The 64906-nt window shown below is 34.0% G+C and overlaps 5 protein-coding genes across 12 annotated transcripts; 2 read left to right on the plus strand and 3 right to left on the minus strand.

Moving 5' to 3' along the window:
* The first annotated feature begins 4534 nt into the window (after positions 1-4534).
* On the plus strand, positions 4535-8405 carry LOC131001574 (pentatricopeptide repeat-containing protein At5g18475-like). 5 transcript variants are annotated; one of them, XM_057928052.1, is made up of 3 exons: positions 4543-4749; positions 6268-6308; positions 6419-8405. In XM_057928052.1, the coding sequence occupies exon 3, from the start codon at positions 6477-6479 to the stop codon at positions 8007-8009; it is 1533 nt and encodes a 510-aa protein (XP_057784035.1). In that variant the 5' UTR covers positions 4543-4749; positions 6268-6308; positions 6419-6476; the 3' UTR covers positions 8010-8405. The 5 variants fall into 5 exon arrangements, with proteins under 5 accessions (XP_057784036.1, XP_057784035.1, XP_057784034.1 ...); XM_057928054.1 differs by lacking the exon at positions 4543-4749 and adding an exon at positions 4769-5931; XM_057928053.1 differs by lacking the exon at positions 6268-6308 and having other exon boundaries at positions 4535-4749.
* A 4893-nt stretch (positions 8406-13298) lies between these two features.
* LOC131001552 (uncharacterized) lies at positions 13299-15717 on the minus strand. Its single transcript, XM_057928010.1, has one exon. It carries the CDS (start codon positions 15341-15343, stop codon positions 13451-13453), a length of 1893 nt encoding a protein of 630 aa, XP_057783993.1. The 5' UTR covers positions 15344-15717; the 3' UTR covers positions 13299-13450.
* A 7097-nt stretch (positions 15718-22814) lies between these two features.
* Positions 22815-29817, minus strand: LOC131001556 (DNA-(apurinic or apyrimidinic site) endonuclease 2-like). 3 transcript variants are annotated; one of them, XR_009093969.1, is made up of 11 exons: positions 29437-29817; positions 29208-29319; positions 28209-28430; positions 27991-28076; positions 27535-27650; positions 27336-27416; positions 26987-27184; positions 26647-26804; positions 25024-25700; positions 24004-24173; positions 22815-23116 (listed from the first exon to the last, which is right to left on the minus strand). XR_009093969.1 is itself a non-coding variant. In XM_057928014.1 (10 exons), exons 1-10 carry the CDS (start codon positions 29542-29544, stop codon positions 24099-24101), a joined length of 1833 nt encoding a protein of 610 aa, XP_057783997.1. In that variant the 5' UTR covers positions 29545-29817; the 3' UTR covers positions 22815-24098. The 3 variants fall into 3 exon arrangements, 1 of the variants encoding a protein (XP_057783997.1); XR_009093968.1 differs by having other exon boundaries at positions 22815-23128; positions 29437-29642; XM_057928014.1 differs by having other exon boundaries at positions 22815-24173.
* A 135-nt stretch (positions 29818-29952) lies between these two features.
* Positions 29953-31943, plus strand: LOC131001669 (transcription factor bHLH121-like). 2 transcript variants are annotated; one of them, XM_057928233.1, is made up of 5 exons: positions 29953-30118; positions 30833-30954; positions 31069-31196; positions 31265-31627; positions 31704-31943. In XM_057928233.1, exons 1-5 carry the CDS (start codon positions 30078-30080, stop codon positions 31764-31766), a joined length of 717 nt encoding a protein of 238 aa, XP_057784216.1. In that variant the 5' UTR covers positions 29953-30077; the 3' UTR covers positions 31767-31943. The 2 variants fall into 2 exon arrangements, with proteins under 2 accessions (XP_057784216.1, XP_057784217.1); XM_057928234.1 differs by having other exon boundaries at positions 29978-30118; positions 31265-31943.
* Positions 31944-32365: 422 nt separating this feature from the next.
* Positions 32366-37026, minus strand: LOC131001562 (calcium-dependent protein kinase 18-like). The gene is made up of 12 exons (XM_057928027.1): positions 36193-37026; positions 35420-35550; positions 35270-35311; positions 35045-35156; positions 34896-34974; positions 34505-34674; positions 34060-34186; positions 33689-33804; positions 33489-33596; positions 33338-33400; positions 33069-33242; positions 32366-32968 (listed from the first exon to the last, which is right to left on the minus strand). The coding sequence occupies exons 1-12, from the start codon at positions 36628-36630 to the stop codon at positions 32801-32803; spliced, it is 1728 nt and encodes a 575-aa protein (XP_057784010.1). The 5' UTR covers positions 36631-37026; the 3' UTR covers positions 32366-32800.
* Between the last annotated feature and the right edge of the window lie 27880 nt (positions 37027-64906).

Consider the following 64906-nt stretch of genomic DNA (forward strand, 5'->3'; position numbering starts at 1 on the left):
TTTCATAGTGACGACAAAATTAGGTGGTGCTTAAAAAATTAAAATTAATTTTTTTATATTAAGTTTAGATGAGCTTTATAATATTATCATTTAAAAAAATCATCCAATAATTAGTTAAAAAAATATACTCCAAATGTTACTATGAAATCAAAAAAAAAAATTACACTCATAAAAAATTATTTATTAAAATAATTTATTTTTGTAAGCGAATGGACGTCATCTCTGCTAGTTACATAAAAATCAAAGTCCGATTCGTATATTCCCTTTACTTCAAATAATTAATAAAAAGAACAAATCGGACTTTAATTTTTATATAAATTATAAATTAATGATCTCAATAAATTTATGAAGTATTAAAACATAAATAAATGTATAAAATAGATAACGCTAATGAAGACTAAACGTGAGCGGTGCTCACATGAAATATGTAATATTTTTCTATATCTTAATTATAGATAAATAAACGATCATATAAAATTAACTGTTTCTTTTATTGGGCTAAAGGGCCCAAAATTAGAATTAGTGCCCTAAACGGAGGCCCGCGTAGATAGCCCAAGTGAAGATTTGGTGTGTGCCAATATCCAAAACTCATATAAGTACATTTCTATAAACTTATAGTCCTTAAATTTAAATAGATGAAAAAAAATAATGGATTGAGCCCCAAGATTTACCCCATTCGAGTAATCAAAAATCATTATACATTTTTCCCTTTCACCCTTTTTTGTCGGGGTGAGCAACGGGTCAGACCCGAACCGACCCATCGAGTTTGATGGATCGAATTTTTTAAAATATTGGACCGATCCGGATCGAATCTTGAGTGTGGACCGATCCGGGGCTGGACCGAATTCGAGCAACGGGTATGATTCGGTCCAGGTCTGACCCGTCGGCATGTAATTTTTTGGAGGTCGGCAACGTTTCACCATTTCAAAAGGCAGCATGTTGTCTTTCTCATGAAAGATTTCCTCCCTTGCTTCACTTTGATGTCTGTCTCAATCACTGGAAGGCTCTTGTTCGAACTAGAATGAGCACCAGACCCATCAGCTGCAGCTACAAGACTCCTGATCTGAACAGACACATCGGCTGAGGGTGAATCCATTATCTTGTCCTACGTTTGGCCAGACTCCAAACGTAAGTTATTGTTTCCTGTCACCACATCTTGAGCCTGCTCCGGCGGCAATCTGAATTCTCCATTTTTGCTCTGCCCAAAATGTAAGTTGCCCACAACTCGAGCTTGTCCAGATGGCGAACTGAATTCTCCACTTTCGAAATCTGACTTAGAAACATAGTCCGTCATAATCGGATCGTCTTGATCAGGTATCGGCTTTGTAATAGCTTGGAGAAGGTCCGGTCCAGTACGGGGCGGGGCGGTGGGTTTGAGTGGGTGGTGTGGCAGCGACGGCTAAGGTTAGGGCTGACTCAGTTCAATGTTTTCGAAATATTAAATATGGTTTATTATGATTTCAGTTTCCATATTTAGTGTAGAAATTTGATTTTAAATTTTATTAGTATTATTATAAATATTAAATATATAAATTAAATAATTTATTTATAAATGTATGAGGCGGTTCGAGTTAGGCGGGATCGACCGGATTTCGACCCAGACTGACTCGAAAAAAATTCGGTCCTATAAATTTGACCCAGATCGGACCGTACATGTATATTAGGTCGGTCCGGTTCGGAACAAACTCGTAGGTTCGGTTTGGGTTTGCTCATCCCTACTTTTTTGTGCTTTAATATGACTCGCACGAAAATAATTTTTTCATTTTTAAACTTCTGGGCCGAATTAAATCTGATGGAAAATATGCAACCCTGTCTATTTTTGGACATACATTTAACATGATGACCCGACCCAATCATTTTAACAGCTCTTACACTTGTAGAAAGTAAGATCAAGAATTAAAGATAAAGTGTGCTTGTATTGACTTAGTGGTAAGTAGTTAATATCTAAGATTTTAGATTTTGGGTTCGAGTTCATCGTGAAGCGGTAATTAAAATTTCTTGGTTTACTTATATTCCTTCCATCCAAAATTAATACTCATATTTCTTTTTGAGTCGTCCATTCAATGAATACTCATTTTTTTTGGTAAGTCTAATTCACACAACCTACCCACAATAAAAGTGGGCTCCTTATTGCACTCACACATGCTTAATTAATTACTAAAAATTTGTGTCACCCTCAAATAGGTACTTATTTCGTGGACGAAAGTAGTATAATTTATCCAAAAAAAAAAAAAATTGAAGACAAAGTGTTCGTATGTTGGTTTAACGATAGGTGATTAATGCTCATGGTTTGAGATTTTGGAATTGAGTTCATCATGGTATGGTCATTAATTTTTTTTTTTTTTTGGTAATTTATAAAAGAATTGATGACAAATGAAGGCTATAACTTGTAAGGATAAAAAGAATATTAATTACTCCCTCCGTTCACTATCAATATTCCCCAACTTTTTGGTGCAAGTTTTAAGAAATGTTAAGTGAGTGTGTTGTGTATGGAGTTTGGATCCCACATTAAGTGTTTAAAAATATGTGGTGGTGGAGTGAAGTTTGGATTTCACATTAATAAATTATGTTGTGAGTGGAGTTTGAATCTCACATTAAAGGTGTATTGTGGGGTAGTGTTTGAAAATATATGGTGGAAGAGCGGAGTTTGAGTCTCACATTAAATAATTGTGTTGTAGGATAGTATTTAAAAATAAAAAAGAAATAGTTTTTGTAAACATACTAAAATAGCAAAAATTAAGAAAAAAAAACAACTTAATACTGAAACTCAGGATAATCATCCATTTCATCCGACCAACGTCATGGACAACATTATTCATTGCAATCATACTGGGCCTATTGGTAAGGTCAACCACAAACTCCATCGGCTTGTAACTCATTTTTTCGCATTCCTAAGGCGACTATAGAACCTATAAAAATGTACAGACTCTATCACTTTTAATCATTTTATACATTCTCTGTATTTTATGTGAAATAAAATAAATTATCATTTTTAATGGGATAGAGGGAGTAAATTTTAATTTCACTATTATAAAATTAGTTTTAAATAATTTTGGGTTAATTCAATTTCACAATCTTACAATCGAATCAATTCAAATTTGGTTACCCGATAATCGAATTGAACTGATACTATTTGATTATTATATTTACTAGTGTATCTCCCGCGCTATGCGCGGTGATTGTGATCTTAGACTCGCATAAATTGTGTATATATTTTATATTTTCTTCGTTCATAAAAAATACTCCTAGAAAAAAGATGATATAAATTTTAGTAAAATTGGTAGTGTATTGTGAATGAATAAAGGATCACACTTTGAAAGTAGTATAAATAATGATAATTAATTATATTGTGAGTGAAGAAAAAGATCCATCAGATCTATCATGTGATGCAAACTTTCGAAAATATATTGAGACTAATTTTTGTGGACGTCCTTAAATGACAAAAATAGACTGTTTTTGTGGGCGTAGAGAGTAATTATCAGTATAATCTAAAAAAATTACTTTTAATATCAAATTTATTATTTGCAACTTGATCTAATATTTTAATATAACCAACGTAATTTATGCAAAAATATAATATTTGTTTATATATAGATATAGTATCACTTATATGATAAGTTGCTAATGATATAAACCATATTAACAATTACTTTCAAATACAAAATTATAATTAATAGTCAAATCAAGTAATATATATATATATATATATATATATATATATATATAAGGAAAAATAAAAAAATAAAAAGTTATTTCATTCAAATAATATGTTGAATCATAACAAATTCAATTCAATAATATTGTATTAATATATATTAATATAACACTTATGCAATGCACACAGATTATATATTTAAAATAATAATGTAAAATAAAATAAGAACAATATATATAGATACATTATTATAAAAAATTAAACTATATTTTGTAATTTTGTTTTATTAATAAATTTTATACATTAAATAAATCTAATGCATAATATAATAATCAAAATATCATAAGTAAAATAATATAGAAAACATTTATTTTGTTGAATTTATTTATTTCAGATTCAATACATAGTAAATTAAATGATTTTCCACATTCTTTCATTTAAGATGCATCTATAATTCAAGATGAAATCCCGCAATATATAAATTAAATAAAATAACATTTATTTAGTTGATATAATTATTTATTTTATATTTATATTTTTATTTTTATTTTTAACATTATAATTCAAGTTATTGATTAAGTTTGTTTAGAGATATAATAATCCTAAAAAGTTAAAAACAATTTGATACCAATAGTATATCATTAAGAAAGAAAAAAATTGATGATGCGGTTTCCATAACCATAAGTCCACGATTTTTTGCTGAATTAGTTTTATAATTTGTCATTCAAATTCCAATTATACCCTTCTAATTGAATTTATTTACATTTACTTTGCTTTTTATATATATAAAGATAAAAATTTCGATTATCGATTAAGCTGAATAATCCTCTATATATATATATATATATATATAAATTAAAAAATTCCTATTTTCTAATTGCAATTCTTACGCTTACGCACACAGACACAGACACTCCTATTTTTCTTTTTCACAAAACCCTCGTCCCTCGCTCACGTACCGTCCACCGTCCGCCGGCCGCCGCCCTCCACCCGCACTGTAGCAGCCGTCGCCCTGCTTGTCCGCCGGCGCCTTCGCCCTCCTGTTTTTTTGTTTCATATTTGGTCTTGCCAATCCTCTGTTGCATTATTTTCCGGTGAGTTGTATTTTATTTTATTCTCGCAAATGCTGGCTATATTTTGATGCATTGATCAATTTGAAGCTAATTTTGTTGTCAAAAAATATTTGTATAGAAGAAATTTCAATTTTGATTGTGTTCGTCCCAAGTTTCTTTAAGTGAATGTGGAAAACATGGCTCTGTTTTTGCTTCACTTCTTATAAAATTCGAATTAGTAAGAATGAATCATATGCTTAAGTCTCGAGCATTGAACTCCATACAATTGAATAGCTATCATGTAATCTATTTGGAGCCTTTTTTTTTTGCTGCCTCTAATTTTATAGTTAATCTATTGCTGCAATGTGTTGCAGTATAAGTTTTTGGGGGGAAAATGATTATTGTTGTAATAAGCTGAAGAATGAGTTTGGTCTTGGAAGTTTAGAGAGGATCAGAACCTAGCTGGTGAGATTTGGCTTCTGCTCATTCTCCAGTGATTGGGAGAATATAAAATCCCTTCAACAATTAGAGCAATGGGGCTGCCAATCCCTGCACTGATCCCTATTGGCATCGTCACCAAGAAAAACATCATCATAATCGTCTGACTTGAATTTCGCCTACTTACGCATACTAGTAATTAGACCATATTAGACAAAACATTTAAGAAAAATGAATTAGCGACGAACTCAATTAATATATTTTTCTTTTCCTTGTGGAGAACAAGAGAAGGAAACAAGGTGGTCCAGAAAAATTCAAGGTAAGTGAAAAAGGCAATGGGGGCTATATTTTTTGGAATTAATTATTAAAAATTTAATTTTGAAGCCATAAGTGTAAAAATGCATATTTACTAGTATTTTAAATTTTCAACTATATATTTTAATGAAGAGCTATATTGAGAAATTTGGAGGTTTTGTATAAAATTACCCTTTTTTCTTTTATCTTTATCTTCCTTTTGTTGCGTATTTCATTTTCGCCATTTCTTTTCATAGTTTATAGTTTATTTCTAAAGTTGTGAAGTTTCATGAGTTTCTTCCTCAATCCATTTGATCTTTCGCTTGATTAACTCTGCACTTATTATTTCCCCTTCTTTCACCTCTCATCATTCACACAAATCGGGATAATGTGACGGGCAACAACTCTCAATTGAAATTGAATCCCTTCTTCCCAAATTCGAATTTGTAGGAATGTAAGGTGGGATTTTTCGGCATTTATATGAAGACAATTGTAAGTTTTGAAGGGTTCGTGTTGTTTTCATTTATGTTCTAATTTCTTTGGCTTAAGCGAACTAATTCTGCAAACTGCAAAGTCTGACCTTGTCTGTTGCATAATAATCAGTGGTATGGTGTTGTGCTTGAATTTGTGAACTCATTAGGAGATTTTTGTGTTTGATTGAGCTGAGCATGTTCTAAATCTTTCTAAGTGTTTGTGAGGTTCTTAAAAACATGATCTTGTGAAACTGTACTCCTTCAATTTTGGCCCTCTATATTGCAAGTATTTGAATAATTTAGTAAGCTTATTTCTTAAATAAGGTCTAACATTGCTCTACAAACTTGATAATAGGTTATAAGATCTGTAAGATAAGCCATCTATGAAGCTTGAAGGTGATGATTGGTTCCTGTTCATTTTATGATGTTTGTACTTATAAGTGCTTGTCGTTTTATGTTTGTAACACCTTTCGTTGTGTTCATTTATCAGTTCTGATTGCTTACAGGTAGGTGATAACTTCTCTAGATGATATAATCGGGGATCCAGTTATTTATGTGGATACAATGAACGTTGTTTCCAGAAAGAGCCGCCACTTATTATCTGTCGAACCATTATCATCATCTTCAGCTCAGTTCGTCTCTCCTCTCCAAAACCTGAAGGTCTCCACAGACAGAGGAGATACACCTGCTGAAACTACAGCTACGGAAACAGTATTTACTAGGAAAAGCAAATACATTTGCCATGAGTCCGCCATCAACTTCATAAAACGTGAGAAAAACCCAGAAAACGCGTTGGAAATATTTAATAAAGTATCATCGCAGAGGGGTTTTCAGCACAATAATTCCACTTATGGGATAATTCTTCATAAGCTCGCTCAGTGCAAGAAATATCAGGCCCTTGATGCGGTTCTTCATCGGATGACCTATGAGACATGTAAATTCCATGAAGGTATATTCCTTAATCTCATGAAACATTTCTCTAAAGCATCCAAGCATGAGAGAGTGCTTGAAATGTTTTACTCTATACTGCCTATTGTTCGTTCACAGCCCTCCCTGAAAGCTATTAGTACATGTCTTAATCTTCTGGTTGATGCAAACGAAACTGATTTGGCAAGGAAGTTTCTCCTGAGTACTCGGAAAGACTTCCACTTGGAGCCGAACACGTGCATCTTTAATATTTTGGTCAAACATCACTGTAGGAAAGGAGATATTGAATCTTCTTTTGGAGTGATGAAAGAGATGGAGAAGTCTGAAGTGTCTACACCGAATTTGATAACCTACTCAACTGTGATTGATGGTCTTTGTGCAAGTGGCAGATTAGAAGATGCAATTCAGTTATTCGAGGAAATGGTGTCTAAGCATCAGATAGTGCCGGATGCGTTGACTTATAATGCTTTAATCAATGGATTTTGTCGTGGACAGAAAACAGATGGAGCCAAGAAAATAATGGAATTTATGAAGAAAAATGGATGCCATCCCAATATATTCAATTATTCATCCTTAATGAATGGACTGTGTAAGGATGGTAAGCTTGAGGAAGCAAAGGAAGTGTTGAACGAGATGAAAGCCGCTGGGCTGAGTCCCGATACTGTTGTTTACACCACTTTGATTAATTGGATGTGTAGGTCTTGCAAAACGGATGAAGCTATCGAGCTGCTTAAGGAGATGAAAGAAAAAGAATGCAAGGCAGATGAGGTAACATTTAACGTCATTCTGGGTGGATTGTGCAGGGAAAACAGATATTATGAGGCTCTTAACATGCTCCAGAGGCTTCCCAGTGATGGTGTTTATCTTAACAAGGCTAGTTATAGAATCGTGTTGAATTCTCTGTGCAAAGAAGGCGAACTTGAGAAGGCGGTGGAGCTTCTGGCTCTGATGCTGCACAGGGGTTTTGTACCCCATGTTGGCACGTCAAATGAGTTATTAGTTAGTCTTTGTAATGCAGGAAAGGTGAACGATGCTGTTAGGCTATTGTTTGGGTTGGTCGAGAGGGGGTTTAAGCCAGATCCTCCTACATGGACTGTTCTAATTGATTTAATCTGTAGAGAGAGGAAGCTGTTGCCTGCATTTGAACTTCTTGATGAACTGCTCGCATAAGGCTCGTATTTGCCATGATGAACTTTACATGTCTTTGCTCATCAGAAGAATACCAAGGGCTCGATAAATGCTAAGCTTATGAGGAAAGGCTGCAATTCCGAGTTCCCAAATCTTCTCAGGTATCTCTTGAATCAGCATATGCTGTCTGTATCTGCTAGCTTCATAAATTGATGCTGCATATATTGTGCTTGACATCTTGATCCAAGTTCAGCCTTTTTGCTATAAAAATTTGATGAGTTGTTTCTTGGCTTTGATGAGGAGTTGAGGACATTGATGTTAATTCAGTGAGATGTTGTGGTTACATTACATAATATGAAACTAATCTGTAACAGTGCAAGTGTGAATTTTGTGCTGGGAGAAAGAAGTGAATGTGAAGAATGATGATTTTCAGTCCAATATGCTCATCTTGAATCCACTTCATGCAAGTTGATCGTCGTGGAAAGGGGTGTGAAGGTGATCGGAATGCTGGAAAAGACTGCCAAAGCAAGAATATACAATTTTATAATAGATGAGTTTGTTTTTAAAATATAATCCATTAATTATTTCATCCAGCAATGCGACCTAAACGGTTTTTATTTTATTTTTGGTAATTTGCTTGCATACAATTCCAAATTTCAAGAAAGAAAGAAAATGAAAAACATAACAATATAGATTGAGAGAGAGAAAGAGGGGAATTTGTAGAACTCCTTGCACAGGAAAGGAGAGAATACAAATGAGAGAAAAGAAAGAAGGTTGTTTTTCTTTTCTATCTTTTGGCTTTATCATTTGCATCAAACAAGTGTTTATCGTTTAGTGAAGCTCATGGTTTTGAGTAGTAGACTGGACAATTTGAGAGGGTTAGGATGAGACGATCCTATTTACGAGCCCTGGCCTTGATTCATTCCATAGTCTAGTGCGAGTGCGTGCGTGTGAGATTGAAGATGAAGACGCTGAATGAAAGAAAATATATTGAATAATTGCTGAGGCAAAAATACTAGTAGTATGATTCAACATACAAAATCAGCTTCTTAGCTGCGCTTTTATATCCTAACAATCTGTAACAAATGCTAACTAACTAGTTAACTGCTCTTTACGCCTGGCTTCTGCTTGTGTAATATTTTTAGCGACAACTTAAATTTCATTGCAGAAAATCATATTTTAGGCTATATTTATCCATAATCAAACACAACCGGTCATCATTATAGGACCAAAAAAATTATAAAATATTGAGAAAGTTAGTAATCGGCTGCTGAAGAATTCTGCAGACCAACCTTTAATCACCTTATTTCAATCAAATGAGATAATGTCAATTTGCATTTTATAATTAAAAAATATGACAACAAATAATAGAAAAAAAAAGAAGATTATAGTGGGTTATTGAAAAAAGAATTATTAAGAGATTGGGTAGTCTTAAATATTGTATTCCTTCCGTCCCCGACTTTTGGTAAGTTGAGAACGGCACTAGTTTTAATAAAGTGATTGATGTGTTGTGAGTGGAATAAGGGTTCCACATTTTATGTGAGAGTTAAAATAATTAAAGTGGAGTAAGGGTCCCACCTACTTTTACCAAAAATAGAAATGGATACTAAAATGTGGGACGACCAAAAAAGGAAAGTTGGATACTAAAAGTTGGGACGGATGAAGTATTACTTTGACGTTCTAGTAAAGAGCAGCCTGCATTATTTAAAATTAAAATAACTCATAAAAGGAAATCATTGTTCAAGAAGTACAATAATTGTGTAATACTCCCTCCATCTAAAAAAGAACTTTATACCTTTACCTTTTTATTCAGGGAGGTCCAAAAAAAAAACTTTCTATCTATTTTTGGACTATATCCCACCACTTATAAATACCTTTACTTTTCAACTTTTCATCACTCTCAATATTAATTACAATACATTTTCATTACTCTCAATACACTCAACAACATTTTCTTAAACTCATGCCAGTGCCTCGTATGAAGTTCTTTTATGAATGGAGGAAGTAAATTATTTTTCACACTTTTTTACAAGTACAATTGTATAAGAAATTATAAGACCTTTTCACAAAAACCAAGCAAACTTATACTGCATCCGTCCACAAAAATAAGACATAATTTGTCACTTTTGTCCATCCACAAAAATGTGACCTAACCTCTTTTTAGTAATGATTTGAATAATTTGTGGGCTCTTTCTCCTCTCATTAGCTTGTGGGTTACTTTCTCTATTCACTAATTTAATTAACTTTTTCCACTTTTCTTAATTTATGGGCTCCTTTCTCCACTCATTAAATAAACAACACAAATTTTCTTAAAATCTGTGTCACTCTCCCTTACGTCTTATTTTCGTGGATGGAGGGAGTAATCAATATTCAATGGTATATTAGTCCATTCACCTTAATTTTGGCAAATACATATTTTAATAAAATTGGACATTTTTTATATATAGCCTAAAAATGTAGAATAAAAATTCGTTTATTTGCATCAAGTTTTTGAATGTCTCATTCAAGACTTACATGATTTATAATTTGAGAAAATGAGCACTATAAATTTTTACCGATTGCGGAACCAAACATTGGGGTACATCCTTTCGGCTTCGGCTAGGAACCTAGGCCCAATGGTTACTACGTTACCCAGTTGAAAGACCCTCTCAACAAATTACTCTTTCTGTTCATGAAAGAACTTTATATTTTTTTCATTTTGAAATGGCCACAAAACACTTATCTATTTTTGAACTATATTCCACCATTTATAAATATTCATTTTGCAAATAAATTAGGACTTAGGAGTTCAACAAGCCAAGCTGGAAAGATTGTAACTATTTTGGGCCCAGAAAGCGAAGGCAAATGGCCATTGTGCTAGCTTGGCTGCTGCTCCGAAATAAATGATCAAAATACTTAGCAAAGACATAGGGGCAGACGGATCCAAAAAAAAAGTACTTAAAAGTCTATTTTCTCAAAGAAGAAATTGATACATCACAAATATATTGTACAGATGAATACAACTTAGTTTCATATTCATTAAGTACGTTACTTACGATATGTATAGTACACAAATTCAGCTACTTGACAAAAAATGCTTAGGGAGTTGTAGTTATGTAATTATGTACATATATTTGATTATCATATTATATTATCCGTATTTTGCTTATAATTGATGTCACATGTAGCATTGATTTATCGAAACATCATCATGCATTTTGAAAAAGTGGTGAGATTTTATTCTTAACTTTTTTTAAGTTGGAAAAAGTAGTGATAGACTATACGAGTGGTAAAAGAGAAGCGTGAACCTTCATTTATGCCAGATTGTAATACACAACAATCCAACAAGTCGGTTATCACTACATGTTTATTTCCACATTTATGTGAAAAAACCTTTTTATAATGATCAATTAATTCAAACCACGAGATTAGTACTCGACGAGTCTAGAGATCATTAGTTGATGGGCTAGGTTCAATTAATACAAATTCAATTCACTGTGATATGATTAGTCGGGTTGTATGTCACGTTTGTTTAATTTCGATGCTCAATATTTGTTATTGTAAAGGAATACAAGCATCTACGATGCACGGCAAAATATTTTTAAATTTTAAAATTTCTATTAAAATAATATTAAATCAATTATCATACTGATAAATACAATAAAAAATTAATTCTCGCTCAATATATTTGAATTGAATATTGACTGAATAAAAAAATAAAGAAGAATTCACAATTATAAAATTTGATATAATGAAAAGTAAAAAAAGATAAAAGAAAAAAGAAAATTAAAAAATAATTAAAAAATTAATTTTTTAGGCGGATTAATAAATAAATTTATTCAAAAAGATGAGAGAGGAGAGAGAATTTTTTAAATTTTAATATTTAAACAAATATAATTTTTATATTTTAAATCAAATATTTACATAAAACATATCAAATATTTTATAATTAATCGAAATTCACGATTTGGAAAGAAATAAAATAAAAAATAAGAAGTTAAAGAAAAAAAAGAAAAAATATAGTTTATAAATTAACTTTTAATTTTATTATAACTATAAAATTGTCATTTAATTTTTAAATTGAATTTCAATTAAAATTGATTTGAAATTGATTTTAAATGGAAAGTTGTCTTTTTAATATATTATAGATTATAGATGTTGACGTATAAATAGATTAAGCTAATAAATATTGGAAGACGGTATTGGTGTGTTTAATGAAAAACGACACACTTTTTGATACACTTTTTAATTGTTACTACAAAACACTCTATTCTTATAAAATTGATTCAATCTACTTTATCTTTTTTACTCAAGTTAAGAGCAATAGTGGATATTATATATGTCGTATTGGGGGTATGCTTAATTTTTTCGATAAAGGTCTTAATAGTGCTACTCTGTTAGATCCATCGTTACAAAATACAAATAAAACATAAACTACACATTAAAAAAAAACGTGTGGTGGACGTTCACGTCTTAGAACTTCGTAAGTGTTTACAAGGAAAACGTAATATTTTTGAGGAAAATAATAGTATATAGTAAATTAGTAACTCTTTTCTCTTTTGGAGTTGGTTTTTTGTGATATTTAAAAAGGTAGTAATAGTGTCGAATTGAGGGTTCTATGAGAAATACTGATATTGAATAGTTTTAAATTGATTACATAAGTGGACTATTAGTTTCACAGAATCAACATGAGTATTATTTATATTAAAATCTACCAGTGTATCATGACTATGACAATTGTGACAATGCTACTCTAGGATAGCATTTATTGTCATTTATATCTCCAGCTCCAAGTGGTATATTTCCTACAACAAAAATGACGTTTTGGAGCAAAAATCTAAATGCTCTTTGTTGCACATGATTATCAACAGTATTTGACCAGAAATTTTGGCACCAATTTATCATTTGTAGTGCTTAAATTACGTGACAAGACAATGATATCTATGGTAGGCCTAAAAATTTGTCACCGTGTATCATTTCCAAGAAGAAGTTCAGATCCCAATATTTTGATGAATGATAATCAACCAGCACACCAAAATTGAAAGATGAAATCGTTTTCAAAATTTGCATGCATTTCAAGTTCCAACTCTCTTCTTCGACTTGGTGCCTTTGGCATAACCAAGACAATCTAAAATATACTACATGTTGGAATCACATCAATCTATTTATAATGTGATGAAACATGAATTCATTGATTTCCCAACATTCTCCATCTACTACACCAATCCATTGATTTTGCTGTTAGTTTTCACCTACATGTCCATAGCAATTCCTATTCAGACACATTCTTGAGAAACTCTAATTGTTCATCAAAATTTCCATAAACTAACAGCAGATGAATCACAAGTCCAATAAAAAAACCAATTCTTGACATTCCTTTTTTTTATAAAGAATCACAGGCACCAACTAATGCTATATACACTCCATATGAATGAAAACAGAATGATACAAGTAGTGGCAAAAAAGCAAGATGAATAACCAAAAAATTGAAAGAAATGTGATGATCAGTGGAACCCCCTGGAGCCTCTGGACTGATAGAGCTCAAGCTTCCCCTTGGCCTCCGGCAGCAGCCTCTCGACTTCCTCGAGCTGGCACAGGGCAGCCTGCTTGGACGCCCACTCGAGCACTGTCAGCACCTCAGCCCGTGCCAGGTCCTCGCTGTCGGGGACGTGCATAGCAATGTTGCAAAGCAGGACAAGCGCGGAGCTCTGCACGAGCTGCTCGAAGTAGACGAGCTGCACGAGGTGCTTGGCGCCCCCGGCCTGGATGATGGCCTTGGCGTGGTCGAGGTGGAGGTAGTTCTCCGGGCAGGCGAACTTGGTGAGGGCGACGCACGCCTCTCGTGACACCTCGGCCTCCCTCTCGTCGAGCAGTCTAACTAAAGGGCTAATCATCCTGGTCTCGGTGGCCTTAAAAGTCCTAGCTAAGTTGCCTATGGCTTTAATGCAGGGGATCAGGAGCTCCGATTCCCCCTTTTCCAGGATCCGGAAGAGCTGATCCACGGCGGCTTTGCACGCCGGGGAGTTGGGCTTGAAGGCCGACCTTCTCAGCTCCGCGTCCCCCTCTGCCACCGCCGTGATCTCCATCAGGGCCATGGCCGAGGTGTACTGCACCTCGGCCGGGCCCTTCTCCAACAGAACCGCGAAGCAGAGCAATGCTCGCGATTCTGTGATGCTCCGGCAGATGGCGGAGTTGCCCTTGGCGAGATGCCAAAGGGCCCGCGCCGCCATCGCCTTCATCTGCGCCTTGGTGGCGGGGTCCTCCATTTCTCTGGCGCGGTTGCTGGCGCCGGAGAGGGATATGCTCGGGTGGTGGAGGTGGTTGTTGTGGAGGGAATTCACCTTCCCATTGCCACCGCCACCGCCGGCGGACATGACGACGTTGTACATCTGATTAGGCTGCTTGTTGGCGCCTAAAGGGCGCGGCATCAAGGGTTTGTCCTCATCCAAATGATGGTGATCGGCGGCGTTAGTGCTGGCAAGGACGACGGCGGCGTGCATCGAGGTGGCTTTGCTGACGACGGAGTATTTGCTGTGCTCCTGCACGGTCTCGAAGGCGAGGTGGCTAACAAGAAGTCTGATGATATTGTGTTGAGCGAAGAGATCTTGGCATTTGGGGAAATGGGCGGCGAGCTCGGCGACGGCCCAGGCGACGACGGCCTGCACCTTCATGGGGCCCTCCTTGAGGATCTTGGCGAAGACGGAGCAGACGCCGGCGTGGGTCATGTGCTCGACGCTCTCGGGGTCCCGCCCGAGGAGCCCGATGGCGCGGGCGGCGTTTTCTTGGCCCTCTTGTTTGCCTTCTTTCACTAATCTGAGGAGGGGGCCGACGCCCCCCTCCTCGATGATGAGCTTGCCGTAGCGGTCGTTGTCGCGGGCCAGGGACACCAGGGACGCCGCCGCGTCGCCGCGGTCGTCGACGGAGCCCGTGTAGAGGATGGCGATCTGCTCCCAGATGAGGCCGAGGATGGGCTCGTTGGCGGCGATGGGTGGCAGCCCCAGGTACTCGTCGGCGCGGTCGTCGGCGGAGGCCGACACGCGGAGGAGCCACGACACGTCGCCGATGGAGTTCTCCAGCTGCGACGACATCTTGCGGAAGGCGGCGGCGGGGATGATGGTGAACACGCGCTTCATCAGGCCGTTGCCGCGGCACTTGAGCACCAGCGCCAGCGCCTTGTCCAGCACCTGCTCCGTCTCGTCCAGAATGCGCCGCGTCGGCCTCTCGTACAGGTCGTTGCTCGCACGCGCCGCCTGCCGGAGCAGGGCCGCCAGCTTCTCCGTCTTCGATTTCAGCTCCGCGCACTCCTGCTTGAACGTCGCCGCCTCGTCCGCCGCCTTTATCACCTGGTCCGTCAGCTGGATCGGCGTCGCCAGCGTCTGCTTCACCAAATCCCCCATCGCACAAACCAAACAATTCAAAAAGAAAAAGATCCAATCGAAAAAAGATTGGACTTTTAGAACTGGGATGTTGAAGAAAATCGACGGGAGTGCATCAAGATTGGGAATTTGGATTTATTCGTGCAAGAAAAGATCGAATTTCTATGATAGACGAGAAGAAATGAAGACGACGGGGTTTACAAGGTCAAACGCGGCTTTTCTTAGATCAAAATAAACCCTCTCCTAAAAAAGGCTAACAAAATTGGAAGATTTACAGCAAGAAAATGAAAACAAAATTTACGAAATATGGGCTGTAAAGATGGATTGTCACACGTATGTAATAATATGACGATTAATTTTATTTAATTTAATGTATAATCGGCTGTCATGTTTAAGAAAACCCTATTTCTGACAATGTGGCCACTCTTTAGCCCAACCACCACAAAATGGTCAACTGTTAACAAATTCTGGTGTTGAAGTAATCAAATTTTACCCACTAAATTAAATTCGTCATGACAGCACATCTTACATGTATAGCATTTTACGTTACAATTATTTTATTTTGTTTTCATTTTTCAGCAGATGCTATGGTTGTGCTTATTCTGTAAATAAACTACACGTCATCTCACTTATTTTTATAATTATTATAGGGCCTTTTATTTTTATTATTTTAATGCCATTTTTTTATTTTAATTTAGGGGAGGGAGAGCTGTGGTGTGTGCCGGTTTACGTGAGGAATGTATCAAATGTGATATGTTGGCAAAATTTGGGTGATAAGAGTTCTGATTTGATGTATGGAAAAGTAAAATAGAACGAATTAACAAGTTGTCCTAGTTAGTTCGTTAAAACTTGGGAATATGATTTTCAAACATTTGTAAAGTTGGCTCCTCTCATAAAAAAAACATTTGTAAAGTTGACTAGAATTTCTCATAAATTTGGGTCATATTTTACGTTGTGTAATAATTGACTGCAATTTTAAGTGGGTATGCCATTTAATAATAATAATAATAATAATAATAATAATAATAATAATAATAATAATAATAATAATAATAATAATTGAAGAACTTAATTCAAATGAATCAATTATAAAAATTCAATTATAATATGACATAATTTTTGTGAATGAAATGTCACAAATTTGTTGATGCAGTAATGTTATGGGAAAAGATGAACGTAACTAGTTATGTTGGGGATAAAGAAATGAGAAAAGTCTCTCGAGTCAACTGAATGGGGAAAAGAATAAAAGTACAATAAATGGGAAGTTTTGCTCTACGAAAATTTGGAAGGAATTATTTTATTTTAAATGGTTAATTGTCGTAAAATCTACGTACTTTTTGGTTTTTGGGTTTTTTCTCATGATCAAAAAATTTTACTTAAAAATACATGAATTGGATAATTGGTAGGGAATTTCCTCGCATTCATTTTCCGCCCACCGACTCAGATCCAATGTGTCGAAATTTAGTCCAGATGTTAAGTTTAAAACATTACATGGACGCCACATAAGATCAATTTTCCATCTATGCAATAATCATAAAATTTGAAAACCCTAAGGAAAGCAATTACAATTTCTACTCTGCCTTATTTTCCAGATTTTGTGCAATTGTTTTGAGTATGTTAATTTTCAGATTAACACGGGTAGGAGCTGGTTTGCGAGGGTTTTGTATATACAAAGAAGTACCTCCTGCTGTTAGTGGCGGAGTTCATCGATCTCTTTCCGAAGCTCTTCCTCTGTCTTCTCGGTCACCACCGTGTTGGCCATCATGTGTGTGTGTATGCACACGTCTGCACGTCCGAGAAAGAGAAAGAGAGTTGTGCGCTGCTGCAAAACCCTTGCAAACCAGCCCCTACCTCTCCATCGGAACATCCCTCTCCGTCTACATGATTGTTTAGCTTCTGAATTCGAGCTTGTGCTCCAGTAAAAATCCATGGGTGTGCTCTAAGAACCCTAAATCGCGTTTACAAACATGAAATGCAGACAAACCCTAATTTTTGGGTTAATTTCTCAACATCAACAACTTAAACAACATCGTTTTAGTTGAATGTCAAACCTCATAGTTTCAATAATCGGACGACAAGTACACACTGATTTTTCGACTGCCAGCTCAGATTTAATTTGGGGGAAAAGACGAATGCGAGGGAAATTCCCTACCAATTTTTCAATTCATGCATTTTTAAGTAAAAAAATTTGGTCATGGGAAAAAACCCCAAAACCAAAGAGTACGTGGATTTAGCGGCAATTAATCCTATTTTAAATTATAAATTTTTATGTTCGATATATGTGGTGTCTTAATTTTTAAAGGACGTCTCATAAATAGTGTCGCCTCATTATTATTTTTTAGATACAAGATACATATTCTATTATATATCAAATAATAATCATGTTATTATAAATCAATAACCAAATAAGTACAATCCAATAATATAATTTGTGAGTATAATATATTTATAGTATTTTAATATATTTTGATTTGTATAAAATATATATTCCCTCCGTCCCTGAAATGGCTTCCTCTTTGGGGACGGCACGGGTTTTAATAAAAAGTTGTAAAGTGTATTGATAGTGGAGAAAAAGTGATATAATTATTATTGGAAGTTGTGAAAGTGTTATAATTAGTATTGAGAGTGGTGAAAAGTGAAAAGTAAGAATAAATAAAGTATTATTAGTGGTGGGGTAGGTTTCCAAAAATGGAAAGAAAGAAAGAGGAAGTTATTTGGGGGACGTCCCAAAATGGAAAAAGATGAAGTTATTTTAGGGACGGAGGGAGTATTTTATAAATTTAAAGTTCGAAACATTATACAAATTGATTATGTGTACCATCAATATACGTAATACAAATAATAATTATAACCATTTAATATATCATATCAAATAATAGATTATATATTAAAAATATTATCGTACATGTTAGCAAATACAATATTAACATGGTATATATATAGTAAAAGACATATCAGTCAAATATACTACACATTATCACATATTGCGTAGAAAAAAACTCCCTCATAAAATAGTCTTGAAGTAAGATACACTCCCTCCGTCCCATCAAAATAGTCACCTTTCATTTATCACACAAATTTTAAAAATAGATTTAATATTTTTTTTAATATAGTATAGATTGGATGGTATCTGCAATTTATGTAAGCATATCAACTTAAAAATCATGACAAGTGCTTTAATTTTATATATTTTATACAAGTATTAGATTTAAAGTTTAAAAGTTATACTTTATTTAAAGATTAAAACTTTGCAAAATTCGCCCCCCTCTCATTTTGTTTAAATAAATCTATTTTTCAATTCTTTTTTATTTTTATATTGATTTTTAACTTATTTTATTTTCTTTTTCATAATATCAGTTTTATTATTGTGAATTCTTTTTTTTTTTTGTCTATATTAAACTCACACATGCTCAGTTAAAATTATATTTTTAATTATATTTATAGATATGGGTAGGGTTGGTATCTATTATATATAATGTTAATAGAGCAAAATGTTTATTCAAGTTAGTGAAAATCAATAGTTGTCCACAAACATAGTTTCTATAAATACTAGTCAATTTTATGCTAAAGGCATCAATTTGCCTTTACTTTTACTTCTCATATCTTTCTCTTTCATTTGGTCAATTTTTACAAACAATTCATTCCCAATCCTCTAATTCTCCAGATCAAATAAAGTAGGAGAGGTTCGGGAAAAAATTATTTCTTTCATCAAATTAAATTAACCTAAGGTTAAGTAAGCAAAATACGAGTTTGATATTTCTCTCTTTCTCTCTCTCTCTCTCTCTCTCTCTTCTCTTTTTCAAACTCAGCTCCTTCCAGTGTTGGTGATTTTCTCCGACAACGGGGTTCATATTATCAGGTGTTTATTTTTCTAAAAGTTTTGTTCTCCTTATTTACTTTTCGATTATCTTCTCTATGTACTTTTTCGGTCATCTTCTCCGTATACTTTTCCAGCTACTTTTGTGTTTTACCTCCTTTTTCGATTTAGGTTTTGAATATACTTTTTCGACCAGTCGAGTTTTGTGTTTCTTCATTAAAAAAAACTTATTTTCCAGATCTATTCATGATATTCCATTCAGTTGTACGAAATGGAATTATTCGTACCAAGCATGTCATGATGCTGGGTGCCTGACTCTCACCAAGTATTGTGCGTCGATTCTTCGGATGAATATGGACCAATTCGTACCACTCCTACCAAGTGTTGTGCGCTAGATTTTGGTACGAATGATATGAATGGACAAATTCGTACCATTCGTCCCAAGAGACCCCACCAGTTCTTGGGACAAATGATACGAAAAAACCTAATTCGTATAAGTCGTTCCAAGTGTTGCGCGCTACAAGTGTTGTTGATGTGGAGTAGCTTGCCGTTGATTATTTGGCTGCGAAGGATCATGAAAAGGTTTGTCGTCAGCAGGATTTAAAGCGACCGCCATAAACGATAGAGAGAGAACAAAGAGCACATAGAGAGAATACAAAGTGAGAGACAGACGAGAAACGTAACATCACGACTTCAAGAGGTCGCGATCAGTCAGGAAAGGCGCAACAACGACAATGATGCTTACCGGAGAATCGAGAATCATAGAGAAAAAAAAAATTGAAACCCTAGAAATTTGGGAATTTTGAAATTAGGGGAAGAAGTAGGAAAGAAAAGAGGGGGAAGAAGCACCGCAACACTCGATGCGCCATAGGTGACGAAAACCAGCGGAATTGTCAAGCAGGGAAAAGAACGAGAGTCGAGAAGACGGGGAAAGAGAGAGAGAGAGAGCGAGAAGATGGAGGAGGACAATTGAAAAGTAAGGTTTGGGGTAGGAAAGGGAGCGCGAGTCAAGGCTGCAGAGCGGGACGCAGGTCGAATCTATCCGCACGGTGCGAACAGATGTACAAGAAACTATCTCTCGAATAAATCAGAGTAAAACTAATAAATGATGGAAATAAGGCCTGCTTGCTGGCGATTACCATGAAATGGAAAGGTAGAAGATCATAACTACAATGAACTAAACATAATTGAAGTTACAGAAAAGAAACCAGGAAAACAGCAGGCCGAGTTGAGGAGAATCCTTTGTCCGCAAGACGAGATATGCCCCGATAGTGCTCACGATTTGGCGTGTCGTCTCCAAAGATAAAACGACTTCGTCTCGTGGGTAGCAGCACCACAGACAAACGAGCTTGGGCGAACTGGAATGAAGCGAGAACAGAGCTCTGGACTATATGAATGCAGGAGTGCAGAGAGTGCTTGTTATGCATAATTTCTAGTGTATTGATGCAGGGTGTGATTATCCTATTTATAGACACGGTCCATCCATGAGGGAGCCTACAGTCATTACTCTCATTAAGGGAAATTCAAAGGCTGTTGGGAGTTACAGGTGTAACAGCAGGTTGTTTGAATCCAGCCATGTAACTCCCTCTCGTCCCATAATGACGGGAGTTTCAAGTTGTGAGACAGGAGACCAAGGGTCCTCCCGACGGGAACGGATCCCCGTGTGCACGTACGGGCCCAACATATTGGGCCTCGATCTCTTAAGGTCGAGGAATCGGTAATCCAAAATAACAAATCTGTTGGGGGCAAAGGTCTGGCACACAGACCAAGATCCAAGTCCAAGTCCACGGCCGAGGCCGAGGCCGGGGACCAGACGCCGGGAGCCAAGGCCGGGAGAGCGGCGGCGCGCACGTCCGAGCTTTACAACCCATCACATGTACACACAGTTTTATTACATGTACCGATGTAATGACTTATATATTGTATTAATTATTGTCCACAAATCAATGTGAGATAAGCATTAATATATCTTTAATGCTTATCTCTTTCACACAACTCTTTATTTCAAGTACCCAACTTTAATAATTATTTCTCACTCATCGAAAATCGATTTTGAGTAAATAAATATACTACGTTCATCTACTCGAGACGTAGAACGATCATGTCATATGCCATTTAATTATGCTAATTAAATATTTTCAGTATTAAAAAATTAGTCAAATATTGATAAACTCAATAACCAATTTCCTACTATAACCAAATTTTTTCATTAAAAAAAACTAATAAACTCATACTTCTGTTCACAATAGTGAGTAGTTATTTTAAATTTGTAAGTGTCGCCCTTAAATCACGGCACCCTTATGTGAGACAGAGAGCAATCTCGGCCCCGGTTAACGGCTTAACGGGTATTCCATTCTCTTTTTCTAATATAATATTTACACTTAATTTTCTTTAAAAAATAAGTAAAAATTATGTACGCTTAATTAAATGCAGTTTAAGAAAAGGATGCGCTAATTCACACACCATCAAAATTGAGAAAAAATGGTTCTATAAAAAGAAACGAAAAACTGAGAAAAATATCTTACGAAACTAAACACACTCTAATTACTGACTGTTCTACCATTTAAGTTAATTTCTTCCGTTTAAGAAAAAAACGATATAAGGGTAAATACCAAACACTGTCGACATTTTTGCAATACTATTACAACAACGTTTAACATATTAAAAACATTAGGCATAACGTTTTAATATTTTTATAATAACATTATAAATATTGAAAGCATGAAAAATTTATACATAATATTTCAATATTTTTGCAAATTGTGTTGAGCCCAAAATTTCAGCACCGAAAATTTCACGTGGCACGCTGAAGACTGGTGTGGAAGGCACCGCGTGTGCGTGTGTGTGTGTGTGTGTGTGTGTGAGAGAGAGAGAGAGTTAGGGCTAAGATTTGTAATTATACTGAAATTTTATATAAGGCTGATTTTGTCTTTTTTGTTGGTCCATATTTTATAATAAAATGTATGTAAGCTGGAAGCAACATTGTTTTGGAGGGCTAACCGTTAACGGCCGCCTAATAAAATTAGGAAAGAAAATCTATAATTGAAATGCTATTTGAAGGATGAGAATATGGAAAATTTCAAAGGGAATTAACCATTCAAAGCCCCAGCTGTAGCTATGACGCTATTATGGCTCTCATCACTCATTCAAATGCTATCTACTACTCCTATTTGTATGTTTTAAGACAGCTTTGAATATTGTTTCCACACATTAATATTATTACAACAAAAGTTGACATTCCTTTAGGGATGCAGATGCTAATAATACTACAGTGAATTCTATATTGCCAAGTCCAAGACTCACTCCTCTCCAACTCCAACTCAAACAAAATTACACTCCCACTACAAACTTACATCAATTGTTACAATAATAGTAATAGTGTATATGCAAAGCAAACATGCATCATATATACACGCGGGTGTTGCGTCTGTAAATGGAATATTTATAGAGAATGTATGTCTATGAAAATGTCTGAAACAGAACATGCCATTGTCTGCAAACATGTGTGAAAAGAACTGGGTATAGTAACATGTGATGATTGATGAGAGAAAACGGATTAGACGAGAGCAATCGTGCCACATTATTCGTAAAAAAAATACAGTTGTTCATCAGCAAACTTCTAAATATAACAGACCTTTATGTCTCTTGGATAAAGGCAGCTGTAACTCACCGTACTAAAATGTATGTATTGTGAATATTGTCCTCATTCAATAATATAGCTTGTCCACACTTGGGAAGTGTCATATAAATGTGTGGCACATATAGTAAGAATACATTCAAAAATAGTATTAGTAATGCATCCAAATTTGATATATCAACATCACGAGCATCATTGGGGAGGGCCAAAAGCTAGACCCTTCTAGAGGGGCTTACCGGGCCTGCCTGGCGTGCAACTTGGATGGATTCTCCAGTTCCGATTTCCTAAATGATGCTCTTTTCTCCAATCGGGCAAAATAGAATACACCTGCAATGTTTTCCTGCAAGATACACTGTGCGACGTATCATGTTCAAGCAGCCATATTTTGATAAGTTCACAATGATAACCAGTAACAAAGAGTTGTGATACACATCGTTTTGGAAGACGATTATGTGATTATACCAAAGACGTGCCCTTATTGCGCTCTATAGCCCAACATACTTTTTTTTACATCTCACAACCATACAAAAACATGTCACATCTCTTGCTATCTTGGGCATCTGCTGTTGAGGTTATTACGAGAGGGCCAAAATGGACTATGAAATGTTTGTGGGCACCATATGAAAGCCATGTGCACTCACACAGAATACATAAAAATTAAACATTAGACCATCATGAAAATAATCAGGCAAGTAGAATACAACAAACTTTTCTTTGCCTATTGGACACATGATAAACTACGACCCACTTCAGATATGGAAAGCCGTATCCACGTCACGAAAAGTTAAGGCCATATAAATAAAGAACCTTTGTTGATACGAAAGAGCAAGTTTGGTCCGCGTGCACGAAGATTTACATTCTTAACTCAAGAAGGATCGTCTAGAATCAGGAGAATTAACTAGGTTAATTGGTTTTTGTGATGCCTAAGGGTGTTGAAGTGCCACAAGAAATCTACAAGACTGTAACCTCTCAGCTGATAAACCGAACTCAAAATCAAAATTTGCTGGTTAGCAAGCTGATGGGTTGATCTTGGGTTCCCCAAAAAAATTGAAAAGTCAGGACAGAGATGGTTTAAGCAAGTTTACTGAAACACATCAATTTTATCTTGTTTATAATTTCTGTTAAACAATTTTAAGAAGTACAAGAAGCATAATTACTAAAAAGTACAACGCAATTGCGCCTTCAACAAAAATGCAAAATTAAAACATTATTAACTAAATTTGGTACCTTCTTAGACAACAGAGGGAGCTTGAGAAGTCTCACTTAGTTTCATAGCTGAATGTTAATATTGATCAAGATCTTCATGGTTTGTTCCATCAAAATCATCTTTTGTTCTTTGACTTTGCAGTAGCCCATTTAAAGAATCCACAGTTTGCTTCTGGATTAGATGCCGGTCCCTGAAATGTATAAATTTCCATCAAGAAAAATATATTTGTGCACATAAACTTTTTTATTAGTTGATCCTAGTTTTATTAGCCCCCCAAACCTGTCCATATGTAAACACTATATATGTCCTAAAGCATGGGAGAGAGTAAATCCGCATGCAATCAATGTAAACTGAACTTGTACCTGTTAAGCAAAGGACAAGCACCACCAAGCGCCAAGCGGAGTACCCAGAACAAAAGAAACAGACCCAAGGGAAACTTTTGTTTGTGACTTGGTGTCTGGCTAAAGAAGTTGAGGTTAAGAGTGTGCTACATCAACTTTTGCTTGCGGTTCTCTCTATAAGTTATTAGCTCAAAGTTTAGGACACAACAGCAGGTTCTAGGTCATCATTGCACATAATGATGAACTATATCTACATTGTTTTATGCCTACAATAAATAACAACATTTTAGTTGAAGTTAGTGGCTCAATAACTACCATTTCTAGTTCAATGAGCAACTTAGACTTTTTTACAAACCCATCCAACTTCTACCCCTTTTATTTAACTTTTTTTCTTTCTAAAAGTTAGCTCGCTCCTAACATGAATGCAAGAAGGAATCAAAGTTATATACCAAAAAGGAGCTATCTATAATGAAGCTGCAGAATTAGCTTTACTGTCGGATGTCGGATGTGAATCGTGCAATGAATACACATATCTATTACGGGACAGACTATTTGATGTAACTATCACTATACAGTGCGTAACCAACTATGAAAATAGAAACTTTTTATAGTAGGCATCACTAAGATAAAAGTTTTAATCTATCATTTTCAACAAACTTAAAAGCCAGACATATACACATAGAGCACGTGAATTGATACCTCTGCACGTGCACATGCATAAAATCGTTGCCCTAAAGTAGGTCCTGGTTTCTTCACTATGCGGGAGACACAAGGTTCCTTGTGGCCCTTGCAAAGAGGTATGCTAGTTTGCATAAGCTGTTGAATCCTTTGCCATTCAACTAGGGCTGCATTATTCTTCTTCTTTTCAGCAGGTTGAGACATATCCTCATGCACTAATGCACATTGTTTTGCCTGCAATTCCTTCACATCATCATGTTCACTACCTTCAGTGAATGTTTCATTTGGTTCACCAATGGAGATATCTTCTTGAGTAAGCTCCTTATCAGAAGAAAAGCTGCTTGAGTCACTACAACCACCTACTGTTTTCTGGAAAAATGACTTCAGTGAAAGCTGAGCCTGAGACGATTGACTTTTTCTTGCTTTTTTCTTGCAAACCACTGAGGATTTAGTATGACCAATTGTAGAGGAAGTCTGTGAGCCAGAAGATGGTTCTTTAAATGATTCTTTGTAACAGACACCTGATGTACAAAGTACGCCTTGATGGATGAAGTCTGATGAAGCTGAGCTACATGAATGGAGAGGTCTTTTATTGAGTTGACTGCACTTCTCGAAGACGTCATTATCATCTGAAATGGAACTGGATCCTCCAGATAAGTTACTATCTTCTGCAGATTGCCTTCTCGCAAACATCGACACTGTAAACCATGAGACGTGGATAACAGTTGTGAGAACATATCTACTAGTTTATGTTAGTATACAAAGTTGCAAAGATATTCACGTGTACAGTGCAAAATGCCTAGGAGCAGAGGAACACAAAACTAAATCCTAAACCGCCTTCACCCTAGACAATCTGTGGATAAGTTCTCTCAAGTGTCCGCTACCTTTCTAAAACTCAGTGATTAATTGCGAATAGCATTGTACAGTGTCTAAATTGGGCATCATGGTTAAGCAAACAGCTTGATTATAGTAGAGGATGTTGATTGTGAGGAATGAGAGCCCAACTAATGGACTAGCAGTAGTATAAAAATGGAAAAGAATTATGCATATTTTTGAAAATAAAATTTTATATTAATATAAAGTTGTTAGATTAATTCAATTATATTTTAGCATTCAGAAATCAATGGTTCAGTACAATAACCTTGCAACATTTCACTAATATTCTTCATATTTTGAAAGTGTTACATAGTAGTTTCAGTGCGAACACTTACAAATCATATATTTCTTGATATAATTTTGTACGAGTACTAAATACCTAAAAAAAACTAATTGGCAACCAAAAGAATACGCAAATATGCCATAATATTTCACATGTTAAATTATTGAAATCATAATTCAGATTATCAATTCAATTCAAGTAGTAATAGATAATTTAATACAGTTAAGAAAAGATATTAAAGTGTGTAATCCACAATAGTCAAATAAACTAGAACAAACTCTACATAAAAAACTAAACTAAGCATAAAATCAAAGGAGTTTTCCTTAAAGTCAATATCGGTCTATATACAACAAAATACCTTTTAAATGCCTTTTCACAAATTCATGTAGTGCCAAATCAAATGATGCAATAACACTCAAAATGCACATGGTCACATTTTCTTGAGATATATCATATATGGTTAAGTAATTATGAGAAATCAGCACCTAGTGTCTGCTGACATCCATAGACCTGGGGACAATATCTAGTAGACAGTGAAGGAGTATTGTGTTTCTGAATATTGGGGATATCTACCAAGCTCATGTAGACAGGAGCATGATCCGAGCCCTCCATTTTTCCATTTCTCGTCTTTTGTTCTTTATGCCTAGAAGTTTCCAAATAGAAATGAAGAATAGAAGGGAAATGTTAAATAGAAAAACACAGGCATGTTTTATGTCCAAAACTTTGCAAACACATAGGGAACTGCAACAAATGCTTTAACCAGAAAAGCATGATCTTGCCACCAAAAGACCCAAAATGACATTTTTTACTATATCCACTACTTACCTGGGTGTACTACCAGGTTTCCAACGTTTAAACTGCTCTAATATGTCGCACTCTTTAACATGGCAAGTGATGAGGCTATGTTCTTGATTTTCTTCTTTATGTAAGCACGGCCCAGCACCAAGAATGTGGTCAATACGTGACCCAAAGTTGAACTCCTCTGCACCACTATTTGTCGACCAGCAGGTGTAGGCTTCTCTTCTATTATATAATTAGAAAACAAAAGGTGTTAGTAAGATAGTAAGAAACAAACAAACAGCACATGGTAGTTGATTGCATACATGTATTTATCACAATTGATATGATCATTCCACCAGTAAGAATAACTACTAAAGTCAAGAGTCTTTTGAACCTCTGAGGATGTTTTTCCCGGAAAACATCAAAAAAGCCACCTCCATTTTCCACCAGCAAAGATCTAAACCAAGTTCTAAACCTGCAAAATTGAAAATTTTATTATAGTAATCTATTTCCAGTAATATACCACAAACCTTCACTTACATCAAAATATGTACTCATCAGAAAGAGGGGAAAAAATTCAGAAAGCAACTCACTCGTTTTTCTCGAAATCTGGCCCAGCATCACAACGATCTATCGCATAGGGGGCAATGTTGAGGTCCCCAACAACAAATATTCTCCGCCCTTGATCTAGAAGAGATTCCCACCTTTTCTAAAACAAAATCAGCAATATTATTGTAAAAGCACAAACCTTATCAGAGAATCAACCAACTAAATTGAAAAGCCTGTTATACTATTAATAGCATCAACTGATCCAAAGGAACAAATTAACTTATAATATTGCATCACAGATGACAATGATAAGGAAGTTGAAAATAACAATAATAAAGGGTTGAATGCTATGTCCCAGTATTAAATTCTCATTCACTTGCTGCTATGATCAGAGCAGAATAAGTGATACATTCCAGTACTTGTACAGGCATCTCTACACCAGCGCTTTAACTTATCATATCAAAATGCATAATGTTCAAGCAAAAGGTACGAATCCTTACCTGCAGTATGTTGTAAAAATCAAGCTTGAATTGGATTCTTTGCGTATCATCAGCTACAGCTCTAGGGCCATATATATTGAAAAGAACTGAAGAAGAAAACATCCATCTGTTACTTAAGTGTCGCAGTGGCTACTGTCGATTCTGAAAGTCAATTGTGCAGAGAATAAGCCTTCATAGGGAGCTCTCCCATTGCAGTATACTAGAATTATGTCACTTACCAAAATGTTCATGGTCAGTTATTATACAACGTCCTTCACCATCAATTTTCAGAAGCTCATCAGCAGAAACATCTTCTGCCATTAGTGGTGAATATTCAATATTCCTGTACCCTGAACCTGAGAAATCCTTAAGAACACCAGTAAAGCCCTCCTCGGCAGAAACTGGCAAAGATACCTCATCACTCGAAAACACAGAGTTGACACGGCAAAATGTCGCCACACCTAGTTAAAAAAGAAATATATGTAAACTAGATGCACCTGGTTCTCAAGATAACATAAGCAGATCCCAGATAAAAAGGGAGAAAATGCATTTCCAGAGTTATAGAACCAGTTAGGCTGCAAATTTCGCTTTTTAAATATTTAAAAAGTACCTATTTTACAGAAGCAAAATGCATCATATCCCTAACCATTATAACAACTGCTTAGCTCATAAAGCCTAACTCACATACTATACTGGACTTACTAAGGAGTCAAATACCCAGGCGAAGCAGCTGTAGTTATCATTATCTACAAATTCATTTTGGTAGTTTACAGAGCAATTAATGAATAAAAGACGATGCTTTGCATTTAAAATATCAAAATCGCGTCACGTGCACAAAAGGAGTCTCAGTAATCAACCATTATACATACAATCTGGACCCTTTAACATGGTTTTCATGTTCATAAATGAAATTGATTCCACCTTTAAAATAACTCAAATACATCATAATTATTTCACCTCTGGAATCAATTTTTAGACCTTGAGAAGAGACGTGTGATGGTTATAGATGACAAACCTTGCAGAAGGTGGCTCATATAAGAACTTTGATTATACTATTTATTTCCGTGGCCTAGTAAAAAAGCCAGCTATTTTATTTAGATATTTTGCAGAAGAAAACAAAAATCCACTATTTCATGAATGTGTTTGCTGGAAATTAGTTCTAATACGCAATTAGAGTTAGATTAACGGCCGCAGAAAAAAAATATACAGACGAAACATAAAGAGAAGAAGATGATGACCAGAATATCCAGTTCGGCCTTTCTCAGTAGTGCGAGTGCAAGAGATAAAGGACTCGTAGCCCTCAGCCTGCACCAAATCAGCTCTAAACTCTTGCCTCGAGAGCTTTGTTTCCTTCGCGTCAGATCGATAGAATTGATGAAGAAGCAATCAACGAAATTGGTTTAAAATTAAGCATCAAAACATAGGCAATGACTGTATAGGAGGATAGAGAAAGGATGCTGGAGAAACCTGGAAGCAGATGATGTCGGCGTCAAAGGAATCGAGCAATTTGCGAAGAGAGCCGAACTGTGAGATTCGAGGTCTCAGCCCGTTTACGTTGTACGTCACTATCTTCATTCTTCGCCTTCTTTTGGGTTCATTTTACGCTTCAAAAGGCTAAAATAGTTGAATTAGCCACGAATCCGAAATCAGGAGAAATACCTAAAATCCGATCCTTTTACGAAAACCCTCGAAGCAGTATTGAATGGATTGATTCTCCATCAATCTAAAAATTGGCCCAATACTTGAAAGCAATCATCAATTTATGCAAAAACAGCAATGTTGTTTTTTCGAAGAGGATGTTGTACTAATTCAAGCCCAAAATACACATTATAGTTGCAGCCACAGAAAATGGTAGGGATGAAAAATGGCGGGAGCAACGGTGCTAACTGAGAGAGGAGAGAGGGGGGGGGGGGGTACATTAACCATTGTTGAGGGTCCTTAAACCACGGTTAGATAAAGCAGGTCAGTCAACGCAGAATATTCGAGCTGGCTTGTGCACAGCACAAGTCTTGACGAAAAAACTTTAAAAAATTGCTGCAGAATTCCAGTTCTTGGGAAGAAAATCACACAACCCACATCATACTTAATAAAGTTACCCTCGAAAATCAATGGATCGAGGCCAAACCAGTGAAGATTCTCTTGAACCGAGGTTTTATTTTGCTTCTATGTTTCCTTTTCTTTTCTTTTTTTGGTTATGCCTCTTCTTGTGGAGTATTTTATTAGTTAATATTGTTCTTGGCTTCTACAATATGATCATTTTGAGTATTTATTGAGGTTATAGCAATCATTTTAGCCTAACTGGTAGAGTTGATTAGCTAGTTTCAGTATATATAAATCTAAGTGATTGATTATCATAAAGGAATCTGAAGATAATCTTTTGTTGTCTGATTTATTGCCAAATAATAGGAAAATGCCTCTTTTTGGTGCTGCTTTTCAATTTCCATGCTAACATCTATCACTGAATTAGGAAGTGAATGCGATTGAGGTGAAGCGAGATTGTGAGCAGTAAATAGGTTTATATAGAGATTCCAAATGCCTGAGAGGTTTTATGTGTGAGAATCAAGAATTAAAAATGAGACATGTATGTAGGGTTTTGGTTGAGACTTGCAGTTCATCTTCTGCTCCTCACAATTGGTTTTCTTGAGTAAGGATACTTGCATCAGCTTTCTTTGCAGAGATAAATGGATTCCATCTCTCTTCCTATAAATTTCTGCCTCCAAAGAGAAATGGATATTTGGCAAAATTCCCATTTGTCACTTTTATCTGTAGTGGCCAAGTCTGGCATACTCTGAAGATCTCCTGGTCTGTTTCTTGCATTTCACTTTTATCCTCGTTTAAGACAATTGTATGTTCATCATTGCAGACAAGACAATGATATGGAGGACTGGAATGCATTAGCAACTAGAAAAGTGCTCAAAGCAGATCGCGAGAAATTGAGACGAGACAAGCTAAATGAGCAGTTTCTGGAGTTAGGCAACTTACTAGGTAAAAACAACTTAATCTTGTATCCACTGTTCTTGATATGCAAGAGTAGTAGACGGAACGAATATGTTTACAGCTCTGACGCGTGCGATTTTGTTAATATGTTTGAGCATTCAGATCCAGACAGGCCCAAGAACGACAAGGGCACCATTGTCTCCGACACAATCCAAGTGCTCAAGGAATTGAATTCTGAGGTGAAAAGGCTCAAGAAAGAGCATGCACTACTTTGCGAAGAAACACACGAGGTAACCATCTTTGTATACAAAACACGGTTGCAACCCTTGTCTGTCTTCTCACTTGGTCTCTTGAACAGCTAACACAGGAGAAAAACGAGATCAGGGAAGAGAAAGCTTCTCTGAAATCCAGTATTCAGCAGAACCTCAGAGCTCAGCAGCATCAACAAACTCAAGGCTTTGTGGTTCCGTGGGATTCTCAACTACTGATGGCACCATCATATCCATTTCCTATAGCTGTTCCCATGCATCATCGAGCAGCACAGGTGCCGCCTTTATTTGCCAATGCCACACCAACGACTTACATTCCTTATCTTGCTCCTGCTATGCCTAGAGTAGACCAGCCCGCTGCCTTGAATGTGTCAGCTTCTGGGCCAAGAGCTGGAACTGCAAATTCCACTGACGTTGCAACTGATTTGGAGCTCAAGATACCAGGATCTAAGGTTGAACACAAGAAGCTGTGATGTGAAGATGAAAGTGGTTGTTCCAATTTTTTTACTGTTTTGCAAAATTGTGCAGGAATTGTCAGCGAGAGACAAGAGCAAACAACGTCAAGAGAAGCCAAGAAACGGTGGCGATTGAGGCTCGTTTCAGTTTACGATTGTCGATGATGATCGGAAGAGTTTCTCGGCTGATAAAGATATCAAGAGACTGTAAATTATTAGTGTGCTTTTTTTTCCATTTTCTGTTGTCTTTGAATGTGATCCTTGTCATTGAGGCGGCTATTTCTTGAAGCAGATATCATGCTCTTTTTCGGAATTGTTTGTCTAGTAGAGTTTCATCATTTCAAGCTTCAAACTAAATTCTAGAATTGTGTTTTTTATTTACAAATCCATAATTCCTTTATTCCTCATCTTGAAAATATAACATTATTAATGAATATATCACGTTATTACAAATAAAATAATTAATTTTATAATAATAATAATAGTAATTTATATTTGAAACAAAAATCTAACTTTACGAAGTTCATTTGAACTAATTAAGCCCGTGAACCATGAAGTATACAATAAGTAAACCTCGAGAGTAGGCTCAAAAATAAACAAATTAAGGTTGAATTTCTTTATTTATATAAAAAAAAAAAAAATTAAGGTTTAACAATACAGTATCCGCATACTCAGGTGGATTCAACTACATTATACTAAAACTTTTGTGTATTTATGGTATCAACACAATAAGCATAAACGCTTTTTCAAATATGTTGGTCTCGTGCTATCATATCATATCAACTATTTATAGCTCTACAGATTATAGACATTATTATCCCAAGCTAGAATCAGGGATCCTTGTTTTCCCAGAAAAGGGAAAAAACCAAAGCAGACGACAACAGATTTTCATTGACGACCATCATACATACATACATCTTACAAAAAAGCAGACAACAACAGCAGCAGCGGCAGCACCACATCATTTACAGACACATCAACCCTCCACATTGTTGCCAAAATAATGTGGAGGGCTGCTCTTACTACCACAACTCGGCAAGGGAAGACCACGATGACGAAGACAAACAAAAAACGAGCAGTCTTCCAATGAAACATGCTGCAGAATGGAGAAGCCATTACATACCTCTCTTTTTAATCACTACTCACTGGGCACTCCATCGGGCCGACCCACTACATCTTGAGCGCAGCAGCTCGGGCCGCAGACGGGCTTGCCACCCCCCGAGAGCTCAGGCTAGCAGTTCTTAGAAGTCTGCGGAACTCAGACAAGCTGATCTTCCCGTCCTTGTCGATGTCTGCTTCTTCTAGCAGCGGGTCGAGCGAACCCCTTAGACACGTGTGCTGCGGTGCCATTGAAGAATATAAGGTCCGGTTATGATCTTCGAAAATTTCGATACGTTGAAAGATGCAAAGGGGGTTTGGGGCGGGGGGTTGTACTAACCATTTTGAGTTCTTCTGGAGTTATGTATCCATCTCTATCAACGTCGAATTTTTCGAAAGCCGCCTGCGACCTGTGATGCCATTTCTCCGTGTCGTGCTCCTCCAGCTGGTGGACATGTAGGGTGGCTGCAACGAACTCTGAGAAATCTACAAGTCCATCGGTGTTGCTATCAATCTGCTCAACACAACCAGACAACAGCAATCAGAGCTCAGAACTGCATGAATACGAACTCAAGCCATATTCCAACAAAAAGGTGGATCATAACATACCGCTTGAAGGATTTCAAGAACTCGCGAGTCCTTCATTCTCCAAGGAAGATCCTTCTCCATGGCCTGTACAATGCATATAATAAGGTAAACACGACAACTTCAAATAAACAAATAGCAACGCAATCTAGCAAATTCACAAAAAGCAACTAGCCTGTCTCATTTCCTCGAGACTGATGACACCGTTTTTATCCACATCAATCGCATCAAACTGATCTCGAAGATCAGATATCTCCTCTTCGTCCAGTGTGCTAGCCAATGCCTGTGACATTAAATTCACAACTAATGAAGTTGTGCCTCGTGTATTTATCTTTTACTGCCCACTATTTCACTAGCATTAAAAGAATGACTAACCCGAAGAGCAAACTGCTTAAATCGACTGTATTTTACAAATTGCCGCATGTTAGATAGAACAGAGATGTCTAAAGGAATCTCTGAAGCTTCGCCTCCTTCTCGAACCCATGGATGTGCTGCACAAGCTAAAAGCATCAATGTACTAACCCAAGCGCAGCTAAGTGTACACTTGTTATAACATGGATAAAAAACAAAAACATTTAACTTTCACAATAACAGAAACCTTTGCTCACAGTTACATAACTACAATTGTTTGTTTAACAAGCATAATGTTAGAATATAAAGAGTTATAGTAGATATGGAAAAAGCTCTAACTCGGCTGAAGCAATTATTTACTAGCTACAAAGATAAACGAGAGCCATAGGACATACACAAAGCCTGGGCTGCAGTAAGTCGTGCTTGAGGATTTTTTACTAGCAACTTCTTCACAAAATCTTTTGCAGCATTGCTAATCCCGGGCCATGGTTTACGCCGAAAGTCAGGCTTGTTCCTCAAAACCTATAAACATGAAAGATAAAGTCGTAAATAGACTAGCATACAAATAACAAAATGGACTATCCGGAGCTGAAAATCATGCATGTATCATGATTCGTCGTGTCATAAAAGTCCGGATTTGTAAATTGAACCGAGAAGGAAGATGGCAGTTGGAAGAAATAGTAGAACAAGGAATCAATGAAATTGGAGGACAGAGTTAAAACAGCAAAATACATTCAGTTGATGCACCACCCATGAATTCAAGTTTACGCTCATATCCACCAAAATATGGGATCATATAATCCAGATTATGGATAAGTGAAAAAGACAGAAGTATTCCACCTCCTTAAATATGCCATCCTCAGTTTTGTCCCAGAAAGGCCGCCGTCCACAGAGCAAGATGTAAGTAATCACACCAATGCTCCATACATCTGATTCGGGACCGGATTTACGTTTCAATACCTCTGGAGCAACATAATATGCACTGCCAACAATGTCTTGGAATTTCTTTCCTGATAGAAATTTGAAGGAATTTTGAAGAGTGAGATATTAATTCAAAGAATCTCCATAGATTTGCATTTCACATAGAATATAATATGCTGTGCATGGATTTTGTATGGTAAACAATTGATAAACATAGATGGTTTAGAATGGAGTTTCAAATATGAACTGGTGATCAGGGTAGTAAAACAGTAGGTTCTTCATAATTAATAATCACGCTCGGATCTAATACCTGGTCTAATGAAGTCCGAGAGACCAAAATCTGTGGCCTTCAGATGTGAGTCCTCTTTTGGAGACTTAAATAAAAAATTCTGCAGAGAAAAAGAGTTAAAGACTTCAATCAGATTCTCAACAAAAACAATGGAAAACACTAGCACATACCTCCGGCTTCATATCACGGTGTACAAAACCATGTAAATGGCACTCAGCTGCAACTTTAAGCATCTGCCTTACAACAATTGCTGCATCTTTCTCGGTGTAACGGCTATCCTTTCTGTTAAAATAATAAGCTTTTAAGTACAAGAAAATGCTTCAGGCAAAGCAAAAATCTCATACAACAAATGCAATCAACAACAAAAGATAGTGCAGAACTTGGGGAGTGCTTACTTCGATAAGATACGGTCTAGCAGTTCTCCGCCCTCACATAACCTAAACGACAAAGGTTGATAATATCTCGTTAACACCAGTTCAATCACAAACAGCTCAATGTGGAAAATAATTTTGTCCAGAAAAGTTGAGTTTTGAAAATAAACTTACTCCATCACTATGTATACATAAGAATCATCTTCAAAAGCATTATAGAAGTGAACCACGTTCTCATGGCCAGTTAAAGCCCTCAATATCTTGACCTCCCGCTTGACATCTTCGACAGCAATCGGAAGAACCATCTAATCATGTATTCGAGAAAATGTCAGCAACACAGCTTATAGGTATCCATTATCTGAACACCTCATATCCCTTATGTAACGCTAATCCTAACATTTCCCAAGAAAGTCATCTACTCCAAATAGATGCTATATATACAGATTCATGCCACAAAGGCGGGGTGTGAAAAGACATTCCAGAATATAGACTATCTAGAAAAGGAATTTATCTATTGGCCTAAACTATGCTTTTCTCATTCAAATGTTAGCTTAATAAGAGAGTAGAGACAATCGAGCATATTTACGTGTTGCACTTGCCACTAAACAATAGCAGGAAATGATTGATTATTGGATTCCACTCACATGTGATAAATCCAAAAAATACACAGTAAATGCCCATAACACCACCATAAAAGTTCAACCAGAAGAATCTTGCTGAATATTACATCTTTATAGAGTATAGGATCACTTGAACTCGAGCTTCCACAAACCTCAAACAGGAAAACACAAATGATAGAGGAGTGACCAGATACAAGATTCCCACTCTCTTAAGAATTCCAACAAGTCAATTCAATAGTATAAAACAATTACGCATGAGCCAAAGTTCCTATCGATATACAGAAATATAGCTAATCAAACTACAAAAAATGTAGCTAAAAATCTTACCTTGCTCTTATCTATTTTCTTGACAGCAACACGATCTCCATTGGACTTATCAATCGCAACATATGTATAACCAAATTGGCCGTGTCCCAACAATTTCCCGATCGTATACCGCTTCTCAAAATCCTTATCATATCCAAAATCTGTTCTTTTACCACATGGAATCGCCCCACTTGGCCTCTTGGAAGAATTCTTGAGATTCTGAGATGGCTTTTGCTGCTGACTCTTGTGATTCTCTCTTGCTTTCTGATGATGATTATTGTGAGAGCTCTCCTGCTTCCTCGGCCCAGCTGCCGGAGCGTTTGCGGTTGCGGAGGCTGGCTTGGCTGCGGCGGCGGAGGAGGAGCGGCGGTTGTTGACCGCAGTGGCGGTGGTGGTGGTGGTTGAAGGGGTGTTGCTATTGGAACCACTAACTTTTGTGGTTGAAAAACAGCTACCCATTTCTCAAAAGCAAAACAAAAACCCCAAAGATTCCAACTTTCTCTCTCTCTCTCCCCCTCCCTCCCTCTCTCTCTATAAAAAATCAAGGGATTCTGAATATTCGAAGACGGAAAATCAGCAGCGATGATCAGCCGTACACACACATGGACATGGTGGATAAATTGAACAAAAGGGGAGGAATATATATTGGAGGGAATATAATCTGAAATGATGAGACATGGAGTATTATTTATTACAAGAGGAAAGATTAAAGCAGATAGGAGGAAGAAGGGAAGAAGGAGATGGAGGTGGTGGGCAATGGTCAAAGAGACTTTTGGTCAGGAGAGAGAGAGAGAGGAGAGAGGAAGAGGGGGTTGCCAAAAGCTCCCCCTCTTTTCTTACCTTCATTATTGTCTAAAAATCTTTTAATTTTGTTATGTACTTATATAAACTCTTTATTAAGACCCCACAAATATTGCTCTCCACTAATTAATACTCACTGCAATTTCTATCTTCGTTTTGCATGTGTTTTGACTCAAAACTCATAAATTGAGAAAAATATTTCCAAAATGAATTTGGAATTTAATAAAATGGACAGTCCGCCATTCTGGTCAACTATTAAAGCTCAATGTTGATTGTGCTCGTGTTGAATCCTTAGATCTGGATTTTCATATTCTTGTAGTTGTAGTCTAATATGATCTGCAGCAAACTTTTAGTATTAAATTTATAAAACATATGTGGGTAGTGTACTAGTTAAATGAATAAATCAAATCTTGATTGGTCGTTCGTTACAAGTTTGTTTCTCAATTCCATGCATATGATATGATCAAATAAGTTAAACATGTTTTGAATATTTGATAGTAAAATCTAGAACTTAGGTTGGGCTGATAAATTAAGTATAAAAATATCATGTGCTTCGATTAAAGTTCATTCGGCATTTACTTCATCAGTAATTAAACAAGCTCAAATCTAGATAAGTATATGCTTGGTCTAAACTGACTGGGAATGCTAGAAATGATAGATGGATTAGTGGGGAGTGGAATGTTTCTTACATGAAAATTGCGTGCGTTTTAATTTATCATCGCAAACCCTTATTAAAACTATATTTATTTCCTCTAAAAAACACTATATGTTTTTTTTTAATTATTATCATATCACTAAGTACAAGCTATACATATTTAATACTAATTAGATTCGGTATGGTTAATTGGAAATCTACACGCAAACCCTAACTGATGTCTACTCTACCGTTTTGCCGCTGCCACCGCCACCAGCGAATACAAACCATGCTACAATTGGGGACCTATTATCATTTCCAGTTGTTGGGTATCTATCTCAATTTGTAAACGTTACACACAAATATGCATAGCACTATGCGACTCACAAAATAACCAGTAGCGAGAGGCATCTGACAGGTTGTATAGTCTTATGCATATTTTTATCAATCGCTATACATATATGTGTTTATGTTTATATATATTTGTGTTCAATTATATGCATAATTATGATGGCTGTTGTGCCAAAAAAAGAATTATCAATCAAAAAAAATTATAAAAAAATATTATTATTATTATTTTTTAATTTTCAAAAAAATTATTTCTATTTGATCCCTACGTGTATTTTGCCTTGAAAGGTATCTGTCACGTGTCACGCTCTTAGTGCGCCACATACACGCATTGTACGGTCCATATTTTGGATCTATATACTATGATAAGTGGTGGATCTACATGATCTACGTCCTATAATATTACATAAAGAGATTTATTATGTGTATTTGTGTCGATCTAAATCAATACTAAAGTTATACGATTTTTCTAACATATAGAATTTATACAATTTTCCTAATCAAAAGATTTTTGATTTAAATATAAAGAAATTAAATTGAGAATTTAGATAAATAAAAATAAATAATATGGGGACATTATGTAGAATACAAGATTAAATTACTTTTTTATATTATTTATAGTATACTACTCCCTCCGTCCACAAAAAATAGTCAATTTTTACTATTTTGGGATGTCTATACAAAAATTAGTCCATTTCCATTTTTAAAAACTATCTATCACATGGTGGACCTCATTCTCTACTTACAATACAATTAATTATCATTATAAACACTACTTTTAAGTGAGTCATTTTCTCCACTCACAATATAATAAAATCTGTGTCGTCCATCTTTTTAAGACTATTTTTGGTGGACAGAGGGAGTATATATTTTTATATAGGATCTTTAGTCGGTGATGACCACTAAAAATTTGATGTGTCTAATATTTTTAAAAATATATGAATTGAAAATGCACAAAATGAGAATTTTAAGATAAATATGAATAGATGATGTAGAAGATGTCTCGTAAAATCTCAAATATATAAAAGAGAAAATCTGAATCACCAATTGTATTGATATGCTAATATAATCACTTATACATAAATTATCTTGAATAAATGCATAAATTATGTTTAAATAATAATAATTTATTCATAAAAATTACTATTATAAAAATATAATATGAAACTACAAGAAGACATAAATTAAGAACTTATTTGCTTTTTGCTATGAACAATAGAAGTAACTAGCTCAAAAATTTATACATGAGCGTAGTTGGGATTTAACAAGCTCAAATGAGCTTTTATTGCACCAAACTTTAAGTAACTCGATTCCTTTAAAATCATATTACTAAAAAGGATAATAGTACATTATCCTATATTTGAGCTTTTATTGAACCAAACTTTAAGTAACTCGATTCCTTTAAAATCATATTACTAAAAAGGATAATAGTACATTATCCATCAAAATATAGATGCATGTTTGGATTTTGTAACATTTAAATTTTTTCTTATGTGTAGTTTAATTTTATTCGTTTTAAGTAATTATTAAATAAATTCGAGGCTACAGGTGTACGACTCAACCAAAAGCACATGATTTCAAATATCCAATTGGATCGAACAATAATTTAAAGACTCATCAATTCAATTGTAGGAAATGTCAAAACAATTTGTATTTATATTTTTTATTTTTCAACTTTAAATTGTAAATTAATTTGTTTTTGGTCTTGTGCGGTGACTACCTCTTTTCAACGGGACTATGTCAACTTCACAGTCTTTCTTAGTTATATATTGCATGGATATTTGCATTATTTATGCGCTGAAGTTTCTAAGAATTTTTATTCATTTATTGATCTATTCGAAAATTCAAAGATGCTACAAGTAGCATTCAATTATTTATTTTTTGCGAGAGTGGAAATTTTTACCATTGATATATTAATTTGTTGTGCGGTCCAGGTGAAGACCAGATGAACTGAGTAAGAATTATATATGAAACTGACAAACCAATACGTCGTAAATATATATACATTAATACATATATCTTTTCAGGAAGAGGTTCTAATAAAAACCTCTTTTAAAATTAGAACTATGAACCTAATTTTAGCCTTTAAATTTGAAGATCTAGTGGTTAGGATTAATTTGATTAATAATGCGCCTAAAATGATGGAATTTGTTTGACTTTGCCGTTTTTTTTTGTTTTTAATTAGGAGAAGGTTATATTTGTCTTTTAAGATTTTCTTAATTAATGATAGATGTTTTGTTTTAATTTCGTTTTTTATCCAATTAGTTTTTAATAAAAGAGTTATAGTTTTTTGTAGATTAAATTTTATGTTTTTTTTTTTTTCGTCATCTTGAATTTTTTTTTTATATTCTTCCATACTTTGTTTTATAATCCATTTGTTTTATATGTAGATTTCAATTGCACACCTGCACAGATATGTATTGTAATTGCATGGATGTGTGTTGATGTTGCACAATTTTATTTATGAGTTTATTTCAGATGCACAACTAATTATATTCGTTGCACAGATGTTGTGTTGCATATTGCACAGGTTGATATAGTAATTGTATAGATATGTGTTGATGTTGCGCAATTAATAATATAATGTTATTTTAGATATTTTTACATATCAATTTTTTGTTGCACATATTTTATTATTATTAATGTTTTAGTTTATTTTGATATTTCATACAGGTTCTATGCAACTTGATTTGAATATATACCACGGATGTGGAAGATGTTTACGTTCCTGAATGTGATGATTCTTTGAAACCCAAAATACGTCAAACATTTGCCACTCTTGAAGATGGTATGGATTTCTACCGTGCATATGGAGCTGCTTGTGGATTCACTATGCAATTATAATTAGTGCAAAATGCAATTTTGAAACTCTAATGTGCTATTTAATTTTTGAAAACCAACTATCCAATTTCATATATGCATTTTCGATAATCAACTATGCACTTTAATCTATGAAATACAAACCAATAAATGACCTATGCACTCCATCCAAGAACAATGCAATTACAATTTCATCTTGTGCAACACAATTAGGATTGTGCATTTAAGAATCATTGCAATCACCAACTATGCACCAAATATAAAAACTTATGCAATTACTATCTATGCAATTAAGAATATATGCAATCATCAACTATGCACCTATATAAGAACTTATGCAATCCAACTGTACAACACAAATGTGATGTTGTGCACTTGAAACTATAAGCAACGAAATAAATTTTGCAATTTCAACATCTCAACCCCCACTCAATACAAAAATACATTTAATTACACAATAGATTCAATGAACTCCGAAAAAAAAAAAATATTCCCCATCTAATCACAATGAACAAGCCACAAAATATAATTTATGCATCTTAAATTTCTAACTACGCATCAAAATATGCAACTAATAAAAAAAATGAAACTATGCAACTCAAACAAGCAACTATGCAAACTAAATTTCAAAGTGAAGATGAATGTTAAAAACTACAAAAAACCGGATTCGATTGTCGCCGGTACTAAATCAGTCGACGGAAAGCTAAATCGTCCCTGTCATGCAGATGCGTTATTCACCTCTCTCGCCGTCTCCGCCTTAGCCAAAGATGCACAGGAACGCGTGCCTTCCTCTGTTGGATTTAACGTCTCTCGTCGTCGCCGTCGCCGGGTTTTCAACAGCACAGCGAATCAACCGACGTCTGGTTCGATTTGCAGCCGCCAACGTCTGGTTTCAAAGCCGCCGCCCACAACTCGCCGTCGATTTGCACAGATCGACGGTTCGAATTGCACAGACGTCGTGCAAATCGACGGTTCGAATTGCACAGACGTCGCCACCTTCTACAGATCGACGGTGCCCCCTTTCTTCCTTTCTCCCTAAATTGTCGCCTGAATTGCACAGACGTCGGACCAAACTCTCCCTCAATCGCCGCCATCGAATTCTCTCTCGTCTAATATGGTGTGCAAACCCTAGGTGAAATTTACAAAGTGAAAGTGAATTACCAAAGTGAAATACGTCTAAAATATTTCATGGTTGTATTACATTGTTACCCTTTTAATTTATTTTACATTTAAATTAGTAATTAAAATGTGCATCTGCAGATTAATCTCATCCATCTATTTTAACTAAATCAATGATTGTAATTGGTTCCTAGTTTTCATCTTAAGAGGGGTTTCGATATATGTTAACCTCACCCTATCTTTCCAATTATAAATAATGACCAAAACCCTAACTCTGTACCTTTTTATAAATAGAGGTATTTAATTCTCACAATAATATACTTTTACAAATTTATTCTCTTCACGCTATTCTTTTTTCTTCTCCTCCTTTCTCGAGTTTACAATAAATTAGATAAATATAAGCTCGTCAACTTCACTACCAGACCACTTCAATTGGATTATTATTATAAATTAAAAATACTTTGTTTTAATAAGTTGCAGTTGCTAGCTTATGAAAGATGCAACCATATTAAACTAAAATGTTTTCTTGAATAACATGCCACGACGATTGACGACCACTGTAGTAACTTCAAATATGGAGAGAACATATTCTAACGTTCTTTATTTACACTATAATATATGAATATAAAATCGAAGGCTATATGTCATCTAGATATCATTCATTCGTGACGTCACTATATACACACGTTACAGGAAAATAAATGTTACATATATTATAAAGTAAATACATCGAAGTATTAAAATAAAAAAAGAAAAAAATTAATTATTTTTTGTGAAAGAAGACAATTTTATCCCTATAATTAATCTGTTAAGTTTTGCACGCCGTCTGCTTTATCTTCTTCCTTGGGTACACAACATTCGCCGGCTTCATCTTCTTTTTCGAATCACGGTCGTCGGGCTTCTCGTGCTTCTTCAGAATCTTTTTCTCATCCTCTCGCACGTCGTTGGCTTGATATTCTTCCTTGGATTTGCTGACTCATCTTTTTCCTTGAATCGCAGTCGTAGGACTTCTCGTGCCTTTCTATAATCTTCTTCTCGTCCTTTCCATCGCATCATGTCGTCTCGATTGCAGCCGAGCAAGTCTCACATATTAGAGTTTGATTTGAGTTTTGGTGAGGAGAAGAGTTAGACAGATTTTGTTGATAGGAAATTCCATCACAGATGGTGATATATTGACATGCGGATTTCAATTTGACGAATTTTCGTGCAATTGAATCTAATTTATTTGGGTCTTCAACCAGAGTTTGATCAAAAATCGGTAAATTCATACCAATTGTTTGATGTAATGCTTCACCGTCTCCAAGTCTGTAAGTGCAGCCCTTTGCCTAGTCGTCGTAGTTTTGCAATTTTGGGTGATTAATGTTCTTGAACGTGAAACTCACGCACTTTCTCTCTCCTCTCTATGCACCGGGCGCACGAATAAGCACTGCAGCATGCATCATCCGAACTCAACAACAGCAGGGGGCTCGCGCGAGTTGGGCGCGAGCCCCGGTGCGGGTGCTCTAATAATAACAATATTTATAAAGTTCCCTAAAAAAATATCCATAAAATAGAGACATTTGTAATGGCTGGTGCGGGTGCTATAATACCACAAACTCATTTGATCTACTAATTATATACTCAATCCGTTCCACAAGAGTAGGCATCACTTTTGGTGACACGAGTTTTAATAAAATGTTAGATGAGTGTATTGAGAGTTGAAAAAGTGATTCATTTTATTATAAAATGATAGTAAGAAATAAGGAGTTAATGATAAGATAGTGTCTAAAAATGGCAAATGTACACTCTTGTGAGATGTCCCAAAATAGAAATAAGGTCACACTCTTATGGGACGGATGAAGTATTTCTTAATTTATCATGCCAAAAGTAATATTGAGACATTTATAATGGGACGAATGAAGTATAAATTCTAATAAAATAGTTGAATGTGTTGTGAGTGAAATAAAAATTTCACTTTTATGATAACGTTAAGGTAATTAACACTACAAAAAAATATATCGCACACCGACGGAAAATAATCTGTTGGTAATCACCGACGGAACAACGGCGGAATTCCGACGAAGATGTTTTCAAAATTTATTAGCGACGGAAAATAATCCGTCGTTATATATTATTCATTACTTTTAATTTATTTTTTTATTATTTTTTTTAAATTTACCGACGAAATAGCGACGGAATTATTTAGCGACGAAAAATAATCCGTCGTTAAATATTATTTATTATTTTAAATTTATTTTTAAATTATTTTTTAAATTTATCGACGGAATAGCGACGGAATTATTCCGTCGTTAAATATTATTTATTTTTTAATTTTTTTAAATTTTTAAATTTTTAATTAATAATCCATCGGTAATTCCGTCAGTAAATATTATTAATTTTTTTGTTATTTTTAAATTTTTTTAAAAAATATATTTTTATTATTTTTTAATTAATATTCTAATTTATTCTTATTTTTAAAGTATTGAGAATATTTAAAATTTATTGTTATTTTCAACAATAATATATATTTTTTTAACTAACTATAATATTAATATTTTTTATTATTTTAAATTCGATCGTATATTTACTGTCATTCTTTCGTCGGCACCACAAGTATTAGATATGACTTCAGCATATTCTAAGGTTATGAATAAATGAGATATTGTATATTGAAATAGAGTTTAAATGAATTAATAGGTGATAGTTATATCAATAATACGCGTGTTCTGTACTGGTGACCACTCGAAAAGAACTTCAAGGTTAAGCGTGCTTGAATTAGAGCACGACTAAGATGGGTGACCCACTGGGAAGTTCGTCTTAACGTATGCAGTTAAGTTCAAAATACATTAGAAATACTAAAATACTTGTGGAGAATAAAAAAAAAATTCGGAATTCAAAACCTATTTTTATAAAATTGTGTGTAGTAGTAATTTTTTTTTAAAATAGAAAAATATATAAAATTGGGAGACTGAACTAAAAATAACAAAAAAAATACTTCATCCGTCCACGAAAGAACTTTCTATTTTTCATTTTGGGGACGTCCACAAAAGAATTTCTTATCTATTTTTAGACTATGCCCACCACTTATAAATATCTTATTATTCTTATTTTTCACTTTTTACTACTTTCAATATTAATTAAAATACTTATTCATGATTTTTAATGCACTCAATAATATTTTTTTTTAATGAAAATCTATGTCACTCATCTCGTGAAGCGAAGGAATATGAAAGTGGAAGATAGAACGGAGTCCGATACTTTCGAATACGAGGAAATCATTGACAAAATCAAAATTCGTTATTATTGAAGCAAGTCTCATACGCTAATACTAATATTGAACAATTTTCGGATGAGTGAAGTCGACATAGAGGGGCAGGAGTGTGTCCCACATTTTTCAATTACGAGTATATCATTTGAGTGTTTTTTATTAAGTTATTTCAATTTTTAATTTGAATATTTTTAAAATCACAATTCTTAATTTGCAGTTAATTACTACTCATATTCAGAAATTGTTAGCGGCTTGTATATTCAATCATTGTCTTCTCTAAATGAATATTGTATCAAACGATCTTGAGTGAATGAAATTTCTCGTTTCTTCCGCCTAGAAAGAAAATTACTACTCATAGTTAAATATTTTTTGTACTGAATTATGTAATTGTATGCACCAACTATATATCTCGATTGCTTACAAAATAACTAATAACCAATTGTAAAAGTTTTACTATTATGAGGTCATCTTGAAAAGATTTTTTATTTTAAAGACAACTTTTGTAGTTTTGATAGTCAAGTGGAGTATAATATTATAATAATTCGAAAATAGTAAAATTACTTATGGGTTCAGATTTAGTTTTCCCGGTTTGAGAGAGAGAACAGAGGTTTTACACTTTTACTAGTTCCAGTTTAAAGGGAGGAAGGCAAAGCGTATGATTGGCAGCCTTTACAATGGTGGTAGGTGCCGACGATGCTGATATAAATACAATAATTGGATTTTCAGTTCACATACTATATACTAGCTAGTATGAACTCTTTTATAATGTTTTTTACCAACTCTTTTATTTATTTTTCTAAATAAAAAAATAACTTCAAATGAAAGCCAAATTGAATTAAAAACGCAAAATGTAGTTGTGGCACTCAGCTACACCTGAAAGACGTTGCTATTCTAGCAACGTCTTTCAGGTGTAGCTGAGTGCCACAACTACATTTTGCGTTTTTAATTCAATTTGGCTTTTAATTCAATCTAGCCTAGAGTCCGACGTTGATAATTACAATACAAGCAGATTTAGAATTAAAATTAAAATATTGCAATACATATTAAACAGAGAAGTATTTAATGTTCCGTCATGTCTATAATATTTGGATTAATAGTGTGTAAACCGAAATAAAGTTTTAACATAAATTTTAAAAAATGTGAAACTGAAATTTATCATGAAATGAAAAAATTCTCTCAAATTTATACTGATATGATATTGACATGTCAAATTGATACTAACAGTGGTATTAATGTGATAGATTCACATTATGGTTATTGCGTATATATAAATCAACTTCGGACTAATAAATAAAAACTTTTAAAGTTTATATTAAAAATTATAATTAGTCCAAAATTGGTGTTTTTACACACCAATTTTAACCATAATATCAATTTGTTACGTTAATACCACGCCACTTTCAATTTAGAGGAAATTTTACTCCACAATAAATTTAAAACAAATTAAAAATTCACATATTATTTAATAAAATTCATATTAAAAATCAAAATCCCTCCAAAATTGGTGCCAATAACCATAATATCAATTTGTCACGTCAATGTTATGTCAGTTTCAATTTAAAATTCATATAAAAATTTAAAATTCGATCAACATTAATGTATTTAGATACCAATAATCCTAATATTTCTCTCTCAGTCTCTCTCTCTCTCTATATATATATCTATCTGTCCTGTAGTGACCACGACACGTGTACCGGGGGTTGCATCTTGTTTCTAGTATGAACACGTTCGATTCCTACTACACAGAAACAATAAAGATACACTTTGATTTTGGAATTATTCTTGCAAAATAAACGTGTGCTTTATTACTAAATTCGAATATAATGTAGCACATTTCACAATTAATAGCACTCTATATCATTTCTTAAGTAAATATTCTACTTATGAGTTGTACAGTGATTGTAGGTATATTTATTTATACATTATTGACGACGAAAGTTGCATGGTTCGAACCTTTCAAGTAAAATTATAAAAATAGTCCAACCCCAGAATATACAAAATATGATTATGTTAAATGATCATTTCATAATAGAGAAATTGGTTATATCTTATCCAATAATAGCATCCTTCACTTTAATCACATCAAATTACTATTGTTAGTTGCACCAAATAACAAAGTACTTATTCAAATTTATTGTTTCCATACGATTTTTTATTCATTTGCAATTAAACATTCTTGATTTTTTTAGCAGTCTAACTATATATACTCCTATGTTGTTTCATCGACTGAACCAAGTCATTTTTGTTGTACGCGTTGGATAGATTTTTGCACAAATTTTTAGCGATGTTGTGACTGTAAAAAAAAAAAAAAAGCAATCATAATATTTTAGAATTTGCATGAAAGTTATAAATTATGATTAATGTTGTATTATACATGAAAGTAACCCTATAATATCTGCGTCCTGAATTCCGCGCCGAAGATGTGTACCACGCATTGATAGAAATTCTTCAAAAACTGCAGCGTCCCGATACGGCAATACGCACGAACTTGTCATATTAATCGGTTGCACTACCATTTGTGAGTTGACTAATTGCAATCGTACATTTCTGTAACGGTGTGAACTTGACTCTTCCGATTGCATCTTCGCGTTGTTGGAAGTATGCATCTAATGATTCTAGCGCAAGAATAAGGATCTCCTCATCTAAAAATGTCGACGGAAAATAACGTCGCCTCATACTAGCTCTGAGGTGAGGTAATATTTATAAAGTTGGTTGTTAGTGATTTCACAATCGCGATAAATGTATATCTTCATCTTCGTCAATTTTTTTTTTATTCTGTGGCGTTAAATGCCTTACTATCGTCTTAATAGTGCTTCAAATTTGAAATTTTTTTTTTAACTGGTATCAATCTCCAAAGTATCGTAAAAAGAAGAGTTGGAAAAAAAAAACAATTTTAAGAGATATGGAGTAGAATGAATTTTGTATGAAAAATGATTGAAATTAGTCTATATTTATAGAGAGATTTGGGGATTTAAAAAAAAAAAAAAAAACTAGCAGTTGAACAGCTATTTTGGATTTAAAAAACATTCGAAAAATACAATGGCCGAATTTAAAAAAAAAAAAAGGGAGAGAGAGAGAAAAAAAAAGAAGAAAGAGTGACTTTTTTTAAAGTGTAGACGACGCACACGCCACATATATATATATATATATATATATATATATATATATATAGATGAATGTTATGCTACATACCTTATATGTGAGCACCACTCACGTTTAGCCCTCGTTAGCATTATTTTTTTTGTTTTAGACATTTATTTTTATTCTAATACTTCATAAATCGTTATTAGGATCATTAATTTTATAAATAACATAAAAATCAAAGTCCGATTTGTTCATAATCCCTTTAACTTCAAATAATTAATAAAAGAACAAATTAGTCTTTGATTTTTTATGTTATTTATAAAGTTAATGATCCTAATAACGATTTATGAAGTATTAGAATAAAAATAAATGTTTAAAACAAAAAAGATAATGTTAACGATAGCTAAACGTGAGTGGTGCTCACATAAGGTGCTCACATAAGGTATGTAGCATAACATTCATCTATATAGATATATATATATAAGGCCTTTCGAAATCACGAGCCCCCTATGAAGCTAGGGTTACAGCAGCAAATGGGGCTCGCTGGCAGGAGGCTGGAGCCTGCTTAGACGAGCCCGATTGCGAATGTGGTAAATAAATATGGAACCTTAATAATTTAATCCGAAGCCCAGTGAACATGTGCTTTAATGTAAAGTAGTTTGTCATGATTACTTTGACATTATTAGGCTCAGAACAAAATAATACTCTTATCTCACATAATTTAATTAATATTTAACTCAGTGCTGGTAATTAAGAGTTAGAATAACTTCACCCATGCTAAGTGATAAATGTTTGTGGACACACTATATAATATAAAAACTCATAATGCCCCGAAAGTGCTTAATAAGTGGTTATAAGAATTGCTAATTAATGTAATTTGTGGCAAGTTTGATTGATGGCTAGCTTAAGAAAATTGAAACAAGAGTAACATAAAATATACACCACTTACAACATTCACAGTGGACTTACTTGATAACCTCTACTTGATAGCTTACTTGATAGAAGGGGATCACAATGAGTAAGGAGGTCACAGTGAAGTTACTTGATAGCTTACTTGATAGAAGGGGATCACAATGAGTAAGGAGGTCACAGTGAGGTTACTTGATAGCTTACTTAATTTTTTTAGTTTTGATTTTTATGCTTTTTATTTAAATTTAATTACTCAAATTTAAATAACACAATTTAATTCAAATTTAAATTGCATTAATTTTTTTAGTTTTGATTTTTATGCTTTTTTTCTTTAATGAATATTTTTTGTTTTTTGTCTTTTAGGAGGGAATAAATGCAACCATTAATCCTAAATTGTATTGCATAAATGCACAGATTATGCTTTATGCAATAACATATTCATAATAATTATTATTGAAAAAAAATATAAATCAAAAGGTCATAAATTGTAAGATTAAGAAAAATAAAAATGAAAATTGTGAAAATTGTAACTTAAGATTGATAATGATTGTGGTGACTCTAATATATTTTGTTATGTATAAATAATTAATAGATATGATTTACTTTCTATTATTATTATTATTATTATTATTATTAAGGAAAGTGGTGGAATTTGAATCGGAAACCCGATCATTATTTACGGATAGGATGTTTCTTTTGGGATATTCCTATCATTACTTAACTCAAGAATATAGTGTTGATTTATCAGCCCACCAATTAGAGTAGGACATTTCAGTGTCTAATTAGCCGCGTGATAACATTTCCTTGCACTAAATGTAGTTTTCATTACATGATTATGAGCAAAGTGGTCATGCTGACTTCGTCAACACCTTTTCAATCAAAATGTGGACACAATGCTGACAAAGTCATCGGCTAGATTTTTCTTTATTCTTTAGTTTCTCTTCTCTTTTTAATTTTGTGCGAATTTTCTACTCAATGACTGGGGACAAGCTGAGCTCGCTTTTTATTTGTCTCGTTCCAGACGCATGCATGACGCAATTACTATTAATTTATATCTTGAGTTATTACAGATAATGCGAATAATCGATTGCAATTATCTTTTCTGTGAATAGGCGAAAGTACCCACTTTTATAACTTGTCTTACAAAAGTACCCACCCAAGCCAAAGTCCAAAAAGTCAAAGCCGACATGCTTGGTTTTTTGGAAAAGCAGACCTGACATGCTTCGGTTTTTGTAAAATGTCTAACTCACGTCAATTTCACAAGTTAAAAATGTGATGAAGAGACAATAATTGCCCAACTCACGTCACTTTCACAATCTAATGTATACTGTATGTTTGAAAATTTATAAAAAAATTAGCTTACGTTTGCGTTATAAAAACATTAGTAAGAGGACTAAAAATTTCACTATTATGTATATTATGCAACAAAAAAATATTCAGAAACCAATGAAACAATTAGCCGCCGGAAATTCATAGCCGTGAACAGTAGCCGGCGGTCCAAACTATACACGGCTACTGGTCAGCGGCTATGAACTTCCGGCGGCTAATTACTTCATTTGTTTCATAATATTTTTTTGTTGCATAATATACATAATAGTGAATTTTTGAGCCCTCTTAGTAATATTATATTATAACACGAATACCTTAATTTAGAGTTTTTATTTAAATTTTTAATTTTATTTTTTTTATATTAAAAGAAGTATACATTGGTGTCAAATATGAGAGATACTGAATCTGCAAAAAATTGGATTATAGTGGGGTAAAAATACTCACTTTATGCATGATTTGATTGAATACAAAATAATACAGTAAACACATAAAATAATAGGCTATTTTTGAAGAAAACACTTGAAACTCCTGAAATGTAAACACAAAAATATTTTAGCTCTAAAAAAACAATTAGCCGCCGGAAATTCATAGCCGTGAACAGTAGCCGGCGGTCCAAAATATACACGGCTACTGGTCAGCGGCTATGAACTTCCGGCGGCTAATTAATCCATTTGTTTCATAATATTTTTTTGTTGCATAATATACATAATAGTGAATTTTTGAGCCCTCTTAGTAATATTATATTATAACACGAATACCTTAATTTAGAGTTTTTATTTAAATTTTTAATTTTATTTTTTTTATATTACAAGAAGTATACATTGATGTCAAATATGGGAGATACTGAATCTGCAAAAAATTGGATTATAGTGGGGTAATAATACTCACTTTATGCATGATTTGATTGAACACAAAATAATACAGTAAACACATAAAATAATAGGCTATTTTTGAATAAAACACTTGAAACTCATGAAATGTAACCAAAAAAATATTTGAGCTCTAAAAAAACAATTAGCCGCCAGAAATGCAAATTCGGTCGTACTAGCCGTGTGAAATTTTTCACACACGGCTAGTGAATCCGGCTACGATTTTGTGGCGGCTAATATTTTTTTTGGGAGCAAAAAATCATTTTGAAGTAATACATATGGTTGTAAATTTTTTTACCTTGTTATGAATGTTTGAAAGTAACATATGTATCCTTTTTTGTGTATTTCTATTTATTTGTTAATGTTTTAGTCAAAAAAGTACATGTCCACATGAAATAAGAGATAAGGTGACTGCACAAATTTGGATTGTAATGAGGCTTTAATGCTCACTTTCTGCATGCATTTGATTGCACATTGAATAATAGATTGAAGTGTACTGAATGAATGAACAATACATTTCACGTGAATTTGTACAAAGGAATCTAATATTAGTCTATAATGGCTACACTTGTGAATGAGAAAACATAAATCCAAATACTCGTAGAAAGAGCATTCAGTTAAAAAATTGAGAAATTGAAACCCTCAAAGATTTGAGAAGTGGTTTGTGCGATAGTTGGTGCAATTGGTGTTCAAATTCTACTTGAAGAGGTGATTTTCTCATATATTGTTTGTGTAATTAATAGTTTGAATGTTTTATGTTATATTTATGAGAATTTTTAAAGTGTTTATGCATATTTTAATACTACATTTTATGTGTTTTTATAGATGGAATTCGTTAGATACATATATGTGAGATACAACGGACTCGTCGATGGTATACACTATGTTGGTGGGGCTACAGAGGTCCTTCCCCTCGTCAACGAAACTATTGAGAGCCTGATGTGCAGCGTCAACAATATTATGAGGACGCATTCGTTGAGCTCGAGCTACCAATTGTATTATTTGGCGACCAATCTATTTGGTAGGGAGATGAAATGTGGCTTGGCCACAGACGATGACGTGGAAGCCTTGTTGGCAACTGCCGACTATCCCATGGTGTACGTTGAGCACTACAACGGTCCGATTGTAGAAGAAGCCTACATCCCTACTTTTAATTTTGCTGAACCTTCGGGACACGTAGATGAAGCACAATGCAGTCAGTATGAGACGTCGTATTATCATCATACGTCGTTTCATGGTGTCCAGAGCTCGCCTCCACGACAATATTTTACATGGGATGGACAACCGCTAGACGAATCTGCATGGAATCAAACCGAAAGGCTTAATGAAGTATGTGGGAGATTGAACGATGTGCGGACAGATGATGAACCTGAGCACGAAGCTGAAGGCTCGGTTGCATCAGGAGACGATGATGATTCTAATGACGAAGAATTTGACCCTGCGCTCGAGGTGGGCACTGCTTCTGATGCCTCTGAGGATTTATTAGACGACGATCTAATCGATTTCACGGAGACCGAGCAAGCAGGTTGGATCCGACAAAGTACAACACGTGACGGAGATCCGACAACCGAGACCGGTGATCTAACTAATTGGTTAGTTCCCTTGATTCCAGTGGACGCCTCGGCTTCGCTGGTTGCTCGCGAGAGTGACCCTTCTAGAGTTGATGATCTGCAGAAGAATTCTTTTTACAACAGCAAAGACGACCTGATCATTGCTGTTGGTTTGTGGAACATGAAGCGAGGCACTGAGACAAAAGTTGTCCGCTCAGATCCGGGACGAGTCTATTTCTCGTGCAAGCACTCTGACAACTGCAATTTCGATCTTCGTGCGTCTAGTCACGGCCGAGGGATGTGGAGAGTGCATAAGTTGAAAGAGCATTCATGCGAAGGGGACTTGCGCACGGCTAAAAAAATCAAGGCGCACTCGAAGGTGGTGGCAGCGTTTGTGGCAAACAGAATACGCGATGATGGAGAGGTCATACGCGATGAATTGTCCAATCACCCTTTAAGCTTATAATTAAAAAAAAATTTAAGTTTTCGTGTATAAATAGAAGAAATAGTAGTAAATTAAGGGTAAAAAATACTAACATTATATAAAGTGATATGAAAAAATATTTTAAAGACATTTAATAACTTACCCGCCAGTACTTAGTAGCCGTCCGCTGTAGCCGTGAGTAGTTTCTTACCCACGGCTACGGCAGCCGGCTACATATTTCTGGCGGGTACTGGGTTGTAAGGTGTATTATGATTCATTGATTCATAATATATGATTTTTTAATTTTTTTATCGACTATTTGCTATTATTTTATGTGTTACAATATTAATTCATATTCAATTATATAAATTTAGACTTATTGAGTTTATTTTGTCAATTTCCTTCTCGTGAATTTACTGCAAAGAGATTGCCCCCTATAAAGCTGCATTATACCCGTGAATTGTCCAATCACCCTTTAAGTTTATAATAATAATAAAAATTAGGTCTGTTTAAAAATTTTAAATCTAGATTATTATGAAACTAGAATTTTTTTTAAAGCTAATTAAGTATTTACCCGCCAGTTAATCCTAGCCGGTCACAGTAGCCGCTGGGATCCATTTCCAGCCGGCTACGTCTAACGGCTAAGATTAACAGGCGGGTAATTGTTGTATTAGCTTCAAAAAAAAACTTGTTTCATAATACGCTTCATTTAATTTTTTTTCAACTTTCTTATACATGTTTAATAACATGAAAACCTGTCTTTATTTTTTCGAACTTAAGGCATTTAGGGTTACAAATAATGTCATTTCCTCAGATTTAGAGTCATATTTAACTACCTCTCTTACACATTTTCTTACACAAGTGTACTTGTATAAGAAAAGTGTAAGAACTTTTACGAAAAACGATGCAAACCTATCACCATCAATTGCAAAGTGGGTAGTTTTATAAGACATCTTATATGGGTGGGTAATTTTGTAAGATAACTAACCAAAGTGGGTACTTTAAATTCTACCTCTTATCTTTTTCTTCAGAAACAACCATGAATATTCTAGTTTTCTTAAAGTATTACATGTTTCAATATACATATATGTGTAGTTACTATGGAGTTAGGATTTATGATACTTGATATTTAACTTAATTTAAATTTGTAGGTATATTGAATTTGGATGGTTATTACATTAAGTATGTTTGAATTTGAATGTTTATTATAAGTATATTTGAATTTGAATATTTTAGATTAAATTTTACAGGATATTAAATTTTCAAAAAAATATATATATATATACAGAATAATTGTCGACGGAAATGAAAAATTATCAAATTCTCGACGGGTTCTCGACGGAATCCACTTTCAGGGTGAAAAACAAATTCTCGACGGAAATTTCCGTCGAGAAATTAACGACGGAATTTTCCGTCGAGAATCCGTCGTAAATCTGTGAAATTCGGCAGAAATTCCCACGCACTAACGACGGTAAATAAAAAATTTCTCGACGGAAATTTCCGTCGTTAATTTCTCGACGGAAATTTCCGTCGAGAATTATTTCCCCACGATTAATTTAGTGACTCTCGTTTTCCGTCGGCAATCCGTCGAGAAACAAATTAACGACGGCATTTTTAATTTTGCCGACGGAAATTTCCGTCGAGAAATGCGATTTTTTTTGTAGTGATACCTATATATATATATATATATATATATATATATATACACACACAGAGAACGGTTCAATGGAAAAATACAAATATTATTAGAAAGGAAAAATAATCTCAATTATTAAAATAATTTAATTAAACGATCAATAATTAAAAATAAATTTAATGTCGAAAATTTGATTAACATGTCAATAATTGTGATGAACATATCAATAATTTTGATGAACGGACGTATTTATTTATTTATTTATTTTGAGAGAAAAGGAAAAATAGTATTAAACCAATCCAAGATAGTTTACATCCAAAGTAAAACTAGAGCGAACATTGAGCGCATGTTTAGCTAAACGATCAACGTCAGAATTGCTATCTCTTGAAACCCAATTGAGCTCAAAATGTTGAAAAGAATCGATGCAATCATAGATTTCCTTCAGGGAACGGACGTATTTGTTGAAAATACCGCACTCGAATCCCAAACCAAAATGCTTGTTCATAAAATTATTGGTATATTCATCTAAATTATTGATTTGTTCAACGTTTCTAAATTCCGCAAAAAAAAAAAATCTCCATAGAACCTAACCCCTATATATATATATATATATATATATACACTATATATTTAGTTAATTAAAATGCAATTTTACTAAAAAAAACAAAATAAAAAGAAATACAACAAACCCTTCAAAGCAAAGAAGCGCGCAAAGGTCAGGCCTGGTTAAAACTTTTGGAACTTCAAAGAAAAAAAGTGCATGTGAAGAAAACAAAAGGAACAATCAAAACGATAGCGAAATCCGAGCTTCAGCATGGTCATCGCCCAGAGAATCGCTAACAAGACCAAAAAGTCGTGTCAAAGATCAATCCGAAAATGGAGTTTAGGGATTGAATAAAATGAGAACTCATTTTAAAATATAAATTAAGAATAATTTTTCATCTTTAAATTATGAAAATTTATAGTGAATCACTTTGTTGAGTAAATTTATGATCATTTGTTCAAATTTCATAATGACATATATTTTTATTTTTTAAATTCTTCATGTTACACATAAAATTCATCATGTTACACATGAATTTATCATATTTTCATAACTCATAGTTCTTATTTTAATATGAATTTATAACCTAGCTTTATATGATTAAAACTTAAATAGACGATGATTGAATAATATTGATAACACAAGATTAATTAAGAGCAACAATCCCATGGGCTTCGGTGAATAGTTGGACTCGATTTGGACGCAAGTTTCATCCGACTTAAACACGAGTTTAGATTATGATATGAGTTAGATTCGAATTGAATACGAGTCATGAATTAAGTTTGGACGAGATACGACCGACCCAACTCGTGCGCATTGTAAGGTAAATGCATGAATATTTTTGTCTAAAATTAATAAGAGATAAAAGAAAAATGTTCCAGCCCCAAATTTATTAGAGTTTAGTATCTCATCATGGTTTCCCCCTTCATCGTTAAGGGGGGGGGGGGGGGGGGGGGGAAAGCAGCAGCAGAAAATGAATCTAGAAACTCAATGAAGCAAAATTTAATGTATTATATATGCCGCATAAACAAACTCAATCACTGAGCTAGAAGTGGTTTCGAACTTTTTTTTTAATTAATATTCTAGTCATCAATACCTAATATAGAGATTTTGTGTGTAAGAGCAACATAAATTTAGATAATATAGATACACATAATATCCCTCAATTTTAACCAATTTATATTATTTATTATTTAATTCTATAACTAATTTGACATTAATACACATTTTTAGATGTAACAGATATTACAAGATATTTATTTTTTCTATTTATACACTATTAATTTAAGAAATAAATTATGGATTTAATTCTCTAAAATTCGCAACATCATCAATAAATTAGCATTGCATTTTATTGTTGAAATAATCTCCCCTATAATCAACACGTCTGTTGCTTTGATCTTCATTAATTTTTTCTGTTTACATTTTTCCCTTTTTCTCACTTTCTTTGTTTTTAAATATTAGACAATCTTATTTATAATAAAATATTCAATCTGCCTCTTATATCAAAGATTCGGATAAAATGTTTAATTTCATAAATGATCTGTAAAAAGCGAGTTTAGGTTTGGAGCTAATTAAAAAATAAGTTCTTTTTTAAAAAAATTACTTTCTGTTTTATTTCAAATGTTATTGGTTTGACAGATATTTGTCGACAACACTTAATTTTTCTTTTTCTTTCAATAACTCAATGTGGTTGTCATGTCAAGGTAATGTGGCAAAGAACTACAGTTTACAATGCTAGTTCTCAATTTTGATTCCCTTTGCGGCGGGAAATTCGATCCTAGGAATCCCTCCCTACATGGTTACCACCTGTAAAGTGTTTTTTTTTTTTTTTTTTTTAAATATTCCCTCCGTCTCATTCCAATAATCTCATTTTTCTTTTCGAGACGTCTCACTTCAATAGTCTCATTTCTATTTTTGGTAATGATTTTACACTACAAATAATATGGTCTCATACACCTTTACTCACTTTTACACTCAAAAAACAAGTTTCTTAATCTCCGTGTCCAAATGAAATGAGACTATTGGATCGGAACGGAGGAAATACTTGGTTAAAAATAAAAAGTTCATTCTAATGCAGTACCATGCATGGTTGGGTTACAAGTACCATGTGGTAAAAGTGTGTGTACTTTTTTATTTTGATTTGGATCCCACGGTATGTATGTTTATAATGGTTGGTTTTATTTTATTGTTTAAGTTTCGTCATTTATTTATTTTCTACATTTTCTGTTTTGTATTAATAGTCGATTTTGTTTGGTATTAATAGTCGATTTTATGATTTTTTTAAAAAATAATGTCTTATTATATTATATATAAACAAAAATTTGATTAAACCAACTTAACTAATCTATATTTATATCTATAACAAATATTGTAACATATTATAGTGAAATGTAACATATTATATTGAAATCAATATATAATAGTGAAATGACTATATTATATGTGAGATATAACATATTATATTGAAATACACAATTATTATAGTGGGATGTAGCATATTATATTTAAATATTAGTATTATTATTCTTATTATGTATCTCTTAATTCTTGCAGGAGGTACTATTTTCCGCCGCAGCTCGCCAAGTATGGTAATGGTTTTGCTGAGAGACTTACTTGATGAAGAAAACATTGAAAACTTTAAGCAACCTTGTTTCGGCAATTTCTTTGATTGGAAAGACATGGTTTTTCAAAGTCAACTTGCCTACTTTCTATTGCGACGACTAGATCTTATGTTGTTTTCCTCACGAATGATGAAATTTGATATTGATGGGATCGAGGCTATTTTTGGTGCAGATGAATATGTAGCTATTACATGAGTTTTATTCGGCTATTTTCCTCTGCGAAGTCGCCTCCTTCGGCCTCCCCGAAATCATCCTCTCTCCGGCCTCCCTCTGCATCCCCGTCCTCTACTTCTCTTTCCTCTCTCTAGGCTCCGCCGTCTCCCCCTCCAACTCGCTCTCCTCCCCCGCCGACCTCGCCCACCAAATATGCATCTGTACAGAGGTGGATCGAAGGGTTGTAGATTGGGGTGGGTTTTTGTGGAGGGGTTTTTGAGGAGAAACGCTCTGAATTTATAGAAATCGAAGGGGTTTTCTTTTTGGAGAAAGCAAATCGATTCAGAAACGCTTTGAATTCAGTAGAAATTTCGAGAAAGCAAATCGATTTTTTTTCTTTCTTTCAAGAAAGGATTTTTGTGGATAAACACTATGAATTTGTAGAAATTGAAGGAATTGATTTACAGGAGATGAATTTGGAATTCGATCGATTGTATTTGTGTGATGCCTTTCCCGTGCCGTGAACGAGTTTGAGGATTTAGAGGACGACAATGCTGAACTTGAGGTCAGTGACTCAACCCAAAACACCTAAGGGATTGACTCGCAATCATACGAGGTCGTCCTAGTGTAATAAGCTAACCTAAGTCGTCTCTCAAGGAAGGCTAAACAGGGCTCTGATCATGCTACGCACAGAAAACAGGAAATAACCTAAACACTCTAATCAGAAGGTTGGGTCTGACACTCTCTCTCCGGTTAACTAATTCGTAATTAAAATAAAGCATATAAATTTATCTAGGCGAAAGATAGGAAGCAGGTAAAGAAAGCAATAAGACAACATAAAGAACTAGGGTTCTAATCTAACAATCTAAAAATCAATAATTAAATCCAAAATCATAAAGCAACAATTATCAAGGCAAGAAAATAAACAAACATTCACATCTATGGCAAACACTAATCATGATTTTTCCTAAGGAACATGTAAATGAAAAGCGACACAAATTCAACTGAGTATTACTCTAACAAATCAACCAACGATCTAACTATACTAAACTAGGCAATAAGATTAACAAAGCATAAATCAATGCTAAATATCATTATCAAAACGTGTTCAATTATCTAGGAAAAGAGCAACCAAGAAAGCTTGTAGAATTCGATAAATCAATAGATATAAATTACAATTGATTAAAGGAAACGACGATCTAGCGTAATCCGAGAGTTTCTAATGTGTTTCTCCCTACCAAAACTCTAAGAAAATACAATAAAAATGGAGCTGGAGGCTGGATGGGTCGAGAATGGCACAGAAACCCCTAAAAAATGGGTTTTAAACCCTAAAAAACGTAACTTCCAGATCGCGCAGGCGGCCGCCGCCTATGCCCTTCGCAGAATGGGCACGGCGGGCGCCGGCCACTGCAATGCGCAGTGTTTTTGTTTTGGTCCGTTCTCCCTCGTTTCAAGTCGGATTTTAGATCCGTTTTCGCCTACGAACTCGTATCGAGACGAACTTCGATTCTTTTGCAGACCATTCAACGAAATTCTGACTTTATTTTTTTCCACATATCAATAAATTTGAGCATAAAATCCTGAGACAACAAAATTAGCACAAAAGCTCAAATCAGTCAACTCTTGAGTGAAAGAGACCAAAATAAAAGTCAATATAACACGTAAACACCCAGATATTCATCACAAAATAGGGCTAAACAGTCAGTAAGAGAGCTTCGACTGAGAAGAGATCTATGTGTGTGTTCTGCCAGAGAGAAGAGATCTGTGTGTGTGTATGTGTGTGTGTTTTGCAAAAGAGAAGGGCAAGAAGAGATTTGGGGAGAATTTGTGTGAGTGTTCGTCGGACTATTTATGTTTGCCAGACTGAGAAGAAAAGCCGCCCGGCCCGGCAATAAGAGCAGCAACAATGGTGAAAGAAGAAATTGAGAGAGAGAGAAGGCGAGCTGGGGCCCACCTTAATTGAAAAAAAAAATGTTTTTCAAACAGCGTTAACATCCGTTAAGTGGCGGGGGAGAATTTGGTGCGATTTTGCCACGTTGAGATAGTAAGCAGCTCTAAACCTGACTATAAGGTCCTGTATGCGATAGGGACGCCATCGATATGAGGGAATTTGGTACTTAACCCTATATAAAATGATCACACATGTTCTGTAAATGTAAATAAAATATTTAGTAAATGTAGGTATTAGAGATTTAGCAAATGGTGGTGATAATGATGGTTATACATCTAGCGATATCCTTTAATGTATATTGCTTAAATCATCCGAAGTTTCGAAATTAACAAAAAAGCTAACGACTGAAATTCGGTTGTTAAGACGGTCGTTAATTGTTAACGACCGTTTTTTGCGGTCGTAAATTTTAAATTTAAATAAAATAGAAAAAAAATTAAAAAATCAGTCGTTATATTTTAATTTTCGGTCGTTACGTCCGCCTTTTTTAAGACCGAAAATTTCGGTCATTAAAAGCGCAGTTTCTTGTAGTGTCATTTTAAACACTTACTCGTCCTATTCTAACAACATCCACGATAACTTTTATTTGAAAGAATGATCAATAATTGTTCCTACCCATATTTAATAGATTATAAGATTTTAACATTCATGTAGTATTAAAAATAATTTTAAATATAAATTTTTTTAAATAATACTATTTATTATTAAAAAATATTGTCTCTCGTGCATGCACCGAAGCAAAACTAGTAAATATTAAAATTGAAGTTATGTCTATTTATTGGGAGAACATAGGTGGCGCCCACAGACAACAAACACTACATTAAAATCACGTAACAAAAGATTACGTTTACATGTAAAGATTTTACTCACATGCATCACTTTTGGTTAAAGAATAAATAATTTTAAAAATAGTGTGAAGCTGGATTCGAATATAAAAGTATTAACCTTGGATATTAATCACACTGGGTAAATATTTAAATATTTTTATAATTTTATACTACATAATATAATGTATTTAGGAATAATTAAAAAAAATAAAGTGGGGTAATAGACCCACCATTCTATCATGTGGCTTAGCCATTGATCATGACCAACACGCGCACACAAAATACTCACAATATAATGATAAATTACCACTAGATTAATATATGCATGTGTAATTTTTTATATATAGTACCATAGCGTAATCTTTGGAATATCAATGTGCCTACAAATTAATCTATCTATCTATATATATATATATATATATATAGGGGAGGGCTACAGTAAAAACAGTTCTTAAAATATAAATATAAATGTTTTTTAATGTACGAATTTTATCCAACAGGGTTACGAATTCATCCAACATGGTTACGAATTGTGAAAAATAAATTTTTGCTACCTTTGGGATTCGAACCCAGGACCACGAATTCATCCAAAAGGGTTACGAATCAACCGTAGATCTTGATGATCTAAGGGCTCAAAATCATTTATATTTTATACACTTAAGAGTGTTTTTATTCTAGCCCTCCCCTATATATATATATATATATATATATATATATATGCACAATTACTTTAAAAAAGTTATAAGTTATATTGTCCTGCTAAAAATCACCTTACTATTTTTGAAAATAATTTTTTGTTTCTAATTTTTTTTGTTCATTTCGTCTACTCTAGATAATAATAATAATGTATGTTAATATATTTAGATATAACATTCATAAAAAAACATACTTAAAATTTAATAAATCTAAATCATATTTAAAATTCTATTTTTAAGATATATATATATATATATATATTTGTTAATTAGAAAAAAAATCTATTTATTTATTTTAGAACTCTTTTTTTTAGGGTCGCTTCTCATGTTTGATTTAGAAAAAACATGTTTTGCACGAAATTCAAATATTATAACATGCAAAAAAGTAAAAAAAATCAAACATGAGAAGCATTCACACTACAAAAGCTGCAAACTTTTTGTATTATTAAATTAAATATTGAAAAGGAGTATTCGCTACTGGAACGCCAACCTTGCATATCTGTAACTCAGTCTCAGGGAGACATTTATCTACATTATTTATATATATTATAAATAATTTAATATACATAAACAAATATAATATCGATATTTTATATGATAAAAGATATTCTAGTTAGACAAACAATCTCTAATAGAAAAATCGAATCCCTAAAAAAATAAAAAATCTAACCACTCCAACTTGTTTGGTACTACTATCTACTATGTTAAAAGCAAACAAATAAAAAAATGACACATTCATTTGATTTACTTAACACTTCTCTGATTTTGTTATCTAGGCTATCGAACGTCTGATAAGAATAGCTAAATTTGTTATCTGAGTTTTATCAAACCTACCAAACAAGACCTTTACTTTTTACAAAATAGGGATTGCATTTGAAATAAAATGCGTAATGTGTATATATAGTACATTCAAACATATATGAATGTACTAATCAAATATTTGCTAATTAACGGCAATATAAGCAAATTATGTAAAATGACTAGTATTATATATGGTATTAAAAGATTTTTCGAGAGACAGGAGACAATTGCTCCATTGTTAATTGGGTAGGTCATATTATTTGCCTAAGATCTCAAGAATTTGAATTAAAATAGAATCACAAATATTAAAAAACGTAATTTAAATTTGACTATTCAAAGTTGGTATTCTTAGTTGCTATGCTAAAAAATAACAGATCTAACATAAAGCAATAAAAAAGTGAATATGGTGGAAACTGAGACTTTGTATTGATTTTGAATAATTTTGCGGTGTGCGTAATATATCTTGTAGCTTATGTGTTTATAATGAGACTTTACATGTCTTTATAGACTAAAAATGTTGAGAATAAGAATATTGAGAATGCCAATAGAATTAGGACTTTGTTTCTATCTCAATAGAACTAAAATTATTTGAGTTGATCCTTATCTTCAAGTCAATTTCTTATTTTAGCAGATATGTGATAGCGTTAAATTCTGCATAATTAGGGCTGCTAGATCCCACGTATTGAGGGTTATTATCAAAATTGGACTGAAGCTGAATAAAGCTAAAGCGTTAGGGTTGCAACGTTGGGCTTCAAACACTTGGTTGCAGGGCTGTACAGTTAGGACTGCACTGTTAGGGCTGCTCAACTCTGTCCCAGCTTAGTCTATGTGTTAGTTTAACTTTCATGTTCTATTTTCACTTGTAACAACAGTTAAAACAACTCACAGATGCACATTAATTATTAATTTTGGGCCTTAAAACCTTTATTTTCGGATCGAGACTTATAAAGCTAAATCTAACAAAAAAGGTGCACGAAAACCGTCTTCATCCTATGCAGGTTATTTGCGCGCATACACGTAGAAAAAGAAAAAGGAAAAGGAAAAGTAAAAGGACATAATTCATTAGTAAAAATGGTGCAGGGAATCTATGGGAATAATTCAAATATCAATGTTTTTTCTTGTTGTGAGTGGTTTAACAGAGATGTTAGAATCTTGTCATCATAACTGATCAACTAGATTATGTATGATCTTTTAATTAGTAATAACTAAGATTATTTAGCATTAGGAATGTAATCCATGAGGACTTGATTTATGGTAGAAGTTATGGTAGAATTATTATTGTAGAAGTCCAACCTTTAATTAATGTCAATTTGGTATATAAATTGCATTCCATAAAATTAATTTTCTTTTTTGTTTTTAATATAAACAATGATGCCTTATTTTTCCTATGTTGATTCGAACTTCCAACTTAATAGTTAGAGAAGGACATCTTATCAACTAAGATGTATTTAATTATTAAAAAAAATTCGCTTAAAAAAAATCAACTTTCTCTCTCTTTCGTAATGGAGTTTGCAAAACCCATTATCTTCCCTGCAAAATTTATTATGGGCCATAAAAGCCCACTACACAGCTCGTACTGGTTTTCTTAACATGAGATTAATTGTCATCTAAAACAGTGATTTGTATATTCCCTAAAAGACAAAAGTTTTATAACTATAACTATAACAAATAGATCGCCTCAAAAAAAAAAAAAAAAAAAAAAAACTATCACTACAAAAAAAATTCCACTAGTAACATGGGGCTTGATAGCTATTATGCATGTCACAAAAATTAATGACATTTGAAATTATAACTATTAGTTATTAGTTACACTATCAAATGCCACTAATTTTATGACCCACATAATAACTACCAAAACTCATATCACTAAGGAAAACTTTTTTTATAGTGTGTAACAAAATGGTTAAAAATAAAAGACACCAAAATACTCGAACATTAAAAATTGAGTAAGAAAAAAAATATATTAAATCTCATATTTAAAGGAATGTGATATGTGTTGATCGATATCAATAAGTAGCTTTTTAATATGTATTTTTTTCTTACCGACCTAAAAATAATTGAACTGGCCTCTCATATATCCGTCTGCATGGTGCGAACAAATTTACAATATAATGGTAGACCTTGTGGTTCGTGGGTTCAAGTTTCACAAGCGGCCTACTTTTATATACCTTTTTCAGTTTGATTTGATTTGCTCATACCGATTTTCTTTTCTGTAATTGTTTTTTGTTCCGATTCTTCTCGAACCATTTAAAAATATCATTTACGTATATTAAAAATATTATTGAGTAACGTATTATTCGATTTTATAAAAATAAATGATACAAATTGATTTTATGAAAATAAATGATACAAGTGACACTTTTAATAACTGAA

The sequence above is a fragment of the Salvia miltiorrhiza genome, chromosome 8 (assembly GCF_028751815.1).
Source record: "Salvia miltiorrhiza cultivar Shanhuang (shh) chromosome 8, IMPLAD_Smil_shh, whole genome shotgun sequence".
NCBI lineage: Eukaryota > Viridiplantae > Streptophyta > Magnoliopsida > Lamiales > Lamiaceae > Salvia > Salvia miltiorrhiza.

Bases quoted from the DNA above. Each gene is read 5' to 3' on its own strand.
- LOC131001574 (XM_057928053.1), top strand. From the start codon at position 6,477: ATGAACGTTGTTTCCAGAAAGAGCCGCCACTTATTATCTGTCGAACCA.
- LOC131001552 (XM_057928010.1), bottom strand. From the start codon at position 15,343: ATGGGGGATTTGGTGAAGCAGACGCTGGCGACGCCGATCCAGCTGACG.
- LOC131001556 (XM_057928014.1), bottom strand. From the start codon at position 29,544: ATGAAGATAGTGACGTACAACGTAAACGGGCTGAGACCTCGAATCTCA. The intron at 27,417-27,534 runs GTGAGTTGCTTT...TCAATTTTGCAG, and splicing joins CCAGATTTCGAGAAAAACGA to GTTTAGAACTTGGTTTAGAT. The intron at 25,701-26,646 runs GTGCTGATTTCT...CATGGTTTACAG, and splicing joins TGGATGTCAGCAGACACTAG to TGTCGATGTTTGCGAGAAGG.
- LOC131001669 (XM_057928233.1), top strand. From the start codon at position 30,078: ATGGATCGAGGCCAAACCAGTGAAGATTCTCTTGAACCGAG. The intron at 30,119-30,832 runs GTTTTATTTTGC...TCATCATTGCAG, and splicing joins GAAGATTCTCTTGAACCGAG to ACAAGACAATGATATGGAGG. The intron at 31,197-31,264 runs GTAACCATCTTT...TCTCTTGAACAG, and splicing joins TTTGCGAAGAAACACACGAG to CTAACACAGGAGAAAAACGA.
- LOC131001562 (XM_057928027.1), bottom strand. From the start codon at position 36,630: ATGGGTAGCTGTTTTTCAACCACAAAAGTTAGTGGTTCCAATAGCAAC. The intron at 35,551-36,192 runs GTAAGATTTTTA...ATACATGATTAG, and splicing joins AGAAAATAGATAAGAGCAAG to ATGGTTCTTCCGATTGCTGT. The intron at 33,401-33,488 runs GCTAGTTGCTTT...TGCATTGTACAG, and splicing joins GTCTCGAGGAAATGAGACAG to GCCATGGAGAAGGATCTTCC.